The following is a 72,089-nucleotide window of genomic DNA, read 5'->3' on the forward strand; positions in this document are numbered from 1 at the left end:
TCTGAATCTCGGTCGGGGAGAGCCTTCATGGCCTGGAGGTGATCCTCGAAGAGTTGGACGTAGTGGGTTCGGCGGAAAGGACCTATTCAAGAGGAATGAACTAAGTATCGAACACAAAATAATCCTAAAAAAGGTGAGGGAAAACGCGTTTAGGAGGATACTCACCAACTCGGGCGAAGTCGAGAATCTGGGTCGGGTTGCTGCAGGTCGGGAAGCCGTTCGTGAAGAAGAAGGCGTATATGTAGTCCCGAGAATGATTATCGTTATGGTGAGAAGCCTTGAAGTCAAGCGACGAGGCCACGTTTTTCACCAAGCCGTAGTACCCGTCCCGTTTGGAGTTCTTCTTCCGTGGAGTGGCGTGGAAGCTGTAGAAGTAGAAGATCTCCGTCGGTGAAGGTTCGGGCCTTTTCTGCTTCCATTACAGAATGTACATCCCCGCAAGCACTCTGTAGCCATTGGGGGAAAGCTGGGAGGGGGCTATCCCCATGAAATTCAGGAAGTTCACAAAAAATTGTTTTAAGGGTAGGGTAGCCCCTGCCATCAGGTGGGCCTAACTCTAGACGCCTAGGTCGTTGACTCTGTAGTGCACCCTTGCGGACTCCCGACAAAGGAGCATAAGGCACTTGTCCCTACTTGAATAGTGCCTCATGATAGCCTCGGGGTGTCAAAGCGAAGTGTGGTAGTCCTCTGCTTCGAACACTTCACCCTCGTACGTTAGTGTAGGGTGTGGAAGCGGGGCCCTGTTAATCTCCTTCACAGTTAAACCCTTGTCTTTCGGCGTTTTGGGACTCTCTGCCACATGGGTGTCAGGGTGAACGACTAACACTCCAGCTAGCTCTTGGGCTCTCATCCTTGTATTGCCTTCGGTGGCACCTTGTGCTCGGGCCATATCAAAAATCTCCTAGTCAAAGAGATAGAACCTGTGTTTGTACAGTTGTCCAAGTTTCTCGAACATCTGAGACAAAACCAAGCAGTTAGTATTCTGACTGAAGGAAAGATGGCCAAAATACAGATGAATCTAGGGATACTGCTCGGGGAGAAGAGAAAGGTTTTGAATATGCGAGGTATCCTCGGCGCCTAAGGACAAATCGAAGGGGACGAACCTACCGGAATCTTGGAATTCCCTAGATTCTAGTCACAGGCTCAGAAACGCAAAATTGACATAAAGAACTTTTGAGGGCCATTTCGAACGTCCCTAATATCAAAATGTGCCTAAAATGACTCGTGAAAACTAGAAACAGACTCTAAAATTCCATACCATTGGCATTCCTTAACATATATCGAAAAACCTCAAGCACACACAAAAACAGAAAGGTGGGTCGAAGGCTTTACCCGAGATGAAATGAAGGTAGGTGCTGAGGAGAGTCCTAACCTTGAAGTATCGTTTGTCGTCTTCCCATAAGTACGAAGATTCACGCTAGTCGTCCAGAGCTCCTGGAAAAAAGGATTGAAGATAAGGGACAAGCGAGAGAAAATAGAGTGTTTTGTGAGAGGGTTTTGATTTTCGTATGGTTACCATGTAAGGCTGAAGATGGTTTTCTTGGGATTTTATACCCAGTAAAACTTATGGGGGGAGAAACTTCCCCACGACCGTCGGATGGCTTGCCCTGGTGAGATCATGAGGGAGATCCAATGGTCAAGGTTCAAAAGGTATGGATCGCAATCATTGTTTCTTTGGGAAAAAATGCTTCGGGTGCAGAGTAGACGTTTGGGATCTCAGAGTTGACTCCTAATTAAATGCATTGACTGACAGGCCCAGCAATGGGGCGTTGACAAGTGGGTTTGCTTTTCAGAGTGATGTCAGACGAAATCCCAAACATTTTTTTTCCTCCATTTTTTCAAATCACCATTAAGTTAAGTCTCCATTGCTCGAGGACGAGTAGAGACTTGGGGGGCAAATGTTATTCGTATTTTAACATCCGACATGTGGCAACCTCCAGTGACTGGCTCATACACTCATAGACATCATCAGGGTATGTTACTCCCTGAGGCCTCTATTCGGGGCAAGGGTCCTCCTAGGTGAGACCTTGTCTTTGACAATAGGTCGTGGGTGCCTTATTAGATTACTCTCCGAGGTTTGCCCTCGGAATTTGAGTTCTCTAGCTCAGGCAATTAAGGCGAGGGCTCTCCTTCCCCAGTCATCTCCCAAGTCTGAGGTTCTGGTTCTCAGACCTATGATAAGGCACAATGTGTCAATAAATGCGGGTTTGCAGCTACAGAGAATCGTCTGACAACCTTTTTGGGCGATCTGTCAACAGTGTTGTCGAGTGTACGACTCGACAATTCGCACTCCCACTACGCCCTCTGACATGGAGGTACTTACAGCACGCCCTGGTAGTACGTGGAGCATGTTCCCCATAAAGTAGGTGCTTTTCTGCAGTGGGACCCTGCAGATCTCGCTTGGGCCGTGGTCTCTATTCATTGCAGCTCAATGCATTGAATTGGTATTAATCCCCCAATAATGGGATGAATGTGTATTAATTACTGATGATTAGCATTAATGACCCCAACCTCTATAAATAGGGCTGGGAGTCTCATTGTAAAGGGTTTGGCTTTTTGAAGAGAAAACACCTTGTACTCAGAGCAATCTAAACGCTGCCTGAGAATACATCATTGGAGCTTGCCATCACAAGCTTCCAATCCTCTTAAGACCAAAAACTCGTGGACTAGGGTTCTTTTATAACGTGAACCACATAAAAATCATTGTGTTCGTATTTCTTGTTTCATTAATCTCTCTTTTTAAGGTTGATAGCAAAAAAGACAGTCAACAAATACAAATTCAAATATTATAAAATATCATTATTATAACTAGATATACTATAAATTAGATATTTATTAATTATATTAAGATAAATTTAAATGTTATAAAGTATCATTATTATAATAATATATAATACAAGACTAAATAATTAATAATTATATTAATATAAATTCAAATATAATAAATATTATTATTATAGTAATATATAACATATAATATATAATCTTTATTTTTATAAAAAATTTCTAGAATAAATATTTCATAATTATATTAATACAAAGTTAAATATTATAAAATATAATTATATTTAAATTTACAACTAGATATTTAATAATTATATTAATATAAATTCATATGTTATAAAATATTATTATTACAATAATATTTAATATTTAATAAATGCATTATATATAAGTGTCATATGTGTACAAATAGTATGATTGTGTTACTAAATAAGAAATTATAATATCATTTATCTTCTATCAAGAATAAACAAGTTTCTTCTCCAATCATTGACAATATTTGAATTTATATTACTATAATTATTAAATATCTAATCTTGTATTATATATTATTATAATAATGATATTTTATAACCTTTGAATTTATATTAATATAATCAATAAATATCTAGTCTAGTATTAAATATTATTATAATAATGATATTTTATAACATTTGAATTTATATTAATATAATCAATAAATATCTAGTCTAGTATTAAATATTATTATAATAATGATATTTTATAACATTTAGATTTATGTTAATAAAATTAATAAATATCTAATCTTGTATTAAATATTATTATAATGATGATATTTTATAATATTTAAATTTATATTAACATAATTAATAATTATTTATTTTTAATTAGTTTTAAAAGGACACTCCGTTAAATATTTGGATTATTCCGTTAAAGTTAACAAAAGATTTCGTTAAAACTAAGAAAAACCATTAACTACACACTTTTTATAGAAGATATTACCACATTTGTTTTTTTTTTAAATTTATATACAATATGCTTATGGCAAAGAGTAATATACATAAATAAATGCACAAATAGCCCTTTAACCCCCCATTATTTGCTAAGAGTTGTCATTTATCCCTTATATTTTGTATTAGTGTCTACTTGCCCCATTATTTACAAAATGGGTTATCATTTGCTCTATTTTCATTTTGGCCCACCACCAAAAAAGATAATTTTGTCACTTTTGATTTTTTTTATTAATTAAAAAATAACCACATATATTACTCTTTAATTATATTACCCTTCAAAAAAATTACCAATCCAACTTTGTATTTTTCTCATTTTTCTTAGCTATATATATATATATATATATATGAGCATGTATTTTATAAATTAATATAGTATAATCATATATTATATTTTTCTTCTACATTAATATATAAGCATATATATATTAATGAGTTTATATATATTAGTTAAAAAAATTACTCACTAATATATGTATATATTATTTTAGATGAAAAATATAAACTGTGTTTATATATTTTTTCTAAACAAAAATAGGATAATGGAAAAATGGGCAAAACAAAAAGGAAAATTTGGCAACTAATATATATATATATATATATATATTGGTGTACTTTTAATCGTTACTATCTTTGGATGGTTACTTTAATATTAACAATTGGATTATGATCCATGGTCTATATTTATAGTTCTTAATTGATATTTTTTAAAATAAATTTTGATTTTTCAAATTTTTGGAAGGGTTACCTGATGAAAAACGTGTATTTATTATTAAAATATAATATTGTAAACTTTTCATTTTTCAAATGCATGTCAATTTCTAAATATAGCTAGTATCTCTCATTGGTTGGAAACAACATTAATTATGGCAAAAAAAAGTAATAAATTTGAACTTAATGTAGAAAAAAATATTTATATGTTGGTGACTTGCTATACCAAGTCATTATGTTGCCACATCATCATAATTGTTAGTACCCATCTATAGGTAGTAATTATTACATTAATTATGGCAAAAAAAAGTAATAAATTTGAACTTAATGTAGAAAAAAATATTTATATGTTGGTGACTTGCTATACCAAGTCATTATGTTGCCACATCATCATAATTGTTAGTACCCATCTATAGGTAGTAATTATTGAGAAGTCTTCCATATATATATGTGTGTGTATGTGAAGATTTATGTGGTAGGAGCATCAATTTTAGGCACATTGATGCACCCTATCGTGTTTTCGACCCATGAATAGTTTTCGATGATTTTTTTATTACCGTGTACATTGTAGTTATTTAGAGCATCCTGAAAATTTTCATAAAATTCAAAATAATTTACAATAACGAAAAAAAGATTCAAACAAGTTGTTGCACTCGTGACTAATTTTTGTATGCGCGTAGAAAATTACATATTTGAACTTTCTTTTCGGCATTGTAAATTATTCAAAAAAATTCAAAAATTTACAGGATGCCCTAGATAACTACAATGTACATGGTTATTGAAAAAATTGCGCAGAAAACTGTTCATAGACCAAAAATACCAAAGAGGTATATCGATGCACCTCCTTTTGATGCTCCTACCATGGAAACACTCTATATATATAAACTAACTAATATATCTAGGAAAATTATACAATAGGGACATGCCTTTTGTCCTTAATGGTAGGGGGGTTCCTATTTTTAGTGCGTGAATAAATTATAACCCAAATTTTGTTATATGACGCTGTACGCTGAAGTTATAATAGGCATCCCACAAATTTTCAAAAAATTTCGACTAATTTACGGTGGCGAAAAAAGACTTCAAAATAATGTTTCACGCGCATATAAAATAGGATTAAAAATAATATGTTTTTTGTGTTTTCGGTATATAGATATATTACAATTCAAATTTGTTTTATAAGACGGTGTAAAATGTAGTTATTTAGAATCCCCACAAATTTTTTAGAAATTCTAAATAATTTACAATGCTGAAAATAAAAAATAAATTGTTTTGAAACTTGTTTTATACGCAAGTGAAACAAGTTATTTTGAAACTTGTTTCTGGTATCGTAAAGTATTCAAAAAAATTTAAAAACTAGTGAAAGGTCTTTAAATAACTATAATATACACTGTCACATAAAAAAAATTTGTTTATAATTTTTCCACGTGCAAAAAACAGAGACGCCTCTACCAGTGGGGATAAAAGACATATCCTTATTGCAATCATCTCCTATATATATTAAATAATTTATAAAATATATGCTCTTTTATATATATATATATAGATATATATAGCTAAGAAAAAATATAAAAATGTATTGGTAGTTTTCTTTAACGGTGATGCAATTAAAAATTAACATATATATATATAATTATTTATTAAATAATTATCTTTTTTTGGGCGTGGTATAACATGAAAATGGGACAAATGATAATTCATTTTGTAAATAATGGACAAGTGAATACAAATATAAAACACACGGAAAAATGACAACCCATAAAAAATGATGCACTATAGGGATGTTTGTCCTAAATAAATATATATAAATAAATGGAGTTTGGATTGGATAGATGTAGACATGTGTAGTCCGATTACCAAGAAACCTTGGTAGGTTTGATTTTGCATGGGATTGGAATAATAATTATATATATATATATATGGAACGCCTACGGTCGTATTTTTTTTTTTGTAACAACGGTACATTCTTTTTTTATTTTGCCACCTAGATAGATATAATTCCAAATTTTTTTATATAACGGTGTACATTGTAGGTATTTAGAATATCTTGCAAAATTTCAATAAATTCTTAGTAGTTTACGAAGCCGAAAATAGAGTTCAAACTGTCAAATTTTACACGCGTACACAAAAAAATAGGCACGCGTGCAACAAACAGTTTAGACCATGTTTCGGTACCATAATTTATTCCAAATTTCTTAAAAATTTGTAGGATGTTCTAGATAGCTATAATGTACACCATTATATAAAAAAATTTGGGATTATAATTATTTAGGTACCGAAATAGAAAAATGATGTACCAGTATTGCAAAAAAAAAAAATGCATTGTAGTCCATCCCTGTATAAATATATATATATATATATAGATATATATGGGTTTGAAGAAATTGATAAACTTATTTGTTTTGTAGTGAAATGTACAAAGTTTGATCATCATTTCGTTTTGGCTTTCTATTAATTTCAGTCACTAATATATGCTTTCTTGCGCATAATTCTTGGACAATTTGCCTCCCTTTATTATATACTCTCACCAACTCACCCCCAAATAATTGATCATATATATTTATATATCTATATAAAAATAATAATAATAATTCTCAAATAACTATTAAATAATTCAAATGTAGAATAAATTATTAATTTTATGTTTTGATTATAAATAAATGGCATAATATATATTTATTTGATTGTATATATAATTATTACTATATAGAGTTATTTTTTTTTAATGTGAGACTTAAAAATTGTATAACTAATTACATTTTAAAGGTTATATTTATTTATAACTCATCCAAATTGAAATCAAATTCTTTATAATAAAATAAAAATTATTTTTATATAGAGTATTCTTATATAAAAGTTTTACTGTATATTCTTTTTGTTAATCCAACTTAATTATATATATTACTGTGTTAATTAGTTACTATCCCATTTTGAACGTTACTTAATTATAACAACTATTTAGGATAAAAAAGACAGTGCAATAAAATAATTAAGAAATAAATAAAATGATATAATTTTTATAAAAAAATGGTAATTTTTTCTAGTTAATTACAAAGGATAGTATGTTTGACTTACTAAATTATAATAGTTTTCGGTTTATAAAATATTGTTTATTAAATTATCAAACCTACTACATTATTATCATGGTTTGCCAAATTATTTAAGATTTAGTTTATCAATGTGCTTGGTTTTTCAAAATATTATAACATATATGTGTTCTGTAAAGGTGGTAAGTACAAAATTATACTCCTATTTAATTACATATATACCATTAAGCTTTGAAAATTTACAAATACACCCCCCTTTAACTACTAATACAAAAATATCATAACATATTTTCATATTATTTCCTATGTAGTATACGGGAGTCATATCTCCATCATAATTATAGATTTTATTATATAATGATAAAATTATTTAAGAATTCTCTTTCAGAAAAAATTATTTAAGAATTTGAACCAATTAATATGATACATTATCATTAGAATATATATATATATATATATTATATTATTTTAAATAATATAATGTTATATTAAATAATGTGACAAAATGTGATTTGTCACAAATGATAACATATTATTAAGAGTTACAAAATTGAACATATGTGTACTCAAATATAACATATTTTAAAATTATAAAATCAGTTTCAAATTTATAACTCCTAAATATTATCCAATAATGTGTAGATTGAGAGTTACACATTTGTATTTGAATTGTATAGAGTCAATATGTAATATGATTGTTGAATACATGTGTTTTAACTCCCATGAGATATATGAATGTTACAAAATCATGTGAGAAGAGAATAAGACGTTTTTTAGAAAACTGAAAAAATTGGAAATTGAAATTGCATTGTGCCTGTGGCCAATGATACACCCGGCTACAGCCTCGAGCGGTGACAACATATTCCAATTTTTCTTTTTCGCTAATTTGAACGGTTTTAACATCTCAAGTAACTCTCAAATCTTCATTTTAATTCCATAAACATTCAATTAAACATTAGTAACAACCATGGGGGTTGGAGGAATTTGAAATTCAAATGGTATCTCAAACACTATAAATAGGAGCATAATGCTCATTTGTAAGACACATCATTTTCTATCCACATAGCATTTGGCTAGAGAATACACCATAGAGGCTTAATAATTCCAAAGAGTTGTTTCCTTGAGAGATTTCTTAGTGCTTAGAGAATAAGGGAAATAAACTTTTGGACAAAGGTCTTGAACCTTGTTCAAGTTGGTGATCCTCACTATTCTATACTTTGGTTGTGTGAAAGTTCTTGTTCATTTGTTGTTCTTTATTTCTTTATTCTAATCTTCATCTTTATTTGTATTATTTATGATTTGAGTTATATTTTTCTTCTACATATTCTTTCATTTATTTAGTTGTATTTTGTGCAATTTAGTTGTAACATTACTTTTGTCTCTTGTATTTTTACATAGAATTTTATTTAGTTTTTGTCCATATTTTCATTTAATATAATATATTCTCTAACAATATATATGATACATTATAACACCAAAAAAAAAAAATAGTTATGTCACGAACTGAAGTAAAATAATGTGTTGTCGTTACATAGTATACATTTTTTAAAAAAATAGCACACTTAGTTACATTTCCATTAAAACTTTTTCATCACTTGTAAAATAATAATAATAATAATAATAATAATAATAATAATAATAATAATATGTTGCTTTGGGCTATCATACTATAGTATATATATATATAATAAAATCGCAATACTTTTATTTTCTCACATATCTAAATTTAAAAAATATTTTAAATAAATAGTTTAACAATTCTATAACTGCTATACCTGAAATTCGACACTTCCACATAGCGGTCCGCGAAATGATGACGTGTCAAAACAAAGTGTTGGGACACCACAGTCACCACCAGCCGCTGTAAGGAGTGGCCCTCACCACTCCCCCAATACTCAAGAAGAGGCAGGACTCGCCAGCACCGACCTACTTCTCCCATCTCGTGAAGCCAAATGATCCCCAGAAGGCCACGCCAACTTCAATCGTAAGAAGAAAAAGGCCATAGATGATCGCTCTAGACACACAAGTCAGACAAACATGCACTGCAAGGTCCTGTTAAAGTTGCCATCTGCTATAGTTGATCCTCGAGGACCTGGTCGGTCGCCGGTCCGCACCAAAGTGCGTCTTCAACCATTAAATGAATAGGACATGTTAGACTACTATTTTTGGTGACACACACACCTGTCTCCAGCCAAGTGTACCAAGATCTAGCCTGATTGGGAAACAAGGTGCCACTGTCAGCCCTACCCATCTCCGCGACTATAAATAGTGCAACCCACACTGGGAAAAGCGGGGTCGACCAATCGAGAGAAAAAGAAGTCAAAACCTGTTCATTTCTAGAGAAAGATTCTACTCTTTATTACTGTAACTACCCCAAGAGCAAGATCAAACTCAATGCTCTTGAGGGTTCAAAGTTCATAAATAATACTAACTAAAGAGGACGTATGTCATCTTTTTTGGGCCGAACCACTATAAATCTTTGTCTCATCCATTTATTGTTGCATTTATTCCTCTTTTCTTTAGCTCACTGTCCATCATTACTGTCCATCATTAAGATCTGCTCAAGAATATTGCACATAAAATAACTCTTCATTTATCACTCCGTGTGAGTTGACGAAAAAACGAGTCAACAATAACACTTAATAGTTTGTTGCCACTTTGGTTTTATACATGTGGATAAGTTGTAATCCCACTCTTTTTTTTATATGATGATGTTCATTGTAGTCATAACAAACATTCTGCGTGATTTCTAGAAAAATCTAAATAATTTATTGTACCAAAAGTAAGGTTCAAATAAAAAGTTTGAATATAATGATGTACCATTTAAACAAATTTAGAATCATATTTTCAGTATAATAAATTATTCATATTTTCCTGAAAACTTGCGAGAAATTCGCTATGATAATAATAAACACTGTCATATAAAAAATTGAGATTATAATTTATTCATGTTCTAAAAGTAAAATATAACTATACTAGTGAGATAAAAAAATAAAAATAAAAATCTACCTTACTACTTCAGAATATCAATCCCATAACTATAGGTTAAACATATAGTTAAAGTAAATATCGGTAGTTGTTATCCTCAAAATTTCAGTTCGATGATGTGGCAATCAGAAGTGACAGGTGGCAGTCCATGATCATCAAGCGGCACATTACTGGTCAATAAATGTGTTGACCAAGGAAGGTGCAAAGGTTAGAAAATGATCTGCGGAGTTGTGATATCACTGGTCGGAAGATGGTTTTATCTGGTCAGGGAGATGTTTACCCGACCAGGTAAGAATTTACATGGTTAGGAAATAATTCACCCGATCGAATAATAATTTAACTGGTGAGGAGGGAGCCTTACCCGACCAGACTCATCAGAAGGGGTGTTTGTCCGACCAGGAAAGGGTTTAACTGATCAGGAAACGATTTACCAGACCAGATAAGAATTTTGTCTGGTCAAGAGGGAGTCTTACCCAACTAGACACATTAGAAAGGTGTTTCATTCGACCAGACACATCAGAAACCTGTTTCACCCGACCAGTCACATCAGTAATGTGTTTTGGCCGACCAGTTACTTCAAGAGGTGTTTTGTCCGACCAGCTACATCGGAGAATGTTTTTGTCTAGTCAGGGAGAAGTCTCACCCGACCAGACGCACAGATTGGCTGATCGGTCATCTCGGAGAGGGTCTAACCCGACTGGACACGTAGTTTAGCCGACCAGTCATCTCATAGATTGATTTCAGTCGACCAGTCATCTCACAGATGGGTTTCATCCAACCAGTCATGTCAAATTGAGGGTGTAGTCGATCGGATGTGTCAGAATCTTGAGAGTTAACTGCCCAGTGACTTCTTTACAGAACCTCAGTAACAACCTCAACCTGAATCGCTCGCAACTACCACGCGAATCTCTCAAATATCTCGAAGTAATAGCTATATTGTTGTAATTTGAATTTTTTTATTACTTTATTAATTAAAGTTGGTTGAAACAACCAAGGACCCCGTCAAAACGAGAGATTTTTCATGTACGATCCATGAGCATATAAATAAAGAGCTTATAGCATCATTTTAAGGATCCGATCTTTTGGAGACTTTTAGACTCTCTAATTGTGAGACTTTGGGATTGTGACTTGGGGCATTCTTATGGCATTTTCTGAGAGAGCTTAGAGAGAGAAAGCTTGTATTCTCTAGAGAGAGAAACTTTGTAGTTTTCTACTTACACTTCAGAAACTCAGTTGGCTCAGGTCTATCTGATCTTAAGTGCAGGCTTCATATATCACAACTCCAAGTGGATTAGGCTATTACCAAAAAATTGGGGTTGAACCACTATAAAATTATTTGTGTCGTTATTTTCTATTCAAGGCTCACTGTCATTTTGACGTCTACTCGTCGTTGGCCAAAATCGTGGTCAACATTTTTGGTGCTTTCATTGAGAGTCTGAATAGAAGAAACACACTATTATCCTACCAATATGGCGCCCAGGAAGCCGAGTACATCAACTGCAAAAGAAACTATTAGACCATAAGGTCCTGCACATAAGCCCATGGTCTTTCTCGAGGAGACAACTCCAAAGGTCGAATAACTCCAAGAAGCCATGGAGGCTTTCCAGGAAGACATTATGCAATTAAACGCTCAGGAGGAGTCTTTCGCTAAGGAAATGGGCAAGCAGAAGGCTGCATTCGAGCAACAAAGATGGGAAATGGATGCCAGAAGCGAAGAGATCAGGCGACGACAGGAGGAGGCCGATCAGCGACATCGCTAGGCAGCACTTGCTCTAGAAGCTGCTACTCAAATGGCCCAAGCCAATGCCCAAGCTGCGACACGAGCAGCCGCCTAGGGAACAAGAAACAATAATGCTGGTCAGAGGTCTCCTGCTGGCAGGGCCGATTCTCGGGGGCCAAACAAAAGTAGAAGCAATCGCACTAGTCGGCCAAATGATGGGGTCCGCTCTGAGACTGCGCCGATGCAAAGGGAGAACTCTAGAACCCCTTCTAGAAGCCACTGGTCAGAAACTTCTCGATCAGGAAGTCACTTGTCGGGTAATAAGAAGACTCCGCCCTAGCATAACCAGACCAGAGTTCCTCGAGAAAAGAAAACTCCACAGTATAAAGATGAATATGGTTAGGATGAGGCTGATAGTCATCAAACTAATTGGTCAAAAGAAAAGGAGGGAAATGACCAACAAGAAGGAGGAAAGGACCGCCCCGGCCGTGTCGAGAAGCCGCCACTACATCCTGGCCAACACCGTAGTGGGAGAGATCAGGTCCCGCGTAGTAAGCCCTCCGAAAAATTGACAAGTACAGTGTTCGACCTACTAGGAGGACATGCTACCCGGAAGGATTTGAGAGACGTCATCAGCAACAAGAGGAAAACTGCCCAGGTCAAAGGGCAAGATCTTACTCGCTCTGGCGATCAAGTAGAAATAATTGGCGACAGTGCACCAAACAGAAATGCCCGACCAAGAGGTCAAAACGCTGAAACATCATCAGTTGCACCAGTCATTCAAGCCCAATTGTAAACTGGGTAGTTTTCAACTGGTCGATATATTATTGTAAAAATCAATTGGTCAGTCAAATCAAGTAGTGTTCAACTAGTCGGTAAACTGGGTAGTGTTCAACTGGCCAGTGAATTTGAAAAGTTGTCAACTGGTCAGTAAAAACCGGGCAGTGTTCAACTGGCCGGTATTCACCTGGTCAGACAAATTGACAGTAATTGGGCAGTGTTCAACTGCTCAGAAATTCTCCATATACTATATGTGCTCCATGAGTAATTAACCATCGGTCACTTGGGAGCACATACGTATACTGGTATATAATTTATCTTGCTACAATTCCAAGGTGAAAGATCAAAATCTCCTGGTTGGTGATTTGGTCCTGAGAAAGGTGCTCATCAAAGACCCAACAGCTGGAGTGCTAGGATCAAATTGGAAAAGACTTTATCAGATCAAGAAAGTTTTGTCTCCCAACACTTACAAACTTTATTGGCTGAATGGAGCCTGATCAGGAACCGCTGGAATGGCGAGCGTCTGAGGATATATTATCACTAAATACCGCTTTCAGAGTGGTAGCTTAATTTCAAGCTGTTTAACTTGTTATTTAAGTTTGGTTTATGAGCTGGTTATTTGCTGACCAATCATTTATTTTTGAATTTTTTGTGCTCTTTTAGACTCTTAATTAGACACGTTTGTCCTTTTTTAATTTATGAGTAATAAAAGAGACTACGCGCAGCGTGGTCGATTCTTGCTACAAATATGCATGTGTGTTAATTATTCAAAAAGTGTTCAAATGATCGATAAAATTGGATGGTGTTCAACAGCTCGGTACGTTCAAGCAGTGTTCAACTACTCGAATATTTTCCATATATTCTATGTGTTTCACGAGTAATTAACTGCTCGAACAGATTCAGTCAAGTAGCAAGTGACCAAGGATCTTTCAACCCTAGATCACTTGGGGGCACATAGGGTATACTGGTATATAATTCAACACAGGCAATGAGAGCACGAGTTAAAATATTTATTTTTAGGCTGACTTGTAAATTTTCGAAGTCAAAAAAGGTCAATAAGCTAACTTGTTTGACAAAGCTTAAGTAACTTGGAATTTTTCAAAATTTCAAGTTAGAAGCAGATATTCGTGTGAAAATAAACATTATGCTCATAAAATATTAGAGCAATAAGAGTGTGAGAAAGTATACTTAGTAGGGACTTATGAAATGTCTAGAATTTCTAAGTTAGAAAACTAAGTACCCATGCGAAAATATAAGACATATATCAGAGTGACTTTACTATTCACAAAAAACTTATAATGTTTTAAGTCTAAAAAGACTTAGAATATTTCAAGTTAGCAAAGAAAAGTAAAGTATAGATGCCAATAGCTCGGTCGTACGAGAAAAATATCAAGGCTACTAAGTAGGAATTGTCTTCACAAAAGTATAAGAAAAAAAGAGTAAACTACTGGTCGGGTACAACGTTTTGCTAGCCAGGTGCAAAGTTTCCCTGGTTGGAAGAATAGATATAACTTCCCTGGTCGTCTGAGCATGCATCAGTGGTCGAGTAGAAAACTTTGTGGTTGGATAGGATGTTCTCTGGTCGGCTAAGAGTGTCTACTTGTTGGGTACACTAGTCTTTGTCTGGTCAACACCATCGTCAACATCCAGGACCTCTTCTTGTCGAAATGATAGAGCAGGAGAGGCAAGCACAGTGCCAACTAGAAGAGCTGCCTCCTCAGTGACCTTGGCTTTGCATTTGGCGAGTTCTTCGGCCTTTGCTTCTTCATAGAGAAATTTGAGGTTGAGAAGCTTATTTAACTTCCAATTCTGATAGAAACAGTTGAAGCAGATTTCTTCATAACGAGCCAGATCAATTTCCTTTTCCTGTTTTAGCTCTTCATTCTCTTGAGCCTTCTTCTTTAGCTGGTCGATCAATGTCTTATTGGCCTAGACTTGCTTGCTGAATACATTAATCAACTCCTTCAACGATCTATCTCGATCAACAATTGTTTTCTCAGCCTACTCAGTCTTTTCTTAGAGATCTTTCTCAGACTTAGTCAGACTTTCAATATTTTCCTGACTTCCACCAATTGATCATTCAAGACCCGACCAACTCCTTATAATCGACTACTCAGCGTTGAGCATGACTAACAGTGATGAGTCCCTAGAGTAAATAACCGAAAAAGTATTCAGAATAAGAACAATCAATAAGAAAATGAGTGTTTCTGATAAGATGCTTACACTCATAATTTGAGCAAGGCCTTTGTGAAGGACAACTTCAATGCTTTTATGAGGTAGAGTCTCGAAGGTCTGAATTGTCATTGAATGGTGGAGAGTATGGTCTAGGTAATCTTTGTCGTACTCACTAGCAATGCGAAGGGGCTTGCCTAAGCAGACTAATCGAGTAGTTTGTAGGCTGGCAGAAGAAGGAATAGATGGAGGAGTCAATCGTGGGATAGTGACTAACTGATCGGATGATTTTCCCTCGTTAGGCGGTGTAGTTCTCACGACCTTGCTTGGAGGATTCAGGCTGCTCCCTTCATCAGTTTTCCTCTTTGGGCAAAGGTAGTGTTGAATTGCTTAAACATGTCTGGATCTGCAAAAAAGTAAAGCAAAAGTCTGGTCAGTGAAATGAGAAATAAATATAAGTGAATGAAAAGTATTATTGTGACCACATGACTCTACAGACTTTCATTACAATCATTCTCAAAATGTAATTATGGTTACTGTTAGTAAAACCTGAATTCAGAATTTCATCGAAAATCTCATCCTCGTCTTCCGACGATGAGTTGTCTTCTCTAAGGAGATCAATGCTTTTGCCTTTGCCAAGCCTTGTAGGGAAGTCGGGTCGGTGAGAATTTTCAAGAAAAGGTTCTCTAAGGATAAGACCACCTGGTCGGCATGGCTCAGGGGACGGTTCAGGGGAGAATAGGTCAGACACTACTTCGGTATTTGCGTTAGACTGATTAGTTGAATCTGCTTCATCAATAGTGCTGCCCACAACAATGCCTTGGTTGTTCTATAACAATCCCACCAATTGAAGATTCTCCAAGGTGACCAACTACTTAAGATCCTTCTCCTCAATGGGCATGTTAGCGAGATCCTCTGCCTGAGAACGCATTTCCCTAGTTGGGAGAGGTTGATCAAAAGGGCCTGCATGCATAAAACCAGGTTGTTGGCTTTGATGTCTGGAGTAAGAAAGTATTCCGTATAATACTTTCCAGGATTCGATTTATGGGCAATGCCATGAAGATACTTAACCCCTTTTTGCCTATGAAAGAGGTGGAGAAAACCTGTATTCTTGTTGCTGGGGTTAGTCCTAAGATCAAACAAATAATGTACCTCATGAGGGGTGGGTGGGTTCCTTTTGGGGTTTTATGCCCTAATTAAAACCCAAATTCTTTGTAATTCATTTTATTATCAATAAAAGAATAGAAATCATTTTTTGACTTGGTCAATCACTTTGCTCACATGTTTTATTTTCATGATTATTTGTTTAATATAAACTTCTATTAAATCCCGAGCATATAGCTAATCTTATTTATAGTGACGTAATCACAGTGGAATATAAATATGATTATATGTTCAAAATTAAGTTAGTCCTAAGATTAGTTAGTGCACCGGATTTACACTGACTTGCCAATCTACGATATGATCTACTTACACATTACAGTGTTATGTTCTTTCCAGAACATTAGCAAAGTAGATAAGATCGGATGTATTTGTTACATCGGACAGGACCGATATTGACAGTTGATAAGATAAGTAAACATACCGTTATTATCTATTCTAGTCATATCATATAGTTGACCATAGGTCAATTCATTCTCAATTCTGAGTGGTTAGTATTCTAACTGATTGTATTATTTGAGTTCTTTGACTTGTTCGTTACCAGCTTACCCTACGGACTAGCCCATACTTACATCTTGGGAACTCGGTAGTATAATTGAGTGGGAGTGTTAATCATAGATATGAACATCTATAGCTTCTGATGAAGAAGTGAAACGATGGTTTCCTTTTAGTTTGGTTCAAGGTGTTAAATGATAGAGATCTCATTTCAGGAATTAAATTAGTTTAATGAAATATCATTTACAAGGAACTAAGTGTTTTAAGGATAAAATACAATGAGGGGTAAAACGGTATTTTAGTCCAATCTCATTGTAGACCGTCTATAGAGGATTGAGTGACAATTATGGTTGTAACAATGGATAATTAATAGCGTATCTATATTTGTTATAGAGCGTTCTATGAATTCAAGAGTGCAATTCCGAGTCTATAGTGGAGTCACGAGGAATTAATAAGTTAGTAAATTTATTTGTTAGATTTATGATAACTTATTGGAGCTTGATTTCATATGCCCATGGTCCCCATTGTACCTTGGATAAAATCATCTAGATAGTCTCAATTAATTGATTTAATCATCAATTAGAATTATCAAAGTTGATCAGGTCAATTTTGGATAGTTTCATAGAGTTGTGTAATTTTGAGAAGAAAAGAGAAATTATGGCAGATTTATTAATTAAGATAAATTGATATCTAAATTAATAAATAAGTTTAAATCAAGGTTCAAATTATAAATAATTAATTTGATAAAGGATTTAAATAATTATTTAATTAATTAAATCAATAGAAAATAATACAGGCCTTGATTTTAAGTCCAATGGGCTTATAATCAAATGGGAAATTTCACGGGCCTATAGCCCATGATAATTTCGACCTAGGGCTTCAAAATGGCTGTTATTTTATTGATTTTTTAATTAAATTAAATGGCCTAATTGAGTCTATAAAAGGAGTGCTTAAAAAACGACAGATAAGTCACAAGTCAGATTTTCTGATAGTTTTATATTCTCTCTAAACACAAGTCATTTTCTAAGCCTCTTTGTTATTTTCTCTTCTTCTCTCTATATCTATCTCATGTGTTGAGAATTTCCCACACTATTCTAGGTGGTTCTAAGGATACATTGGAAGATCGTGAAGAAAATAGAAGATCGGTTCAGTTTCTTGATAATACTCTGCGACAGAGAGGATACAAGAGTTAGAGAAACTGAAGGAATGACTCTTTAATTCCGCTGCGTATACTGTAAGTATTCTATTCTTTGTTTCTCTTGAATTCAATTTTAGAAACATGTTTTAGGTTATCTCGTATTAATTTGTTTAATATTAGATATACATGAAAATAAATAAAGATCATGTATAAGCTTTTTCTAACAGTTCCAACCCTGGAAGTGGTAGAGAATGTATAAGGTAGACAGGGCTTGAATCCCGTTTGGAGCAATCTGGAAGGGAGAAACATTAAAGTAATCCGCTATTGACCTAAAGAAAGGATGCAAAGGGATAGTAGCTCCTGCATAAATGTGATACCTAGACCAGGCACAATAGGCACCGCCAGGATTATTGGCTCTCTGGTGTGGGTGCGGGCATACCACATTCACATCTTCAAGTCCCAAGGTCTGAATATGTTTATCAAACATTTTGGATTTTAGCTTAGAAGCCTTGGCTACAAACCATTAAGGCACGCGATCTTCTTCTTTCCTCGGTTTAAGTGTAGCAGTTTGTTGGATTTTGGTGGCAAAAGTCTGGGTAACCTTTCTCTTGGGTTTACTAGTTTTTCGAGCATGGCGAGGAGTCTTTGAAGAGGCTTCAATCTCAACTTCTTCTAATATATTTTATCCACAAAGGGAACTCGTTCCACCACCTTTTACATTGCTCAACGAGCTACTTGGGGATCTTGTTCCTGAGGGAGTCGACTGGACATTTTCACCCTCATCGGTTGATGCTGACGTTGCTGCTTAAGGAATTGATCTTCATGAAGGAAGTATAAATCTAACCACAGAAGGATTTTCTTGAGATGAAGATGGACTTTCGGAGTTTGTTTGCTTGGAGATTTAGAATAGGAATCGCTACTCGAAAGAGTATCACTTGAAGCGGGAGATGAGGAATCAGAGTTTATTTGGTTGTCACCTCCCCTGTAGTCGAAACGATCCATCTACAAAAAATACGGGGAGATGAGTAAGCCAAACAGAAAACGAATGCAACACAATTCAAGGCCAAGCCGATCAGGGTTATGTATTCTTGTGCTTGGGTGGTGCTTGGGTTCCCAAGAATGAGCACATACCGAGCGGCTAGGTTTGTGGCTTAGCAGATGTGAGGGTTTCGAGCAGTTGGCATGTGTTTCGAGCGGATAAAAGTATCCGAGCAGTTCGGAAGAATTTCAGGCCAAAACATTGTTGAGGAGCTAAAAAAGTTGCAAGGGGCAATGAATGCCCGAGCGGCTTAGAGAGGGTTCCGAGGAGAAAGGAGTCCCCGAAGCAACTGAAAGTTCCCGATGAATCATGGCACTCAGGTGGTGTGTGATCTGATCGGCTGGAGCGCATACGTCAAGTCACTCGAGTGGTGTGTGACCAAGTGCACAAGCATGTTCCGAGGAGTAGGAGTTCGAGGAATCAAGACACTCAAAGAAGACCCGATCGGCTAACAGGTTTCCGAGGGGCCAGGGGCGTCCGATCAACTAAGTGATGCCTAGGAGGAAGTGTCTGAGGAGTCACAGCACCCGAGTGATGCGTGGTCCGGTCAGCTATCAAGTGTCCAAGGAGTTAGGGCCTACCCGACCGGTTAGGCATGGGTTCCGACCAGCCAAGGTGAACTCGATCTGCCACAAGCATAATTCCGAGCAGCTCGCATGTGCTCCGAGCAGCCAAGGAATCCGATCAGAGCCAGCTAGTCCAAATAGTAATTTTGTTTAAAAAAAATATATCATCACTCGGCAAGCACAAATTCACTCAAAAACGTAGAGGAAACAACTAGGATATTCTCTTAATTTCTGATTGGCTATTCAATTTCTAGAGATTTAATTGGTCAGACTTTTATTATTTGTGAAAGTTACTAATCGAGTGAAGTTTTTGGATGACCTCAAAAATATTTTGCTAGAGAAAAAGTTTATCATACGAGTAAATCATATAATAAACTTGGGGGGCAAATTTAATCCCCAAAATTTCAATTCGATGACGTGGCAATCAGAAGTGACAGGTGGCAATCCATGATCATCAAGCGGCACATTACTGGTCAATAAATATGTTGACCAAGGGAGGTGCAAAGGTTAAAAAATGACCTATGGATTTGTGATATCACTGTTCAGAAGCCTGTTTTATCTAGTCAGGGAGATGTCTTCCCGACCAAGTAAGAATTTACCTAGTCAGGAAATAATTTACCCGACCGGATAATAATTTAACTAGTAAGGAGGGAGTCTTACCCTACCAAACACATCAGAAGGGGTGTTTGTCCGACCAGGAAAGGGTTTAACTGGTCAGGAAATGATTTACCCAACCAGATTAGAATTTTGTCTGGTCAGGAGAGAGTTTTACCCTACCAGACACATCAGAAAGGTGTTTCACCTGACCAGTCACATCAGCAATGTGTTTTGGCCGACCAGTTACTTCAGGAGGGGTTTTGTCCAACCAGCTACATCGGAGAATGTTTTTGTCTGGTTAGGGAGAAGTCTCACCCGGCCAGACGCACGAATTGGCCGACCGGTCATCTCGGAGAGGGACTCACCTGACCGAACACGTAGTTCAGCCGACTAGTCATCTCATAGATTGGCTTCAGCCAACCATTCTTCTCACAGATGGGTTTCATCCAACCAGTCATGTCAAATTGAGAGTGTAGCCGACCGGATGTGTTAGAATCTTGAGAGTTAACTGCCCAGTGACTTCTTTACAGAACCTCAGTAACAACCTCAACCCGAATCGCTCGCAACTATCGCACGAATCTCTCGAATATCCCAAAGTAATAGCTATATTGTTGTAATTTGAATTTGTTTATTACTTTATTAATTAAAGTTGTTTGAAACGACCAAGGACCCCGTCAAAATGGATATTTTTCATGTACAATATCCATGACCCTATAAATAAAGAGCGCATGGCATCATTTTCAAGATCTGATCTTTTGGAGACTTTGGGATTGTGACTTGGGGCATTCTTAGGGCATTTTCTGAGATAGCTTAGAGAGAGAAACTTTGTATTTTTCAACTTACATTTCATAAACTCAGTTGGCTTAGGTCTATCTGATCTTAAGTGTAGGCTTTATATATCACAACTCCAAGTGGATTAGGTTATTACCAACAAATATGGACTGAACCACTATAAAATTATTTATGTCGCTATTTTCTATTCAAGGCTTACTGTCATTTTGATGTCTACTCGTCCTTGGCCAAAATCGTGGTCAACAACAATGTACTCAGATGAGGATTTGCTGACTTGTACAAACGCATATATATTAATATAGGAAATTTTTTTGGTAGGGGCATAGAAAATGTCCCTACCGTAGGGGTAATTTCTATTTTTAGTATTTGGAAATATTATAACCTAATTTTTTTTATGAGCGTGTATATTATAATTATAGTAGATATCCCACCAAGTTTTGAGATATTCCAAATAATTTACAGTGCCCAAATTAGAGTTCAATCAGTCAATTGCATGTGTGACTGAGTTTTTTTATACACGTGGAAAACAAACTGTTTGAACTCTAATTTTAGCACCGTAAATTATTCATAATTTCCTGAAAATTGGTAGGATGTCTGCTATAATTATAATATGTACTATCATGAAAAAATAATTGAGTTATAATTTTTCAAAATACCAAAAATAGAAAATAACCACTAAGAACATTTAGAATTATCCAATAAATATATTAGGATCAAGTTTGTGATGATAAACAAAGAGTACTGGTTTAGGACACATGACATGTGCAGCGTTACATATGATTGGGAAACATAGTCCCATAAATAAAAAAGGCTGCTCTTTTAGCACAATAATAATAATAATAATAATAATAATAATAATAATAATAATAATATATGCATGCTTATCATATGAATACAACTATATCTCCATGAATTCTCAAATAATTATAGAACCATTTCCAAAATTAATACAATAATATATATTATATTAAGGTATTGAGTAGAGCTAAGGTTTTTTTTTGGGCTAGTTGAACATGTAAATATAGTAATATATAATATACCAAGGTAGATATATATAGGAGAATTCTCTTATAAGGAGCTTTACTTTAAGCTCTATCGGTGGGGCTCTCAGTGTTCTCGACCCGTGAATAGTTTTCGACGATATTTTTTTTTATGAACGTATATATTGTAGCTATTTAGAGCATCCTGCAAATTTTCAGAAAATTTTGAATAATTTACAGTACCGAAAACTAAGTTCAAATATGTTGCTGCATGTGTGACTAATTTTTTTTTATGCGCGTAGAAGGCAACATGTTTGAACCTAGTTTTCGGTACTGTAAACTATTCAGAATTTTCTGAAAATTTGCAGGATGCTCTAAATAGCTACAATATACACGACATAAAAAAATTGCGCCAAAAACTATTCACGAGTCGAAAAATACTGAAAGCCCTACCGATAGGACTTAAACTGAAGCCCCTATAAAAAAATTGTCCGATGTATAAATATATATATATATATATATTTCTAATATTCTTTAGTACTAGCTAGTACTACAAGAACATAATTAATTTTTTTTAGAGAAATGTATTAATATAAAAAATTTATACAAACAGTGATTAAATTATAATATATATTAAAAAATAAAAGGATAAATTAAGGGGCCTGGACTCCAACTGAATTCTTACTCTATGTATATATGTGTAATTATATTCACTAAGCATCGGATTTTATGATGGTTATCTATTAATTATGACCATATAATGTGTATAATACATAAATGATAGTTTAATTAATTTACATTATTGGACAATATATTAGTTAAGGACCATATATTAATTTATTTAATAAATTGTTTATCGAGTTTTTCGGAAACTATAAATATATTGAAAAATAAGAGCTAGAAAGAAAGGCTAAGAAATAAATAAGATCACAGTTTTTACGTGGTTGGGGCGTTAATGAGCCTTAGTCCATGAGTCACTAGTATTAGGCTTTAGAGAGTTTTGACAATGGAGGTTTTCTACAAGTTCAACAGCGTTTTTCTTACAAGAGAAAAATATGGGATCCTCACTACAATGCACGAATGACCCTATTTATAGACAGTCATGTGACTTGGGCCGGACTAATCCGGACCCAATAAGGATATAATTACCAATGCTCGCTAACAGAGCCATAATATAAGAATGTAACGTGATTAAAGGATGTTAATCTAGGCCCATTGGGCTAGCTTAGGCATGATAGAGCCTTACAACTACCATTTGTACGTTGGCACATATTGATCCACATGGGCTACCAAGGGGATCCTGGGGACAAGATCTGTCAGAGTAGTGGCAATACCGTTTCCTAGGAACAGTGTACATTCCACGCGTACCCCATTCTGCAGGTTAGCTAGGGAGACCAACTGTCAGATTTCTCGGGGACACGTTAGTTGTAGGAAAGGTTGGGCTTGTTCTACCCGGATAAGTGGTCCGAGTTCTTTTACCAATTTGCAAGCTCGTTTATCAAGCCCTGGGTTCATTTACCATGGCAAACATCTTGATGGTGAGTTTGAGCATTGGTAATGGATCCAGAGACCTTACCTATATCCCACTCGATTGGATCCGTCTCCTGGAGTGGATTGTCCGCTGCCATGATTTACATCCCGGAGGATATAGATTGGGTGCGACGTGGAAGGTGATTCGGGCCTGCATCTCAATTTTGGCCCCTTTATTATACTTGTGCTATTTGCTAGCTATTGGACACGGTATGGTATGGGCCAACATGGTATCCTCGTTCATTGTTCACTGAGCCCAGGTTGGGCCCGTGCCTCTCTTGAGAGCCCACGGAACCTGCTTGGCCATGCCATGTGTCAAATGTGGAAAATATGGATAACATTTACCCCCAATTCTTCATCTGTGTTCACGTGATTAAGACTTGCCTTTTTCCTCCCGGATCAATCATGTGTATCCTCGTTCATTTACCTAAATCCTAGTTCATTTACCAAGACCCGGGTTCATTCACCTACATCCAAGTTTGTTTACTTGGGGGCCAACTGGTCAATCCTCGTCCTTTCGAACTCCCACTATCCTAGATAAATGTCTCCAAGTTGATGGTACGTCTGTGCTACTCGCGCCCCAAAAAATTTGAGGGAAATCTATTGATGGCCTAGGTGACTAATGGGTGTCAGCGTGTTTCCTGAAGCATCCCGTCTATACAAAAAAGGTGCTTTGAGCACTCGAGTGGACTGTTTAATGCTTCTACATTATCCGGAGCCGTCAGATGGGGATTGTTTCGGGATTTTCAACGTGGACCATTGGATGAGGGAGGCGCGGATCGTGGATTGACGAATCTACGATTTAACACTTGATTGGGCTAGTTAATGCCTCTGCGTCATCCGAGACTGTCGGATGAGGATTGTCCTTGGATTCCCATTGTGGACCGTTGGATTGAATATGAACTTTTTTTCCTATAAATACCTCAGTAAGCTCCCTTCCACATTTTTACTGATCCCAAATTCTCAAACTAGAGAGTAGAGAGCTAAAACCTCGAATGTCCCAAGCTGCCGATAAAATTTTCCATTGACTAGTGCATCTTCATGCCCACCTGTTTCTAACAAAGCCCTCTATCACTCATCAAGAAGACAACTTTGTTGGTCGATCTGTCTAGGAGCATCGACAAACTGTTGTATCGCCTCCTCAGGTTCAAGGCTGAACTTCTGCCGGCGTTGTCTCCTGCATCTCAATGAATTCCAGATCCACTACCCCACAGCAAGTTTTTTGGTTGTCTCTTTATTTCTTTTTGTCATCTTTGTTGTCATGTTGTTTCCACGACCATATAGTTGTTAGGGCCACAACCACCGTGTGGGCTGGCTCTAGGTAGTGATAGTGATAGAGATGAAAAGTAGGGAACTTTCTAATTGATATTCTACCGTAGATAACTTGATTGACGCAGTGGGCTTGATTGCTCTGAATCATTGAACCCGGATGTCCCTAAACTGTTTGGGTGAATTAGTTTATTAGCAAATACCCTTGGCCTTTAGTTTTTGACTTATGTTCCAGGGATCTTAATTGGTCCCAGATCTAGGTCTAGAGGAGACCTCTCCAAGCATTTTTTAGGAGAATTCCCGTTCCTTAACCAGTTTTCTTCGATTTCGGTGCTAACTGCTTGATTTTCGCTTTTCTTGTCGTCTCTAGGTCTTCGAACATGGATCGTGGCGTCACCCTCTAAGTGAAAGATATAGTGAATGCGGGCCTCGTCGTTCTGGAGGGGTATAAAATTCCTACTAGCAACACATGGGAAATGGACGGGGAAACGAACAAGTTCTGGAACTACCGAATGTTTAACGCGCTGGAAAAAGCCCTCAGGGTATAGTCGATTCCAAGGATTTTCTACAACAAGCTGGCCCAGAAAGAAGAGAAGGCTCACACTAGAGTGGGCATATTCGAGGCCTAGAGCGTAGGCCATATTAGTGCAGGGGCCACTCTCCCGCTCCACGACTACTTCGCGCGAATCATCAAGTTTGTGGGGATCGCGCCTTTCCAGCTTTTACCCCAGGCATACAAGTTTCTTGTGGGATGGCGTATATTTTGCGCCTCGAAGGAGATTGTGGGACCCACCCCCGTGGAGGTGCTGTACTATTATCGATTGGAGCTGACGCTGAACTCCGAAGACAAGACACAAGACGAATTTTATAAGTTGAAGACCCGTGGTGTCAGTTCGGCTCCATATAGCTCCTGAAAACATCCCCCGGATGTCAGACACTACTGGTTCATGACATTCGGGCTAGTTCTAGAGAAGAACCCTACCCTAGTGTTAGACTTTCAACGTGTGGGTAAGTTATCCTTCTTCATTCCTTGTGTATCCTTTCGTTTTGTTTATTGGAAACTCAGGTTCCTGTGAACATGTCTGTATGCTCAAACCTGGCTCACCAAGTCAATCCTGGACCGTAAAAAGTTTTACGCCACCCTTAGTGTCGAGGAGTTGGACGTGGGAGTGTTCGTGACCACAGAGAACCTTCGATTGGTCAGGTTGATTTCCAGGCACCAATCAATAGATTCCCCTAGCTTCTGGAGATTGCAATGTGAGAGGGATCCTACTCCGAGATAGGAGTTGGCCCTCATTCATATCAAAGCGGTGGAGGCCGCGATCAAGTCGGATGTGGAGAAACTGAAAAAATGAGCAGGCGCGCTATGTGAAGCGGGCCAAATCTGAAGACTTGGATGCCCTTCTCAAGAGGAGGCATCCCAACACTGGAGCTCCTAGGGCCAGTGTAACGACCCAAAATCGCTAATAAGGCTTAAGGGCCTTGATTAGTGTGCCAGGAGGGCATAATGGGATTTATATGTGTGACTTTAATGAGTTAAATGCATGATTATAATTTAAAGCATGATATATGACTATTTGACTATTTGAGATGCATGACTATGAGTATTAGTATGCATGTAGGCCCTGATTGTTTTAAAAGGGCATAATTGTAATTTTGGCCATTTTGGGCACAACGGTATTGATATCTGTCATCTGTGACTCGAGACGATCCTAGAATGAGCAGATTAGTGGAAAAGTCAAAGCAGGAATTTATACCCTGCTTGGGTTAAGCCTTGGGAGTTTAAATGGGAATTTAGAGAATATATATTGAGGTTAATTTTGATGATGAGGAATATATATATATATTTGGTGATTAATCAAGTATTGGGTAGCAAGCGGGAAATTATTAGAGACACTCGAGGAATTAGTGGGAATTGGGTAAAATGACTAAAATGGCCCTACATGGATAAAAGGGTGTAGAATTATAGGGAGGGCATTTTGGTCATTAGGCTTATTAGAGATAAGTTTATTTAAGCTTTATACTTAGTGGGATTGGTAGAAAAGAGTTATAAGGCTGTGGAAAAGAAAGAAAAAGGAAGAAAAAGAAAAGAGAGAAAAACAGAGGGGTTTTGTTTCAAAGGAACGGTTTGTGGTTCTCCCACTATTTCCCTTCATTTTTCTTGGAGCTAAGCTCAGAGGAGAGCTAGGATAGGCTGAGCATCAAGGATCCTAAGCTAGACTTGAAGATTGGCAAGGGATTAGCAAGAACACATAAAAAATTGAGGTAAGTTTTTAGAAGTTTCAGTTTTAGGGTTTGACTGGTTTGAGCTTTGTATCTAAGCTGAATTGATGGGGATTTTAGGGGAATTCAGGCCAAGGTTGAGAAGGAGCAAGCTAAGGAGGTCTAGGATTTAACTCAAGGTCGAATTTCCATCCACGGTATGAATTCTAAGTCTTTAACTTTGGTGTTTGACTGAATTTCTGGGTTTAGGGTTAATAATGGTAGATTTTGAGATTTGGGTTGCATGAGCTTGGGTTTTGAGTTCTTGGGATGCTTGGGATGAGTGTGAGGTGTTGATAAGTTTGTTTTTGGGTTTGGTAAAGATTTGGACAAGTTTGGGGTTGAATTGGTTGAAAGAAATCACAGAAAACGAAATTGGGTGTTGCCTGTCTGCAACTAGCGCTACAACGCTAGTCTTTGGGCGTTGTAGCGCTAGGCGCTGTTTCTGGGGAAGTTCAGTTCTGCTTGTAGCGCTATAGCGCCCTCTTTTGAGCGCTGTAGCGCTACCCTGTTCCCAAAAAGGGGTTTTTGGGTTATTTTTGAGGGATTTTGACCTAGGGTTCGGGGTTCGATTCCACCACCTTGTTTTGTGGATCTAGGACTTCCCGGGGGGCTCGGGATTGGTCCCGAGGCTAGGTTTTGGACTTGAGGTTTGGTGATGACTTTGACCTATGAATTGTGTTTAGGTGAGTGCTAGGGCTTGAGTGGGATCGTGCTCGAGGAGTCAAGTGATCAAAGCTATCGAATTGAAAGGTAAGAAAACTGTAGCACCTGAGAATAGGGCATGGGCCCATAGTGTTATTGCAGGGCATGGCCCTAGATTGTATTACATGCTAGGGTATAACCTTAATTGAATTATATATGTTTGAAGGATTATTTCGAGTTGTACGATATGTGTAATTATAGTGAAATGAACGGCTAAGGCCGAGAGCGGCGAAGGCCGAGAACGGCAGTGGGGCCGGAAGTAACACTTAGCACATGGAGTGCTTATAGTCAGGGTAGGACCCAATGGATACATGGGGTATCCTTACGGTGAGGACCGAGACCCCTGGCTTTGGTAAGGCTTCTGGGGCAGCATGGCCGTGTTTGCTTGGTCTTATGGTTGACTTATTTATCTGTGGATTATATGTTAACTATATAATATGCATATACTATATACTGTTTGAGTTTTCTTGCTGGGCTTCGGCTCACGGGTGCTCCGTGTTGCAGGTAAATGCAAAGAAAAAGTCAACCAGCCATGAGTACGGAGAGCGTGGGGGCGGCGCGTACATGTTCGGCCTGCCCGACTGCTTTGGTTAGGGGCATTTTGAAAAAAAATGGTTGTATTAAACTGTTCTTTTGATAGTTAACCGATTGTAAATTTATTTTGAGTTGTAAATATTTTGTAAACCTTATTTTTGGGATCCCAGATGTTTAATACTTAAAGTTTTCAATGAAGCTAAGCACTTTCTAAGATTACAGCCTTAACTTTTGGTTTAGTCACACTTTTGGTTTTGAAAACCTCGTAGAGTAAGTTAGTTGCACAGTTTTTGTTTTAAACTCACTTAGTAACGGCTCTAAGGTAGTAGGGCGTTACAGCCAGCATCTCTGGGCAAGGTAAAACACCTCTGGTTTTAACTTACGCCCCTTATATTGTGGGCATAGTTAGGAATAGGCAACGGTACCGGGATTATTTGACCGGGATCGTTAGCAACGTGGGGCTTCCTTACCCCATTGTCGTAGACACGCTAGCCCTCATGTATTCTTCCTTGTTTCTTCTGTACGGTAGCTTTTTGGAACATGATGACATGGGGTATCAAATTCATGTTTTTGCACTAGGAGAGTTAAGTCAGCCCCAGTCCATGGATAAGGGTCTGTCTCGGAGGACTTAGACTTGCATGTTTCCTTTACATTTGTCTATCACCCCCATTTCTTTACGTTACTGATCCATTTTTTATTTCTATCTCAGGTGACCCGAACATGTCTAATCATGTGGCCAAAATGAAGGAAATGATCGAGGCTAGGGCTGCTGCAGCCAAGGCCTTGGCAAAGAAAGCCGCCAAGGGCCCGTCCAAGAAGAAAATCATTGAACTAATACTCGAGGACTTGGAACCGAACCTGGGGGATTCCAAGGGAGTTCAATGTAATGCCCCAAATTTCCTAATAAGGTTTAGGACCTTGATTGGGAGGCCAGGAGGGCCATAATTGATTTATTATGATATTTAATGATTATATGCATGTTTACGTGAATTATATTAGTATATGATGGTGAATGCATGCATATGGGTGTATTTATACTTATAAGGGCATTTTGGTAATTTGGCCTGTTGAGGGCATATTTGTAAATTGGGTGCATACTGTAATTTGTGAATGAGATTTCATTATTATGGAGATACATTCGAGCTATTCGGCATGAGACGGTCATATATAATGGATTAGCGGTTTTATCATAACGGGGTCAACTTTGGGGTAATAGAAATGTTTATTTGGTGATAGATTGGGAATATTTGAGATCAGGGTGAAATTCTGGAAGTTTTGACTATAGTGTCCCCGGGGGTGTTTTCGGGACCCCAAGCACTAGGTTTTATTTGAGGTTACTTAAGCTTGAAGTAGCTTGTCAGATAAGAACGTACGTTAGAAAACCTTTCGTTTCTCTCTGACGGTCTGTTTTACCGTTTGAGCATTTTTGAGGAAATCTTGAGTTCTAGGAGTCAAAATCAAGCGAGGGTCGAGGCATAGCGATCCTAGGAAAGATTAGGAGCTTCTTAACCGAAGGATTTGACAGAAAACAACCCAATCAAAGGTAATCTAAGTTTTAAGTTTTAAGTTTTTAAAGTTTCTAAGCTTAGAATTGGACTTTGTTAATCGTTGAGTTTTTGGTCGGTTTGAGCTTTGGGTTTTGAGGGTTTTGGAGTATTGGGAAGCTTGGGAACTTTGATTTGATGATTGGGGAATGTTTGGGTATGTTTTTGGAGGATTTGGAGTGCTTAAAACACGTTTGGGAATGGCCCAGGGTTGGGGGCCGCGGCCCTAGTTCGATGAAGTAGGTGTCAGGAAATTGGCCTTGCTGGGCGCCGCGACCCTTGCCTCAGAGAACCCTGGGGGCCGCGGCCCAAGGTGCTAGGGCCGCAGCCCTTGCCCTGTTTTCACCCCGTTTGCTCGTTTTGACCCCGGGAACTTAGCTATGGGCCTCGGGAGTGTCCCTACTACTTGGATTAGTTTGGATTGACCTCTTGGGGGCTAGATATTGGTGTGGAACCTTTGATTATCATGTTATTGATGGTGTTCCATATTTGGTTATGATTAGGTGACCGCTAAGGGCTTAAAGGTTGATCGTTCTCAATGGTCGTTCTTATATTGGTTCTAGCTCGAATCAGAGGTAAGAAAACTGCACCCTGTGTATATGTGGTATGCATGGCTATTATGATGCATGTTGGTTAATTATTATGTATGACATGCATGGCTATCCTTGATGCATGTTGGTTGACTATTAAACGTGACATGCATGGCTGTTATTGGTGCATGTTGGATTGCTAGATATTTTGCATATGATTATTATTGAGGCATGCTGGATGATTAAGTGTGATGCATGTGATGCACGAGAAACTTGTGATTAGGGCATGCCATGAATGATGAATATGAGATTGGCCAGAGCTTGAGTCTCTGAGTTTGTGCATGATCGTGATTATGCTAGCAAATGTTTAGTAAGCATGTTGAATGCCCTGTTCTTGGATAACTGGCATATGATACATATTGAAAGCATTGCTTACTTGTGCATGGTACTGACTAATTAGTCAGATTTGGCAAAGGGGCTAGTATCAACTGTGAAGCTGTGACATATGAGTCAGGTTCGGCAGTGGTACTGGGCACTGGTCACATTGCACTGACTCATCAGTCAGAATTGGCAAAGGTGTTGGTATCAGCTGTGAAGCTGTGACTTATGAGTCAGGTTCGGCAGTGGTACTAGGCACTGGTCACATTGCACTGACTCATCAGTCAGAATTGGCAAAGGTGTTGGTATCAGCTGTGAAGCTGTGACTTATGAGTCAGGTTCGGCAGTGATACTGGACACTGGTCACATAGCGCTGACTTATTAGCCAGAACGGTCTTAGCGTGGTTCACGCAAGCCATCGGAGATTAGATCTAATCGACCATCGGCATTGAATGACTCAAAGAGCATTAATGCCAGACCGACCCCGAGGGTCGATGATTGAAATAAGCACTTGGAGGCTAGTGGCTTACCTAGCAGCCACTCTCCCTCTTGAATCATGTGATGCTCACTCATTGGTTGAAAGTATTATGCTCAGTATGATTATAATGATAATCATTTGATGATGTTTATGTATAGTGTTATGTTTTCTTGCTGGGCTTCGGCTCACGGGTGCTATGTGGTGCAGGTAAAGGCAAGAGGAAGCTAGACCATCCTTGAGTTGGAGGGCTTAGGTGATGACGTGTACATATGCAGCTGCTCGTCCGTCACGGCCGAGGTTTAAAGTGGAACTAGGGTTGAACCCTGTTTTGTCGCTTAGAACGGCCTGTTGTAAATATTTTCTATAATAAACTCTGAAATTTATGCTTTTGGGATCCCAATGTATATATTAAACGTTCTAGTGAAACGTTACATCCTAGCCAAAGTTTTTTATCCCTAAACCGCTAATCATACTTAGTTCACGATTTTGGCCAAATGACTCGATTAGCGAGTTTAGCACTGTTTACAAGGCACACCGTAACGGTCCCAGGAGTTGGGGCATTACATTCAAGCTTCAACCTCAGTCCTGGTGGCGCTGATTGGGCAACATCTATTTCAATTTGCTCCTCTCTAGGTTATTAACTTGGAGCATGAGCCTTTGGAAGGAGGTGGGACGATTAAAAGGAAGACGGACTTTGTCGTCGCAGAGTCTGCAAAGCGAGACAAGAAGGCCAAGACAAAGGGTTTCATCCTGGCTTAGGAACATTCCTCTGGTGAAAGCCTTATTGTTATGCCAAATCTCCCAGAGGCTCCCGAGCTTCCCATCAACTCGACCCTTCCTAGGGAAGATGACTCAATTATCTTGGAGGAGAGGATGAAGATGGTGCCTTGGGCCTGGGACGAGGGTCGCAATAAACTGGACAAGGTAGCCCGATCCTTGATCATGCGCCGGAATGTGGAGTTTTCTAAACGTCCAGAGGCCTTCAATGCCCCCAATAGATCGTGGATCAACTGGCACCCGAGATTGGGTTTCAGCCTAAGTTGGGGCAGGACATGGCCCCGCTTACTGCGGACTTGCTAGCACAAATGGGGACTAGCATGTCTACCCTTAAGCTCAAATGCTACACCACCTTGGCTAGCAAAGACGCACTCTTTGTCTCCCAGACTGGAACGCCCTGGTTACTCCAAGACCATTACTGTGAGCTTTGAATCATGCTTAACTCGCTAATCGAGTCATTTGGTTATAAATGTGCATCTAGGTGTTATTAACAAGCTAAGGTGAAAAACTCGATCAAAAGGAAAGGATATATTTTATTTAAAACATAAAATTGTTCATGGGCCCATAAAAGCGTTTACAAGTTATTTACAACTCAAAATGGTCATTACAGTGTAAAAATTACAACATGCCGACCTAAGCGGCAAAAATAGGGTTAACCCCTAGTTCCTCCGAGAAACTCCTTGGCCGTGGTGGTCAAGTGGCCGCATATGTAAACATCGCCACCTAAGCTCTCCACTCAAGGCTGGGTGAGCTTTTATGTCCCTTTACCTGCACCACATAGCATCCGTGAGCCAAGGCTCAGCAAGAAAACTCATTTCTGCATGTATATAATATCAAATGATGATCATGATAATCATACAGGACTTATAGCCCTAAACCGATGAGTGAATATCTCTTCAAGGTTTTGGTAACCTTGCTGGGTCTTGTAGCCCTAATCAGATGAGTGACTGATGAGTAAGTCACTTGCTTAAATAGATGAGTGACTGATGAGTAAGTCACTAGCTTGAAATCAGATGAGTGATCATCGACTCACAACTTGAATCAGATGAGTGACCAATGAGTGAGTCACTAACTTGGGCTCCGCACCCTAACCATGTGACAATGCAGTCACCTGGGCCTTCTGGCCCAGGCACTAAGTGACTAGTCATGAGACTAGACAAGTGCTTTTAGTTTTCATTGAACTTGAGGTTGGTCCAGCATTAATGCTCATGATGAGTCTTTCAATGCTGATGTCGATTAGATCTAATCTTTTCGGCTTGCGTTAAACACGCTAAAACTGTTCTTGACTCTTAAGCCAATACCATACAACCAGTGCTCAGTACTACTACCGAACTTGATTAGTAAGTCACAGCTTCATAGTTAGTACCGACACCATTGTCGACTCCTGACTCAGTGCAATTCACAAATAAGCAAGATTGTTAAGCATTTGATATGCAATCAAAGTCCACATTTAAACACTCAACATGCCTCATTAATAACCATGCATGTCACATATGGGGTGCAGTTTTCTTACCTCTGGTTTGAGCGAGAAATAATAAAAGAACGACCCTTGAGAACGATCGACCATTTGATTCCGTAGCGGCCACCTAGTCATAACCAATTATAATCTACATTAATGAAAATCAACCATAAAAGGGTCTTGACCTAAACCTCACTCTTGGGACCCCGAATTGTACCCAAACGGTGAGTAGATTCGATCCCGAGCCTTAGGAATTGAAACCCTGAGCCAAAAACCCTGAAAAATGCCCAAAACAAAAATCTAGAACAGCGCTACTCCCCTAGCGCCCCAACGCTATTGGTAGAATGAAACACCCTGTGGCTAGCGTTGTAGTGTCCATGGATGGGCGCTGTAGCGCTACAACCAGGGTTTTCAACCCTGGTTTTTCCCTCCTTCGACACCACCATTTCCATCCTGAAAAAAAAAGCTTCCAAACCTCATTTAAACTCCCAAATGAACCCAAAAACCATATACACAAGTCCTAGGCATCATAACCCAAGCAACCCTTGCCAAAAACTCCCATCAATTCCCATTATCCAACTAAAAAATCCAGCTGAAAACCAAATGAAAAACAGGGCAAGAACCAGAGTTTTAATGGCTAAAACCTTACTTCAAGCTCAGTTTAGAACCCTCTTCAATGGTGGAACTCAACTCTAAGCCCTCAAGGTCCACTTCCTTAGCTTGGATCCTCAAATTAAGCTCAAAAATCAAAAGAGAAAAAGAGAAGAAATGGTGTACGGGAGAGAAAGAAGCTTACTCTGTTTTGGAAGGTTTCTACAGCCTTCAATGGTTTAAATATATCCTTAGGGTGAAAAGACTATATTGCCCCTAAGCTTAATTATAACCCTAAACAGCCTCCAAGGGCAAAACCGTCATTTCCCTCCTATCTCGTTAATCTTAATTAATGCTCTCCAATTTCTGTTATTTCCATTATTCTCAAATACCAATAAATCATATCCCATTACCCTTTAATTCCCAGTAATGATCTAATCACTAAATTACCCCGAGCCCCAAACTTAATCCCGTTATAACCAAACCGCTAACTTGCACTCAAAGATCGTCTCATGTCGAATGGCTCGAACAAATCCAAATTATAATGTGGCCTCAACAATAGTTCACCAACATGCATGAAAATATACAATTACGCCCTCAACGGGCCAAATGACCAAAATGCCCCTATGATGAAATGTGGACCCACATGCATGCATTCAACATCATATTATAATATAATTCACATAAACATGCACATAATTATTTAATGGCATAATAAATCAATTATGGCCCTCCCGGCCTACCAATCCAACCATTAAACCTTATTAGGGATTTTGGGGCATTACACAGGCCATCCGTCATCAGGCCACTACGGTAAGCCACATGCCTGTCTTGTTTCTTTATTATCATTATTTTTTGTGTTGTTTCTAATTGTGCTTTGTTCCAGGATGCCTCGCTGGCTAGCTGGAACACGGAGCTGGTGTCCAAGATGGCGATGAAGTTGGAGACGACCCAGATGGAGCTGGAGGGGGCTGTCAACCAGAGAGAAGCTGCCAAGGAGGCCCTCGCCAAGGAGGCTGCCCGATTTCAGGTTCAGCATGAGGAAGCTCTGTCCAGGAGAGATGTCAAACACAAGAAGTTGGTGGATAATCTGGAGGCGGAGCTATCCTGTGCCCGCGGCTCAGAGGCTTCGACCAAGACACTCTTGGAGGTGGTCGATGCCCAACTTCGGCAGGAGCGGGAAAAGGTGGTATATCTCTGGGCACAAAACCAGGCTTTGGAGGCCATGGTCCAGCTGGAGATGAAGTGGAGCGAGAAGGCTCACAAGGAGAAGGAGCAGGCTAACGAATTATTGGCGGCCACTTTTCACGAGGTCGTTTACATGGCTTGGCTCCAAGGTAAGGATATGAATCTCTTCCTCTATCCGGATCTGGCTACGAAGAGGGACGAGTTTGAGGCTAAGGAAAAAGAGGTCGCGACATTTCTTGCTAAGAATCAGCAAGATGAAAACACTCCAAACGTCCCTGGTCAGAATGAAGCCCAGGCCTGAGCCTTTGTACTTTTACTTGGGGCTTCCTCTCTTTTTCTTTGTTTTTGTAAACATATATTTTTTATGGGCGCGGACGCACTCAAGACAATTCGTTATTTTATTGTACTGTTATTATATTGGTTTTTGTTTTTGCACAATGATTCTTGCTTTATATTAATTTATTTTCCCTCAAAAATTCACTAAGTGTTTTACCACTATGCATGAATAAAAACTAAATTTGTAATCCTGGTTCCAATGACCAGGACCATTAGAGGAAAATTGTAGAAGGTAATTACCTTGTCCTGAAACTGAAGTTTGGGTATCGACGGCCTGGACCGTTTTGGACTTACCAAATATAACTTAACTGGTTTATCCTGACTCTATGGTTCAGGTTCCAACGACCTAGACCGTTATGGATTTTTCAGACATGACTGTCTTAACGGCCTGGACCACTAAAGATATGACTTAGGTAGAAATTAGTTGATTAACTTATCTCAAACCTGAGGTTCAGGTTCCAACGGTTTTGTAACACCCTACTGCCTTAGAGTCGTTACTAGGTGAGTTTAAAAACATGCTTTAACTTGCTAAACGAGGTTTTAGGTCAAACAGTGTAATTAAGCCATAAACAAAGGAAAAACATCAGAGATAGAAATCTTTCATAGAAAATCATAAAAGTTTGACACCTAGGATCCCAAAATACAGTTTAGAAATATCTACAACATAAAAACTGTACTAAGTCAGCTAAACGACAAAATTCAAGTTCATTTACAAGCATCTCCCAAAATCCTCTGGCTGTGGCAGCCAGGCTGGCCAAACATGTACACGCCGCCTCACGCCAGCTGTACTCATGGTTGGTTGATCTTTTCCTTATCCTTACCTGCACCACAGAGCATCTGTGAGGCGAAGCCCAGCAAGAAAACCCACAAACAGATAACATATGCAATACATAGGTCAAGCATATAAACAGACCACCAATGGCTAAACACATACGGCCTAGCCATCCCAAGCGTTTACCAAGCCCTGGGTTCGCGGACCACGCCGTGAGGATATCCCAGGTATCCTTTTAGGGACCCGCCCTGGCAGCTCACGCTCTACGTGCTCAATGCTGCTCCCGGCCCTTAGTCGTTCTCGGCCTTGCACTCAACGTGCTCAACGCCGTTCCCGGCCCCTCGCCGTTCTCGGTCTACACCGTTCCTGGCTCTTGCCGTTCACTCTTAGAATAACACACATAATATAACAAGCAAGTACAAAAGTTCAGCATAAATAGATACAGGGCTACGCCCTGCAGTTCTAACATATTGGGCCCGGCCCTGCATATCAATTCCATTCAAACACATTAATCTCCGCTCTGCACACAAGCTCTATGGGAACAAGGGTTTTCTTACCTGAGTTCCGAGCTTTCTGAGCACCGATGCCCCGAGCACAGTCCTCTAACGTGAGCCTTGCCGAAATCCTAGCAACAACACATTAACAATGTCCATCCATCATATTCTAATCCAATAAATAACTTCAAGCCATATCCCCAACCTCCGGGACCTTGAATTCTATCAATCCGGGTGATAAAATCCATCCCGAGCCTTACCCCTTAAGTTCCCAAGCCAAAATACCCTTAAAAACTCAGATTGGCACTAAGGGTTGCGGCCCCACTCACAAGAGTCGCGGCTAGCCTCGAAACAGAGGCTATCACCTCACTGACCCCCACACGGGCCGCGGCTCGCATGAACCTCTCGGCCTCCCATGGCCGCGCGCGCACGCGGGCCGCAGCGTACCCTTCCTAGGGCCGCAGCGCTCTACACCGAACCCAGATTTTTACACCATTTTTCTAACCCTTTCCCCAAGACAATTCATCCTAAAACTTGACTAACATTCCCAGATATCCAGCACAGCTATTCCAGCTCAGAAACAACATCAAGACCCCTTTAAAATATGCTCCAAAACTCAACTAGAACACCCAAGGATAAAACAAGCTTAGCTAACATGCAATCCCTTATAACCAGCAGAAATTTAAGACTAAACGTTAGTAATTAAAACTTACCTCTTACTGAATTAAACTTCTGAACCAGTTCCCCCTATGCCTCAATCTTCAAGCTTCAAGTTCCTAGAGTATCTCAGCTGAAATCCCTTTAATTCCTAGCCAATTCCTTTGAGTTCCCTTTGAGTTTTGCCTTAGAGAGTGAAAGAGAGAGAGAGAGAGACAAGAGCTATCTTTAGTTCAAAGGAAAATATGTGTCGGTTCCCTCAAGTTTCTAAACAATTCTCCCTTTTTGTTTTATTTGACTTAAGTCTAAAGGGTTACCTCAAGGCTCGGGGTACCAAAACGTCCCCGAGGGCAAAATGGTAAATTTCCCAGATATTCCCGCCTAGACATTCTATCCTCAAATATATCTCCAAATATTTATTTTCATGTCCCGATAACCCCATAACTCATCTAATACCCAAATTACCCCTCGACTCGCCCCGAGTCCAAATCTCAACCCCGTTGTGACTCTCTGGCTAACCGCTCCCCAAAACTGTCTCGGATCGTGCTGTACAGACATATCACATATATACAACATTTATCTCATCTACCACACTTATGCCCCTAATATCCAGACGGGGCCCACATGCACATTTAACTCAATTAAACATGCATCATAATCATATATACACATAAATCCACATATAAACATATTAAACCACTTATTGCCCTCCAGGCACACTAATCAAGGCCCTAAGCCTGATTAGCAAATTCGGGTCGTTACAGGTTTGGACTGTTTACAAGACTAAATTTAATCAACTTAAACCTAAAATTCTAGTTCCAACGGTCCTGGACCGTTATAGGGAAACCATGAATAAGGATTTGGCTATCCTGGACCATGTTAGGTCTGGACTAATCTGTTAGGTTTTGAACCCTCCAGACCATACGAACCTGGATTAGGACTGGGCTTTGAGCCTTACATCCTTTTTTGGGAGTTGGGTTTTGGACCCCCAGTCTATACGAATCTGGATCAGGACTAAGCTCTAAGCTTTGCATCCTTTTTTGTTATTAATCCTGGACTTGTATAGATTGTAACGCCCTGGATAACAAATACCGTCACACTGTGTATTTTAAATAGTGCTTAACTCACTAAACAAGTCATTAGGTCATAAACGTGCATCTAAGTGTTATTAATGGCCAGGGTTAAAATTTCAGTCAAAAGGAATGGATATTTGATTAAAAATGTTAAGTTGTACATGGGATCCCATAAAATGTGTTTACAAAGTTGTTTACAATCCAAAATGGTCATTACAATTCAAAAATTACAATCCTACTGACCTAAGCGACAAAAATAGGGTTAAACCCTAGTTCCCCTGAGAAACATCTTGGTCGTGGTGGTCAAGCGACTGCATATGTAAACGTCGCCACCTAAGCTCTCCACTCAAGGCTGGGTAAGCTTTTCTTTCCCTTTACATGCACCACATAGCACCTGTGAGCCAAGTTTTAGCAAGAAAACGTATTACTGCATGTTTACAAGTATTAATAAATAATCTAGGGTCTTGTGCCCTGAATCGATGACTGTTAAGTCATCCTGGGGTCCTGTGCCTTGAATAGAATACTGTTAAGTCATTCTAGGGTCTTGAACCCTGAATAGATGACTGTTAAGTCATTATGGGGTCCTGAGCCCTAAGCCATGTGACCATCAAATCACCTAGGCCTTTTAGCCCTGGCTCTGAGTAACAAGCCATAGACTAGCCAAGCGCTTTTGTTTTCTTCGAACATTGGGTCGGATGAGCGTATGATGCTATGTTGATTAGATCTAATCATATCGACTAGTGTTCATTGTGCTATTGCCGCTCTTGACTCATAAGTCAATGTCATACGACCAGTGCTCAACACTATTGTCATTCCTAACTTATAAGTCAGAGCTTCACGACCAGCATTCATCACTATTGTCGTTTCTAACTAATAAGTCAGTGCCACTCACAAGTAAGCAATGCAACCAGGCATTCACAATGCAACAAATTTCCATGTATAGAGCACTCAACATGCCTCATCAATAATCATGTATGTCACATAATGGGTGCAGTTTTCTTACCTCAAGCTCGAGCGTAAAATAGTTAAAGAACGACCCTTGAGAACGACCCTGACCTTAGGCCCTCAGCGGTAACCAAATAATAACCAAATATAAAATCCCATCAATAAAATGTGAAATAAAATATTCCCGGACCAAGTTCTAGCCCCCAGGACCTCGAATTCTACCAAAATGAGTAGTAGATTCGATCTTGAGCCTTAAATTTTGAAAACCCGCCCTTAAAACCAGGGCTATGACCTGCCCCCAAGGGTCGTGGCATGCCTCCCAGATAGATAGCCCCCCTGTCTGGGTGCCAGTGGTGGGCCGCGACTTGCCCTTAAGGGTTGCGGCGTGCCTAGCAGACAGAGCCCAATCAAGGCTCTGGGGTTCGCTCAGGTCACGGCCGTGACTTGACCCCACGAACCCATCTCCCCTGCATTTTCTTCAATCCAAACTCAACCAAACAACCCCAATATCAATACTAAACCCAAACACAACATTACCACCAATCCAACAATAAAACCCAAGTTTAGAAACTCTAAAAACACTATCAAAAACCAAATCTCATGATCAAACTTTCAATCTTACAAACAACATAAAAACCAGAGGAAAAACTCAAATTTCAAGCTCAAAATCATTACCTCAATCACTGAATTATCCTTAAGCTTCACCCAATCAAGAACCTAGCTCAAATTAGCTTCAATTCTCCTAAACTCCAAGCTTCAAAATCAAACTGAGAGAGAGAGAGAGTAAGATCGAGAGAGAAGAGAGAGACAGTGCCCTATTTTCTGTGGTTCTTTCTACAACCAACCTTTGGTTAAGTCCATCTCATAGCCTAAAATGACTAAAATGCCCCTAGGGCTAATCTAATCCTTCAAAGTCACCCAAGGGCCATTTTGTCATTAACACATATCCCATTAATCATAATTAACGTCTCACAATTCTCGTTACTCCTAATATCCTCAAATAATTACAAAATCATTTCCCATTACCCGCTCATTCCCAGTATTGTACTAAGTACCAAACTACCCCTAGGCTTACCCCGAGCCTTGTAATTAACCCCGTTATGACTAAACTGCTAACTTGCTTCCTAGGATCGCCTCATGTCGAATAACTCAAATATATCCACATAATAATGTGGTCTCATCCATAAATCACATACATACACATAAATATACAAATATAGCCATATAATAATACAACCCACATAATCATTCATATAATCACATAATAACACATTAAATCAATTATTGCCCTTCTGGCCTCCTAATCCAGGCACTGAGCCATATTAAGCAATTTGGGACGTTACATAGATGGTCCTCCTACCCCCCAAGTGACAAAAGAGAGTAGTCATGGGTCACTTTTTCGTGTAAAAATTAGAGACGGACATGAACTTTTTCTTTTCATAAAACATTCCTTATGGTGTTTTGTTCAAACTATTTTATTAAATAAGAAATGGCCCTGGGGAATACATTGCTTGAAAATAAAAATGTTAAAGATCAAATTTAAATCCTCCCAACTACTGATAGTACCGGCGAATGTGTTCTGCGTTCCAGACCCATAGGACCACTATTTCGTCTAGCCGCTTTAGGCGATATGTTCCCGGAATTACTTCATTTTGGATCTCATAGGGTCCTTCCCAGTTTGGTCCTAGAACCCCCACTCTAAGATCTTGAGATGCAGGGAAGACTTTTCTCAGGACTACCTAGTCGGTTCCGAACCTTCGGCTCTTAACTTTCGAGTTAAGGTGTCTTGCGATCTTTCCCTGATACATCTTTAGCTACAGTTGTGATTCTTCCCAGATCTCTGCGATGAGGTCCAGGGATTTCTGGAGCAGGGCCTGATTTTGGACAAGATCTTATGTGTCTTGTCTGTGGGATGGGACCGTAGTTTCTACTGGGATGACTACTTCACATCCATAAACCATTGAGTAGGAAGTATGTCCGGTTGAGGTTCTTTTCGTGGTCCGGTAGGCCCATAGAATGCGAGGAAACTCTTCCGGCCACTTGCTCTTTCAAGCTTGTAGCTTTTTCCTTTAGTGTCCCCTTAAAAATATTTTTCACGACCTCTATTTGCCCATTTTCTTGAGGCCTTATGACTATGGAGAAGCTTTTGATGATTCCATGTCTTTCACAGAAGTTAGTGAAGTGGATGCTATCAAATTGCTTCCCTTTGTCGAACACAATTTTGTGAGGGAGGCAGTACCGGCACACAATATTGTTGATGAAGAAGTCCAGGGCCTTTTTGGAGGTGATGGTGCTCATTGGTTCCTCTTCGACCCACTTGGTGTAATAGTTGATGGCTACAATGGCATATTTTACTTTGCCCTTCCCGGTCGGGAGGAATTCTACAAAATCAATTCCCCAAACTGAAAAAGGCCAGGTACTGATCATCAAGGTTATCTCTGTGGGAGGGGCTCGTAGGATCTTCGCGTACCTTTGGCATTGTTCGCACTTGCGGACGTAATCTACACAGTCCTTCTTCATTGTTGGCCAGAAATATCCTTGCCTGAGCATCTTCTTGGACAAGCTGAGTCCGGCTATGTGATCTCTGCAAAAGCCTTCGTGCACTTCGTGCATGATTGTGCTCATTTCGGTCCCAAATATGCATCAAAGAAAGGGCATGGATAACTCCCTGGGATAGAGTCGTTCGTCCATCATGACGTATCTGGGAGCCTGATACTGAAGCTTCCTCGCAGCAACCCTATTTGAGGGCAATTCCCTAGTGGTTAGATACTGGATGAGAGGGCCCATCCATGACGTGGTGTAATCGATGACGTTGATGATTGCGGGAGCTTGAATACTGGGCGTGGGTAGATGGTTGATTGGTACTACCCCAGAGAGTTTTGCTTTAACATTTGTGGCCAATTTTGCCAGCGTGTTTGCAAACACATTCTGTTCCCTGAGGATCTGGCGATTGAAGTATCTTTTGAAAGATTGGAGCAACTCCCGCATTCGCGCCATGTAGGCGGCCATCTTCTCCCTCCTCGTTTTGTATTCTCCCAAAATCTGCCTGACCACCAACTGGGAGTCACTGTGGACTTTGATGTTTTCTGCCCCCACTTCTTGGGCCAAGCGTAATCCGGCCAGCATGGCCTCATGCTCTGCCTCATTATTCAACGCTTCGAATAGGAAGCGTGGTGCAATTTGCAACTGGTTACCTTGAGGGGATATTAGGATGATCCTGGCCCCGCCCCATTCTCATTGGAGGCTCTGTCAACAAAGATCTTCCAAAAGGGCACTATGGGATCAACAGGTTCTTCGTCATCGGTTATCCTAGTGCATTCTAGAATGAAGTCGGCCAGGGCCTATCCCTTGATGGAGATTTTGGGGACATAAGCGATATCGAACTGGCTCAGATCCATGGCCCACTTCAAAAGTCTTCTCGATGATTCGGGCTTTTGCAATACTTGTCGTAGGGGATGGTTCATTAGTACCTTGATGGCATGGGCCTGAAAGTAAGGTCTTAACTTCCTGGAAGCGATCAGTAAGAAAAATGTCAATTTCTCGATCAAAAGGTATCTGGACTCCGCGCCCAGCAACCATTTGCTTATGTAATAGACTAGAAGTTGGACCTTTCCCTCTTCTCGCACTAATGCGGCGTTGATGGCATGTTCTGACACTGCCAAATATAGGTATAGTGGTTCCCTATCCACCAGTTTTTACAAGATTGGCACTTGGGCCAAATGCTCCATCAATTTTTGGAAGGCCTCTTCGCATTCGTCCATCCACTCAAACCTCTGGTTTCCGCAAAGTATGTTGAAGAATGGGATGCACTTGTCCGTGGACTATGACACAAAGTGGCTCAAAGCTGCTATTCTTCCCGTCAGGCTTTGAACATCTTTTTGTTTTCATGGCGATGGTATGTCAATCAATGCTCTAATCTTGTCCGGGTTGGCTTCTATCCCTCTTGAACTTACTATGAAGGCTAGAAACTTCTCGGATGCCATGCCAAAAGATCACTTCTTGGGATTCAGCTTCATCCCGTACTTCCAAATAATGGCAAATGCTTCTGCCAAGTCATCCGCGTGTTGGGCCCATGTCTTGGACTTGACCAACATATTGTCTTTGTAGACCTCCATGTTCTTCCTAAGTAGGTTCCGGAACATTCTGTTGACCAGTCTTTGATAGGTGGTCCCAGCATTCTTGAGCCCGAAGGGCATGACAATGTAGCAGTATAGACCCTTATCTGTTTGGAAGTTGGTGTGTTCCTGGTCTGCCCTTATCTGTTTGGAAGTTGGTGTGTTCCTGGTCTGCTACATGAATCAAGATCTGGTTGTAGCTAGAGTAAGCATCTGTAGGAAAAACTCATTGTAGGATCTTTATTTATTTTCATGCAATTTACATATTATCAAACAAACATGCAAATTCCTAGAACATGCTCCTATGAAATTGATACAAATACAGAGTAAAGTAAAAACTTACATTACGCAACGGAACTGGAACAACTCCATCCTTCAATCTCTCTAACCCTTGATTCCTTTCTGTAGCAGAGTATTATCAAGAGATTGAACAAGATCAGCAACACAGTCTTCCTCACCAAGCCTTTGATCAACCTAGAACTAGTGTGGGCTGGTTCTCAACACATGAGATATAGATCTTGAAGAGAAGAAGAAGAGAGAGTGGCCAAGAAATGTTAGACTGTCTAGGTTTTCACTTACCAATCAACTGAAACTCACTTTTTTTATGAAAACCCTAGATATCATATTCTTTATATAGGCAACTTAATGGGATTTATTTAAATTTAAATTAATTAAAAATAATAAACAAAAATAAAATTCTTGGGCTGCCATAAATGGACTTGGGCCCAATCTTTTTGTTTTGAATTTAAATCCCAACTGGGCCTAAATTCAAAACCTTTTATTTATTTGTTTTTAATTAATTAATTAAATCCTTATTCAAATTAACTAATTATAATTTGAAACTTGATTTAATATTATTTATTTATATTGATACCAATTTATCAATATTAATAAATTTACCCAAATATTCTCTTTCATTCTCTAAATCTCACATCTCTGTAAATTTTCCAAAATTGACCTAGTCAACTTTAAAAAATCCTAATTGATAATTAAATCAATTAATTGAGACATTCTAGATGATTTACTCCAAGGTGATGCGGGGACCATGGATCCATGAAATCAAGCTCCAACAAGTTACCATGAATTTATTTACGAATACTTTCACTTCCTTATTAATTCCTCATGACTCCACTATAGACTCGGAATTGGACTCTTGAATTCATAGAACGCATTTTCAAAACCATAAATACGTTATCCATTGTTATAACCATTACAATCAGTCAATCCTCTATCGATGACTTACTAACGAGCTGGGTGCAAATTACCGTTTTACCCCTCATCAGTATTTTATCCTTAACTCCCACTAAGTTCCTTATAAATGATATTTCTGTGAACTTAATCATAGAAATGAGATCTCAATCATTTAACATTTTGAACAAAGCAATTAAGGAAATCATCTTTTCACTTCTCATACAGAAGTTATAGATTTCGTATCTATGAATAATACTCCCACTCAATTACACTAATAAATCTCCAAGATGTAAGTATGGGCTAGACCGTAGGGTAAGCTGGTAACGAACAAGTCAAAAGATTTAAATAATATAATTAGCAGAATATTATCACTCAGAATTAAGATCGACTTAATATATGGTCAACTTTGTGACATTGATTAGATTTGATAACAACGATACTTATTTATCAATCAATAATCAATATCGGTCCTAGTCCGATGTAACTAAATACATCCGATCTTATCTACTTGGTCGATGCCTTGGACAAGACATCACACCCTGAATGTGTAAGTAGATCATATCGTAGATTTGCCTAATCAGTGAAAATCCAATGCATTGATCTAATCTTAGGACTCGTTCTTTTGAACATATAATTACAACTATAATCCACTGTGACCTAGTCACTATAATTGTAACTATCCATATGTTCAGGATTTTATAAATGTTTGTATTATTTCAATAATCATGTAATAAAACAAGAAAGCAACACGGTTGTCAAACTAAATGATTTCTACTACTTTTATTGATAATATGAAATCGTGCTACATGTCCGACATGGTTTTATAAGGGCATAAAACCCAACAGCATCCATGAAGCTTAGCAACTCGTAGCCAGATGTAGCATCCACCATTTGGTCAATTCAGGGTAGAGGGAAGCAATCATTTGGGCATGCCTTCTTGAAGTCGATGCATGTCCTCCACGTTTTGTTTGGCTTTGGCACCAACATCAGATTTGCCAGCCAAACGGGATACAAGGCCTCCTAGATGAAGTTGATCGAGGAAAACTACTCGATTTCCAGCCTTAGGGCCTCCGCCCTTTCAGTGCCCAGGGGCCTTCACTTCTGCTGGATGGAAGTTGCGTTCTCGTCGATGTTCAGGTCATGACATGTGACATTGCAGTCAATCCCGGTCATATCTCAGTGGGACCAGGCCAGGAAGTCCTAGTTTTCTTTTAATCGAGGAATTATGGCAGCCCTCGCCTCCGGGTTCAAATTTCTCCCTACCCGGATTACTTTGGTCGGGTCGGTGTCACTGATGCACACCTCCTTAACCTCCTCCATGGGTTCTAATGCCCTATCTGCCTTTATTCGTGGATCCAATTCATCGTCATTCCGGACCACCCTTCGTACTGGCTATGGTGGTGGGATTGGATTAGCGTTCTCCTCTTTGAGAGGTTCTTCGCAGACCATGAATATTGGCCGGGCGGAGATGTGATAACACTTTTGGGTGCTTTTCTGATCTCCCCGTATTGTCCCCACTCCGTCGTTTTCACACAGGAACTTCATGCATAGATGGCGGATGGAGGTGATGGCGCCGAAGTCGACTAGAGCAGGGCACCCAAAAATTACATTGTACACAGTGGAGCAATCCACCACTACGAAGGTGCAGTATTTGAACGAATTTTGAACCTCGTTCCCCAGTGTCACGAGGAGTTGAATCTTGCCCATTGGGAGCAATGAATCTCCATTGAAACTATAGATCTGCGTTGGACATGAGGCTAGGTCTGCCTCTGTTAGGTAAATCGCCATGAAGGCTGGCTTAAATAGGACATTGATGGAACTCCCGTCATCCACCAACACTCGGGATACTTTTTTGTTGGCGATTTGGGTGTCAATGACCAAGGGGTCATGATGCAGGAAATGAACATTTCAGACATCTTCCTCCATGAGCTATGGGTAGATTCATCAACTTTGGACATTGGGCCAGAGTCTGGACCAACGCATATACCTCATGGTTGTGATCAAGTTCACTGAGGTACCTCTTCTTATCATTCCGGGATGGTTCTCTAAGTGTGGGTCTCCTGATATGGTGGCTACATGGCCATCTACTCGAGGAGGAGCGATTCCGGGGGGATATGGCATCGTAGGCCCCCTGAGGGGCCAGTGCTACCGATTCTGGAGTGTACCCTCCCTGAGGAGTTTGGTATGGTACTTGCGCACCCTGGGCCAAAGATTGTCTGGGAGTCGTGGGCAGTCCCGAAACTCCAATTGGTATTCTGACCCATTGGTGGAGGTGCCCCAGCTTGATCAAATTCTCGATCTCGTTTTTCAACTGGCGACGTTCTCCAGTTGTGTGGCCTACGTTCTTGTGATAAGCACACCTTTTGCTCGCGTCCCTCGAGTTATTTCCCCCTTTAAACATGGAGCTTGGTTTCCAGTAATGGACTACATTGCCCATTGCAAGGTAGATGTTCTCCCGGGTGTCAACCAAATTTGTATACTCTATGCATTGGGGCTCGTATCCCCTTTTTTCCCTTCTTCGTGGGATCGGACTGGTTCTGACTTTTTCCAGATCTCTTTCCTCAGGAAAGGTTTATGCTCGCCTCAGGTGTGGGATGGTTGGGCACCTCCGTTGGATAAACAACCAGAGTACGCATGAGAATTGGCGTGGTGGGCCCATTGTATGGAACAATAAAAAAATTTACATCTCTCATATAAATAGTTTATATGATCAAGAAAACATCCAGACAGAAACATTAACGTATAATATTATTAATCATGCAACATATATATAAATATACAATATATTTATATATATCATATAAACATATAGATAAATATTCAAGAACATAAGTATTTACCTCTTGAAGCCTATCAAGTGTCCTTGAGTCTTTTCACATATATTTCGATCTTCCTATCCAACACTTTAAGTACTCAAACCACAATCTTCCGGAGTGTTCTCTACACCTCAAGATGTGTGTGGGCACATAGAGAACATGAGTTTATAATTTAGGAATCACAAGTATCTCTCAACTCATGAGAACTTGGATTATGGTCTGAGAACGGTTAGAATAAAGAAGAAGAAGAAGAAGACAATCTTTTTGTCTCACAAAAATTCTAAAACCTATTCTGAATTGTATCTCTAACTTTTGTATTCTTCTTATTATTCTATAACATATATATAGAAATTATTTTATTACCTTATTATTCCTAATAATAATAATAATATAATAATATCATAATGATGATAGGAATTGATTTAGGTAAATATCTAACTTACCAAATTTGAAAAAATCTATTTTCAAATTATTAATTAATTAAATAAAATAAAATAAAAATAATACTGATACAATATCAATGTACTGATACACGCATGGCACAGTCATTGGACTATGTCATGCGTGAACTGCTATATCCCTTTTTAGGGATATTACATATTTCTTTTATATATTTATTTAACTAAAATCAATCTTCCACAAAATAGGGTATCTATCTTTTTAAGGAAAAGATGACAACTGTAACGCCCTGGTTACTCCAAGACCGTTACTGTGAAATTTGTACCGTGCTTAACTTGCTAATCGAGTCATTTGGTTATAAACGTGCATCTAGATGTTATTAATAGGCTAAGGTGAAAAACTCGATCAAAAGGAAATGATGTATTTTATTTAAAACATAAAACTGTGCATGGGCCTATAAAAGCGTTTACAAGTTATTTACAACTCAAAATGGTCATTACAATGTAAAAATTACAACCCACCGACCTATGCGGAAAAAATAGGGTTAACCCCTAGTTCCTCTGATAAACACCTTGGTCGTGGTGGTCAAGCAGCCGCATATGTACACATCACCGCCTAAGCTCTCCACTCAAGGCTGGGTGAGCTTTTCTTTCCCTTTACTTGCACCACATAGCACCTGTGAGCCAAGGCTCGGCAAGAAAACTCATTACTACATGTACATAATATCAAATGATGATCATGATAATCATATAAAGCTTATAGCCCTAAACAGATGAGTGAATATCACTTCAAGGTTCTGGTAACCATGCTGGGGCTTGTAGCCCTAATCAAATAATATCGAGATTATGATAATCATGTTGGGGCGTGTAGCCCTAATCAGATGAGTGACTGATGAGTAAGTCACTAACTTGAACCAGATGAGTGACTGATGAGTGAGTCACTAACTTGAATCAGATAAGTGACTCATATGTGAGTCACGAACCTGGGCTTAGCACCCATAGCCGTGTGACAATGCAGTCACCTGGGCCTTCTAGCCCCGGCTCTAAGTAACTAGCCATTAGACTAGACAAGGGCTTTTGTTTTTCATCAAACTTAGGGTCGGTCAAGTATTTCATGCTCAGGAAGATAATGCTTATGTTGATTAGATCTAATCTTTTCGGCTTGCGTTAAACACGCTAATACCGTTCTTGACTCATAAGTCAATACCATACGACCATTGCTCAGTACTACTGCCGAACTTGACTAATGAATCACAACTTCACAGTCAATACTGACACCATTGTCGATTCCTGACTCATAGGTCAGTGCCATACACAAGTAAGCATGATTTACTAAGCATTTGATATGTAATCAATGTCCCATATACATCACTCAACATGCCTCATGAATAACCATGCATGTCACATATGGGGTGCAGTTTTCTTACCTCTGGTTCGAGCGAGAAATTATACAAGAACGACCCTTGAAAACGATCAATTTCTTTGATTCCTTAGCGGTCACCTAGTCATAATCAAGTATAATCTCCATCAATGAAAATGATCAATGAAAGGTTCATGACCTAAACCTCACTCCCGGGACCTCGAATCGTACCCAAACGGTGAGTAGATTCGATCCCGAGCCTTAGGAATTGAAACCCCAAGCCAAAAACCCTCAAAAGTGCTCAAAATAGGAATCAGGAAAGACAGGGCAGCGCTACAAGCAGGGTTGAATGGCCCTAGCTAGCATTGTGGCGCCCTCCCTTGGGCGTGTAGCGCTAGGACCAGGCTGATCAGCCCTGGTTTTTCCCTCCTTCGATTCTTCCATTTCCAACCTTAAAAACATGCTCCCAAACCTCATTCAAACTCCAAGTTGAACACAAATATCCACTCTACAAGTACTAGGCATCATAACCTAAGCAACCGTTGCCAAAACTTCCATCAATTCTCACTATCCAATTTAGAAATCAAGCTGAAAACCAAATGAAAACATAGCAGAAAACCAGAGTTCTAATGGCTAGAAACTTACCTCAAGCTCAGTATAGAACCCTCGTCAACGGAGGAACACAACCCTAAGCCCTCAAGACTCACTTCCCTAGCTTGATTCCTCAAAGGGAGCTCAAAAATCCAAAGAGAAAAGGAGGAAAAATAGTGCTCGAGAGAAGAAGAAAACGTACTCTGTTTTTGCAAGTTTCTACAACCTTCAATGCTTATATCTATCCTTAGGTAAAAAGACAATATTGCCCCTAGGTCATTTAAAGTCCTTTAAAGGCTTCCAAGGGTAAAACCGTCATTTTCCCCTATCTCGTTAATCTTAATTAACGCTCTCTAATTCCCGTTATTTCCAATATTCTCATATGCTAATAAATTATATCCCATTACCCTTTAATTCTCGGTAATGTTCTAATCACCAAATTACCCCGAGACTCACCCCGAGCCCCGAAATCAACCCCGTTATGACCAAATCGCTAACCTACATTAAAAGATCGTCTCATGCCGAATGGCTCAAACAAATCCACATTATAATGTGGCATCATCAATAATTCACCAACATGCATGAAAATACACAATTATGCCATCAACGGGCCAAATTAACGAAAGGCCCCTATCATGAAATATGGACCCACATGCATGCATTTAACATCATATAATAATATAATTCACATAAACATGTACATAATCATTTAATGGCATAATAAATCAATTATGGCCCTCTCGGCCTACTAATCCGACCATTAAACCTCATTAGGGATTTTGGGGCATTACAACAACCATATTTCAAAATTTAAATTTTAAATTCAAAATTCAAATTGATGATAATTATTATCATCATCTTTTAAAATTCAATAAATCAAAAACTATTTTTGACTTACCAATTTTATTTTCTCTCACTCAAATAAAATAATTAATTTCAAAATTTTATTTATTTATTTATTTATTTATATATATGAATTTCAAAAATTACATATTTAAATTAATAAATATATTTTTGAAAATTTAATAATTAATTCCAAATTAATTATTTAACCTCAATTATCATATAATTGCATACTTGACCCGAAGAATAAAAAATTTCTCAATTTTTCAAATTACAGTTTTACCCTTATATCAATTCTTACCTTGATATGATGTTGATAGAGCCACTCTGAGGACCTATGGGCCTATAATATCAAGCTCCAATAAATATTAGATTATTAATCAAAGCTCTTTGATTAAATAATCATATTTATAAATCTCATGATTACTCCACTATAAATATGAGATTGAACTCTTCATAATTATAGACATATATTTACTAAGTACTTTATTAAAGAATAAAATGTCTATTGATATAATCATTACATACAACGTTAATCCTCTATTAATGGTTCATAATTAAAAGGGAATAAAATTACCATTTTACCCTTTTAGCTATATCTTGGTCCTAAAGTACCATTGACTTTACTAGTGAAGGTTATGTCACAACAAGTTTGCGACATGAGCGTTCATAACCTTTTCAGTTCCAAAAGTCAACCCAATAGGGAACCATTATTCAATCTTAAGAAAGTATAGATTCCATATCTGTTAAACTACGTCCCCAACCACATATATCATTGATTCCCCAAAACAATTGTTCTTAGCCTAATCATTCTGACAAACCTTAACGCATGAATCAAAGGATCAGATGATATATATAAGAGTTCATAGCAACCTCAAGATTAAGATCATCGTGTATATGATCATCGTTTGATGTATTTTATTAATACTACGAAACGATGTTTAAACAAGTATTAACAAATCACATCTGGCCCAGTTCTATATATCACTATATATAAAGTATCTTCACTAAAGTGTCATACTACACTAGCGACTCGGATCTAGGTCACTTGTAATCATAATACTAGCAAACCGTACTAGTAGTAATTAGTCTAAAGATTCCATAACTTTATTTTACTGTGAACTGTTTTAAGTTTATTATCTTAATCTTGATCCTCTCATACCAATATGAGATTAAGACCACATAGATAAACTTTGGAATTTTCTTATATTTACTTAATATTATCAATATAATATCAGACATAGTCTATATATATAATAATTCAATTAAATTATTTATTTCATTCAAAACATTTGTCAACTACAATTGCTTTAAGGGCACTATTCCCAACAACCTCTGGGAGTGGCACTGTATCCGGTTGGTGCCACTCCGTACCTGGAGAAAGGGGATGAAAGAGCTGGAGCATACCCCGATGAAGTGGGCCCATAGACAGTCAGGGTCATGAACAGCATCTCGAGGGTTCCGGCGGGTCTAGACACCGCTAGGGGCGCCAGATAGAGATTTTCTGGGTACTGTGCTCCGTACCTGGGAAGGGTTTGTGCTGTCGATTGGGGTGCCAGCTGCCATCGAAAGGCTTGGATTCAAGTCTCTCCCCAGTTGATGAAGCCCTGTGCCCTCCTTATAAATTCTTTAAGAGCGGTCGCCTTGCTGCGTTGCATGTCATCCCAGAGAGAGGATCCAGCTATGATTCAGAATTAAAGGGCTACTAGGTGTTGGGAATTGTGTCCTAAAAGCAATTGTTGTAGACAATGGTTTTAATGAAATAAATAAATAAATTGAATTGAATTATTGTGTATATGTAGCTTATGTACTATATTATTGCTAATAATATTAAGTAAATATCATAAAATTCTCAAGTTCATCTATGTGGTCTCAATCTCATATTGGTATGAGAGGATCGAGATTGAGATAATGAACTTAAATAGTTCGCAGTAAAAAAAAGTTATGGAATCTTTAGATTAATTATTGCTAGTATGGTCCACTAGTATTATTAATACATGTGACATAGATACGTGTTACTAGTGTAGTAGGACACTTTAGTGGATGTACTTTGCATGCTGAGAGTATGTAGAACTGGACCAAATATGTTTTAATAATACTTGTCTAAATATCGTTTCGTAGTATTATAAAACACATCAACTGATGATCATATACAAACTGATCTTAATCCTGAAGTTACTATGAACTCCTATATATGTTACTTGATCCTTTGATTCATGTGTTACAGTTTGTCAGAATAATCAGGCTAAGAACAATTATTTTGGGGACTCAATGATGTATATGGATGGGGACATAGATTAACAGATATGAAATCTATACCTTCTTATAGATTGAATGATGGCTCCCTATTGGGTTGGCTTTTGAAACTAAAAAGGTTATTGACGTCAAATTCATAATTAGATTATGAATTAACCTTCATTAGTAAAATCAATGGTACATTAGGAATCAAGATATAATTTGTTGACGCGATTTTTGGCCAACAGTGTATTAAGAAATTAAACGGGTAGATTAGTGATAGATTATAAATCGTAATGAACTAATAAACATTCACTCAAAAGCATAGAACTTTTACATGGTTTAGTGGTTTAAATCCACCTAGTCCACGAGTCAATATTATTACTTTTATCTCTCTATTTCTGCAAAGTTTCGGTAATAAAAAAGTCCCCCTCTTCCGGTCCAATATTCCAAGTATTTATAGGGGAATTCCATGGGCAGGTTTGGGTAACTGTGTAAATAAACCGTGTAATTAAATAAGGTATATAATTAATACAGATTGTTCCCATTTTCATGGGATATGATTTGATAACATAATAAATATACTCCTACTATCTCGGATAATAAATGACAGATATATGATACAGCTTGGTCATTAATGAGCGTATAAAGAATCCTCGAATCTCCTGAGATCCTTTAGTATGTGTTATGTCTAGGTTCTCACGAGCTGAATATCTCACCCAAGCTCAGGTTTAACAATTACTTGACTCCGAGCTCGTAGTAACTTCAAAGCGCCCAAAGTTGGATCTTACCATTATGAGTCCCGAACTTGATTGTTGTAACGTCCCAAAATTACCTAATAAGGCTTAGGGCCTTGATTAGGGGGTTAGGATGGAAATATATGGAATTATGTGTTTAATTGTTATATTAAATGTAATTATGTTATAATATGACTAGTTGTGCATATTTAGGGGTATTAAATATGCATGTGGGCCCGTTTCTTATTAGAAGGGAAAATTCGGTAATTTGGCATGTTGCGAGCATAATTGTATATTTATGTGCATATATGTGATATATGTGAGAGACCACATTATTATGTGGGTTTATTTGAGTTACTCGGCACGAGACGTTCCTAGGGGGCAAGCTAGCGGGAAAGTCACAACAGGACCCAATACTCGACTCGGGGCGAGTCAAGGGGTATTTTGGGTATTAGACATTTAATTGGGTTATCAGGTTGCGGAAATAAATAATTGGAGATATATTTGAAGTTAGTGAGTTTAGGAGGGAATGTTGGGGAATTTGACCATTTTGCCCTTGGGGACATTTTTAGTACCCCGAGCCACGGGATTAGCTTAAGTTAGATAAGCTTAATAAAACAAAAGACAAAAACAAACCCTCATGCACCTAGAAGTTTTCTGCCAAGACCGACTCTCTCTCTCACACACATACTCTCTTTTCTCTCAAGCTTTCCAAGCGAAGCCATTGAAACTAAGGGAGATTTTGGGCCAGGATCACAAGAATTGGAGCTAAAATCTGGGGGATTAATTCAGTAACAACTTGTGGATTCAATCTTTAGATGAGGTAAGCATTTAAATTATGTTTTCTGGTCATTAAATTCTGGTTTTATTGAGCTAATATTGGGTGTTCTTGAACCTTTAAGCTCAATGATTGAAATGGAGATTTAATGAGTTTTAGGACTAAATTTTTGTTGGGTTTTGTTGCTAGGAAGGTGTTAGAGCTATAGTGATGATTGAATTTTAGGTTTGGGTTAAATTTGATAGGATTTGGCTGCTGGAGATGGAGGAATTTCTAGGTTCGAGGGGCCAAGTTGCGACTTTGTTCTTGATAAGTCGTGACTCAGCCTGAGCCCAGGCACCTTGGGAGGCCTCTGCCTGGGGGGCGCACTACAACTCGTTAGGGCAAGTCGCGGCCCGTTCCTCTTAACAGAGGCAATGAGGCTCTATGGTTGGAGGGGCGCACCGCGACCTGTTAGGGCAGGTCGTGGCACGCCTAGGCATTTTTGCCTTAGGGAGTTTGATTTAAATGGAAATCTTTTCCTTAGGGCTCGAGACCGATTCCACTGCCCAGTTTAGTGGAATTTGAGGCCTCGAAGGCTACGACTTGGTCCAGAAGCCTTTATTCGCTCATTGTTAATGGAATCCTATTTTATGGTTATGACTAGGGTATCGCTAGAGGCTCGAAATTGGGATCATGCTCGAGGGTCGTTCTTATTTATACTTACTTAGACCTGAGGTAAGAAAATTGCACCCAATACATTTTATATGTGATTAGGTCTTGGCCCGACTGTTATCATTTGTTGTGATTAGGGCATGGCCCGACTGTTATGGTTTGTCATGATTAGGGCTTGGCCCGAAAGTTTTCATTTGTTATGACTAGGGCTTGGGCCCCGAGGGTATTTGTGTTTAAGCTATTGCTTCATATATTGGTTGATACATGCTTAAGTGCCTTATAATTGTTGAATGAACTTTATTGTAGGGCATGAGGCCCCGATCAATTGGTATGTTAGCACTATGAAAATGAGTATTCAACGGTGTTATGTGATTATCATGTATTTGTGCGTATGTTGTTGGGATATGCTTATCCAAATCTATTTCAGTGTTGAAGGGCTGAAATCCTGGATCAGGCTTGACTTATTAGTCAAGGACGGCAATAGAGGGTTGCATGGTGGTCGAAAGGCTTAGGCCTAACCCAGTAACGTACTACTACGTTGGTCAACATTAAGGTCGATGGTGAACCAAGGGGTTGGGCTAGCTCTATGGCTAGTGAGACAGAGCTAAGGGCGAGGGCCCTAGGTGACTCTATTGTCACGTAGCTAGGGCGTAGGCCCCGTGAATTGGCTCTAAGGCCAACTGATTAGGGCAGCGGCCCCAGGTTGATCCAATGATCATTTTCTTGAATCTAAATAATAATGTCTATGAGTTGATATTACTTATTATGCTTATTGGGTATTTCGAGGTTTATATTCTGTATTCATCCATATGTTGAGTTTTCTTGCTGAGCCTCGGCTCACGGGTGCTTTGTGGTGCAGGTAAGGGAAAGGGAAAGCTTGACCAGCCATGAGTTGGAGAGCTACAGTGGCGACATGTACATATGCGGCTGCTCGACCATCACGGCCGGGGTTATCTCAGAGGAACTAGGGTTGAAGCCCTCTTTTGTCGCTTAGGCTGGCTATATGTAATTTTGATGTATACGTACCATTTTGAAAGTTTAGTTGTAATATTTTGGGATCCCATGTTTATGTGAAACCTTTTAAATAAAAGTCAACAGTTCTTTGACCAAAATTTTTAACCCTAACCCTTGCCACTAACCTTAGTTACACATTTTAAACCAAATGACCTGATTAGCAGGTCTGACACAATTTTAGGTACACATTGTAACGGTCTTGGATTAGGAGAACGTTACAATTGTTACCGTAAGTGTTGGTAAGATAATAACCTGTATACCGTGTACGAACCGGATTGGATCTCAAGTTACTCATATCATTAATAACCAGATATTCCACTTGGCTATTTTTCCACATATATATATATGCCAGTTGTACCTAAGTTGAGTAATTAAACTCGTGCTAATTTTAGGGTACAACATAACTAAAAGGGTAAAACAGTAATTTTATACCCATTTAATTATGAATCATCAATAGAGGATTAATTTGTATGTAATGATTATATCAATGGACACTTTGTGGTTACAATAAAGTACTTAGTAAATATATGCCTTTAATTCTCATGAGTTCATTCTCATATTTATAGTGGAATAATCATGAGAATAATAAATATGACTATTGAATCAAAGAGTTTTGGTTAATATTCTTTTATTTATTGGAGCTTGGAATTATTAGTCCATAGGTCCCCAGAGCGGCTCTATCAACACTAATCAAGGTAAGAGTTGATACAAGGGTTAAATTGTGAATGGGCTATTTTAGAGAATATTTATTCTTCGGGATAAATATGCAATTATGTGATAATTGAAGTTGCACAATTTATTATTGCATTTGTGCAATTTCGAAATTGTGTAGAAATAAAATAAAATTATTTTAATCAATTATTTTATTTAAGTGCGAATAAATAAATACAGATAGTCAAAATTAGTTTTGATTATTAAATTCATTTAATTAATAATAAGATGATGATGAAAATTCAATTTTTGAATTTTGAATTTTGAAATTTCAGTTGTTATCTTTTTCCTTAAAAAGATGATACCTTATTTGAATATCTAATTATTAATTAATTAAAAGTAAAAACACATGAAAAATCAAAATCTCATTTTTCAGGGATAGGCCAAACACATAGGGCTTGGACTGCTCTATGCGTGTGGCACATCTGATTCTATCAGATATTGGTTTTTCATTTTTATTTTTTAATTAATTAGTTAAACATTTTAAAAGGGGTTTTAAAATCAAATGTTAGATTTTTGTCTATTATCATTATTATTATAAAAGGTGATTGATTTTTCTATATTATGATGATTATGGTAATAATGTCTATATATTCTATTTGATTGAAAATAGAAATAATTTTTTACAAGTTTGATATAGAGAAGAAAAACTATCATCTTTTTTTACAAAAAGAAAAACCTATTCTCTCTCGCCTATAATCAAAAGCATCATGTGTTGAGAATACCTTTGATTCACAAAATTGATCCTTGTTCTCTATGTGCCCACCCACATCTTGAGGTGTAGAGAACGTCTTGGAAGATCTAGGTGTGAGTACTCTAGCAAGGATAGGAAGATCGAAATATATACGAAAAGATTCAAGGATTCTTGATAGGCTACAAGAGGTAAATCGTTTCATATTATTTTTCCATATTCATATCATATATTAATTAACATATTGCATATTAAAGGATCCTCATATAACGATTTTTTATATGAAAATTTTTGTTGTATACCATTACCGCAATTTTCGCTGCGCACAAGGAATGGTCTTGGAGTAGGAGGACGTTACAACTTGGTATCAGAGCTGCCAAGGTTTAAGGGTTCTTGAAGAATGGCCAGGCATGTACACTCGCCACTAAAGACAAGCTCGACTCAGGGTTTGGTAACTGTTATGTGTTTATATGTTTAAATGCTTAAACATGATATGAATCCCTTATCTGCATGCCTGTTTAGGAAGCATGAGATTATCTGATAGGGCCTGGCCCTTGATTGCTACATGAATAATAAAGAACATGCTTATTAGCATTGTCATTGCTGGCAAGGATTGAAAGAACATGCTTATCAGCTATGTTGGTTTTGGTGAAAGATACTTGGATATGTCTGTGTGTATTGTTACTTGCTGATGGATATCAGAAGAAGCTTATTAGCATTATGAATGAATATATATTGTGATGGCATGCTTATTAGCATTGCATATGTTTGTTATCTAATGATCTTGGACCGTCAGGCGGCAAGAGGTATAGTTATTACTTACCTAATGGCTGATTTGATCTTTGTAGGGTGAATTGAGTGTCAGTATGAATCCTCAAAGGTCAGAGAGACTGGCTGGCCAAGAGTTACAGGCCAGGGAAGGGAATGACCAGGACCAAGCCCCACCGCCAGCTCCAGAGAACTGGCAACTAGTGCTTGCTGACATGCAAGCCAGGTTAGCGAGGCAAGAAGAAGAGATACGCCTCTTGAGATAGCAACAGGTTCCAGCAGGGAACCTACAGGCCATGGTACCTGCAGTGTCACAACCAGAGGTACCGGCAGTTGTACAGCCCCAGGCATCGGGAGATTGGTGGGAACCCCTGTATGAGAGGTTCAGGAAGCAACACCCTCTAGTTTTGTAGGGCGGTTCTGATCCACTGAAGGCTGAGAAGTGGGTGACCATGATAACCACTATCCTAGACTTTATGAGGGTAGGTGGTAATGAGAGAGTGGCCTATGCAACTTATATGTTTCAGGAGGATGCCCGACTATGGTGGGAGGTGGTTTCCCAGACTAGAGCAGTTACCACCATGGAGTGGGAAGAGTTTAGAACCTTATTCAATGAGAAATACTACAATGATGCAGTTAAACCTACAAAGGCTGAGGAGTTCAGCAGGTTACTTCAGGGTAACATGAAAGTGACCGAGTATGCCCTGAAGTATGACAGATTGGCAAAGTTTTATGGGGATCTGGTGCCCACTAATGGGACCAGAAGAGAGAGGTTTCTTCAGGGGCTACAGCCTATGATAGCCCAGGATGTTCGCATTACAACTATTTCATGAGTGACTACCTATGCACAAGCTGTGGAGAAGGCGCTTACAATTGAGAGCGCTGAGAACAAGATTTGGCGTGATAATGCAGCCAGAAGGGATTCTAGGAGGCCGGGACCTCCATTTCCAGGTTTTGGTAGGGCGGAGGCCCAATTGATCAGAAGAGGAAGACCCCAGACACAGTTTCAGCTTCAGGGCTAGACAAGTGGTCACGGGGTATACAGATGAGCCGCCAAAGTGGCGGTGTGACATGAAGGGCATTCCCAGAGTGTCCTAGGTGTAGGAAGCACCATATTGGAGAATGTAAGGTGAAGGTCTATTTTGTTTATGGTAGTACGGGGAACTTGAAGAAATATTTCTCGAGAGCCAAAAAGGAGGAGCCGAAGAAAGTGGACAGCCTGACGCCAGCACGGGTGTTCACTTTGACCCAGACATAGGTCGAGGCTAGTCCCTCGGTGGTTACAGATCAGCTTTCTAGTGTTGGAATCTTTTATACTGTTCTTATTAATTCGGGTGCTACGCATTCCTTTGTGGCTAGTAGTATTATAGATGGGTTGCGTAGACCTTGTGATTTCTATGCTGTGGGGTTTGGTACGATATGACCTACTGGGGAGTTAGTGGTATCCAGGAGATGGATTAGGTCACTACCAGTTACAGTGGATGGCATGGAGTTATCAGTTGACTTGGTGGAGTTGGAGATGACCGATTTTGACACAATTCTTGGTATGGATTGGCTAGAAAAGTATGGGACATCGATAGACTGTAAGAAGAATATGGTAACTTTTGAGCCAGAGGGTGAGGACCCCTTTGTTTTTTGTTGGCACTGTGCATGGGCCCCGTATACCTATGATATCAGTACTTAGAGCTAGAGACCTATTGCAGGGAGGATGCATAGGGTTCTTAGCTAATGTGGTGGATACCACTCAGGTCGTGCCAGTGGGACCAGAACAGACCCAGTTAGTCTGCAAGTTTCTGGATGTGTTTCCAGAGGATCTACCAGGGTTACCTCCACATAGGGAGATTGAGTTTGTAATTGAATTGGCGCTAGGGACAGAGCCAGTGTCTAGGGCGATGGCTCCGGCAGAGATGAAGGAACTAAAGGTTCAACTATAGGAATTACTGGACATGGGTTTCATCAGGCCCAGTTTCTCGCCATGGGGTGCACTGGTTCTCTTTGTGAATAAGAAGGACGGTTCTCTGAGGATGTTCATCGATTACAGGGAACTGAATAAGTTGACTATCAAGAACAGATATCCTCTGCCAAGGATTGATGATCTGTTTGACCAGTTGCAGGGTAGAATGGTATTCTCTAAGATAGATCTTCGACCTGGTTATCACCAGCTGAGGATCAAGGAGGAAGATATACCGAAGACAGCTTTTCGTACCAAGTATGGGCATTATAAGTTTTTGGTGATGTCGTTTGGATTAACTAATGCCCCGGCAGCATTTATGGATTTGATGAATAGAGTGTTCAAGGACTACATGGACCAATTTGTGATCGTCTTTATTGACGATATATTAATATACTCTCGGGCGGAGACATAGCACGAAAATCACCTCAAATTGGTATTACAGAGGTTGAGAGAACACATGTTGTATGCAAAGTTCAAGAAATGAGAGTTTTGGTTGCCACAGGTGACTTTCTTGGGTCACATAGTCAGTAAGGATGGAATCAAGGTAGATCCGGCAAAGATTGAAGCGGTCAGAGATTGGCCAAGACCGAAGAATGCTTTAGAAATCAGGAGTTTCTTAGGTTTAGTGGGATATTACAGACGCTTTGTGGAAGGATTCTCCAAGGTTGCATCATCATTGACTGAGTTGACATGCAAGAATCAGAGGTTTGTTTGGTCAAACAAGTGTGAAGACAGTTTTTAGAAGCTTAAGAAGAGTTTGATCACTACAACAATTTTGAGTCTTCCTACAGATCAAGATAAGTTTATGGTTTACTGTGACGCTTCGAGGCAGGGTCTGGGTTGTGTACTTATGCAGACAGGAAAGGTGATTGCCTATGCATCACGTCAGTTGAAGGATTATGAGCAGAGATACCCCACACATGACTTAGAGCTTGCAGCAGTAGTTTTTAAACTGAAGGTGTGGCAGCACTACCTATATGGTGAGAAGTGTGAGATATACACTGATCACAAGAGTTTAAAGTACTTCTTCACTCAGAAGGATCTGAACATAAGGCAGAGACGTTGGTTAGAGCTGGTAAAGGATTATGATTGTGAGATTCTTTATCGCCCTGGGAAAGCCAACGTGGTAGCAGATGCCTTAAGCCGGAAGGGTTCGGGATAGTTATATAGTGCCAGACAAATATCGAGGAACTTGGCTGATGACATGACTAGAGCAAGGATTGAGTTAGTGGTGGGTCGGTTAGCCAACATCACTTTACAGTCTACTCTCTTGGAGAGAATCAAGCAGAGGCAGTTAGATGACCCACAGTTGGGGCGGGTAAGAGAGGACATCCTAGCTGGAGTAGCTAAGGACTATACGGTGTCGAGTGTAGGCTTACTGAGGTATAAGGATCGGATTTACGTTCTGATGGGCACCGAGATCAGATGAGAGATTCTGGATGAATCTCACTCTACCCCTTATTCTCTTCATCCAGGCACCACGAAGATGTACCAAGATTTGAAAGCTTTATATTGGTGGCCTAGGATGAAGAGGGATGCGATCAAGAATGTGGCAAGGTGTCCGACCTGTCAGTAGGTCAAGGCTGAGCATCAGAGGGCAGCAGTGCTGTTGCAGCCTCTGAATATCCCAGAGTGAAAGTGGGAGGATATCACGATGAATTTCGTGATAGGCTTGCCCAGGAAAGTGGGCCAGCACTATTCTATTTGGGTCATTGTGGATCGATACACGAAATCAGCTCATTTCCTACCAGTGAGAACGAATTACACAGTTGATCAGTATGCAGCTCTCTATGTGAGAGAGATAGTTTGCCTTCATTGAGCTTCGAGGTCTATCGTGTCAAATAAAGACCCTAACTTTACTTCCAAGTTTTGGGGAAGTCTGTAGAGGGCGATGGGTACATAGCTGAAGTTCAACACAGCTTCTCATCCTCAGACTGATGGTCAGTCTGAGATGACTATCCAGATATTGGAGGACATGCTGAGAGCGTGTGTGTTGAACTTTGAAGGGTCCTAGAGTAAATATTTTCCTCTGATAGAATTTTCTTATAACAACAGTTACCAGTCTACCATCGGGGTGGCACCTTATGAGATGTTGTATGGTAGGAAGTACAGATCGCCCATTCACTAGGATGAAATGGGTGAGAGGAAATATTTAGGTCCGGATGCAGTTCAAAGGATCACTGAGGCTATCGAGAAGATTAGAGCTCGGATGCTCGCTTCTCAGAGTAGGCAGAAGAGATATTCCGACCCAAGGCGAAGGAATGTAGAGTTCCAGGTGGGAGACTATGTCTTCCTTAGGGTTTCACCTCTGAGAAGTGCGAAGAGGTTCAGGAAGAAGGGCAAGCTGAGCCCCAGGTTTATGGGACCGTTTGAGATCCTAGAAAGGATCGAGCAGGTGGCCTACAGGTTGGCCTTACCCCCGCACTATCTAGTGTGCATAATGTATTCCATATTTCCATGTTGAGGAAGTATGTGTTAAATGGAACTCATGTATTTAGTTATGAGGATCTGGAACTGGAGACAGACTTGTCCTATGAAGAACAACCAGTTCATATTCTTGATAGGAAGGACAAGATCCTAAGGAACAATACTATACCTTTAGTTAAGGTATTATGGCAGAACAACAAGGTCGAGGAAGTGACCTGGGAGCTGGAGGCGGATATGCAGACTCAGTATCGTGAGCTGTTCAGTTAAAATTTCGAGGACGAAATTTCTGTAAGGAGTGAATAGTTGTAACGTCCCAAAATTACCTAATAAGGCTTAGGGCCTTGATTAGGGGGCCAGGATGAAAATATATGGAATTATGTGTTTAATTGTTATATTAACTGTAATTATGTGAATTATGTGATAACATGACTAGTTGTGCATATTTAGGGGTATTAAATATGCATGTGGGCCTGTTTCTTATTAGAAGGGCAAATTCGGTAATTTGGCCTGTTGTAGGCATAATTGTATATTTATGTGCATATATGTGATATATGTGAGAGACCACATTATTATGTGGGTTTATTTGAGTTACTCGGCACGAGACGATCCTAGGGGGCAAGCTAGCGGGAAAGTCACAACGGGACCAAATACCTGACTCGAGGTGAGTCAAGGGGTATTTTGGGTATTAGACATTTAATTGGGTTATCGGGTTATGGAAATAAATAATTGGAGATATATTTGAAGTTAGTGAGTTTAGGAAGAAATATTGGGGAATTTGATCGTTTTGCCCTCGGGGACGTTTTTCGTACCCCGAACCTCGAGATTAGCTTAAGTTAGATAAGCTTAATAAAACAAAAGAAAAAAACGACCTTCATGAACCTAGAAGTTTTTTTCCTGGACCGACTCTCTCTCTCTCTCTCTCTCTCTCTTTCTCTCTCTCTGTCACATACTCTCTTTTCTCTCAAGCTTTTCCAAGCTAAGCCAGTGAAACTAAGGGAGATTTCGGGCTAAGATCACAAGAATTGGAGCTAAAATCTGGGGGATTAATTCAGTAACAACTTGTGGATTCAATCTCTAGCAGAGGTAAGCATTTAAATTATGTTTTCTGGTCATTAAATTCTGGTTTTATTGAGCTAATATTGGGTGTTCTTGAACCTATAAGCTCAAGGATTGAAATGGAGATTTAATGAGTTTTAGGAATGAATTTCTGTTGGGTTTTGTTGCTAGGAAGGTGTTAGATCTATAGTGATGATTGAATTTTAGGTTTAGGTTAAATTTGATAGGATTCGGCTGCTAGAAATGGAGGAATTTCTGGGTTCGAGGGGCCAAGTCGCAACTCAGCCTGAGCCCAGGTACCTTGAGAGGCCTCTGCCTGGGGGGCGCGTCGCGGCCCGTACCTCTTAATAGAGGCAAGGAGGTTCTCTGGTTGGAGGGGCGTGTCGCGACCTGTTAGGGCATGTCACGGCTCGCCTAGGCATTTTTTCCTTGGGGAGTTTGATTTAAATGGAAATCTTTTTCTTAGGGCTCGGGATCGATTCCACTGCTCGGTTTAGTGGAATTCGAGGCCCCGAAGGCTAAGACTTGGTTCGGAAGCCTTTATTTGCTCGTTGTTAATGGAATCCTATTTTATGGTTATGACTAGGGTATCACTAGGGGCTAGTAATCGGGATCGTGCTCGAGGGTCGTCCTTATTTACACTTACTCGGACTTGAGGTAAGAAAATTGCACCCAATACGTGTTATATATGATTAGGGCTTGGCCCGACTGTTATCATTTGTTGTGATTGGGCTTGGCCCGACTGTTATGATTTATCATGATTAGGGCTTGGCCCGACAGTTATCGTTTGTTGTGACTAGGGCTTGGGCTCCGAGGGTATTTGTGTTTAAGCTATTGCTTCATATATTGGTTGATACTTGCTTAAGTGCCTTATAATTGTTGAATGAACTTTATTGTAGGGCATGAGGGCCCGATCAATAGGTATGTTAGCACTATGAAAATGAGTATTCAACATTGTTATGTGATTAGCATGTATATGTGCGTATGTTTTTGGGATATGCTTATCCAAATCTATTTCAGTGTTGAAGGGCTGAAATCCTGGATCTGGGCTTGACTTATTAGTCAAGGATAGCAATAGCGCGCTGCGTGCTAGTCGAAAGGCTGAGGCCTAACCTAGTAACATACTATTAGGTTGGTCGACTTTAAGGTCGATGGTGAACCAAGGGGTTGGGCTAGCTCTATGGCTAGTGAGACAAAGTTAAGGGCGAGGGCCCCAGATGACTCTACGATCACGTAGCTAGGGTGCAAGCCCCGGGAATTGGCTCTAAGGCCAACTGATTAGGGCAGCGGCTCCAAGTTGATCCAACAATCATTTTCTTGAATCTAAATGATAGTGTCTATGAGTTGATATTACTGATTATGTTGGATGGGTATTTCAAGGTTTATATTCAGTATTCATGCATATGCTGAGTTTTCTTGCTGAGCCTCAGCTCACAGGTGCTTTGTGGTGTAGGTAAGGGAAAGGAAAAGCTTGACCAGCCATGAGTTGGAGAGCTTCGGTGGTGACGTGTACATATGCGGCTGCTCGACCATCCCGGGTGGGGTTATCTCAGAGGAACTAGGGTTGAAGCCCTCTTTTGCCGCTTAGGCCGGCTAGATGTAATTTTGATGTATACGTACCTTTTTGAAAGTTTAGTTGTAATATTTTGGGATCCCATGTTTATGTGAAACTTTTTAAATAAAATTCAACAATTCTTTGACCAAATTTTTTAACCCTAACCCTTGTCACTAACCTTAGTTACACATTTTAAACCAAATGACCTGATTAGCAAATCTGACACAATTTTAGGTACATAGTGTAACGGTCATGGATTAGGAGGACGTTACAATTGTTACCTTAAGTGTAGGTCATATGATAACTTGTATACCGTGTACGAACTGGATTGGATCTCTAGTTGCTCACATCATTAATAACTAGATATTCCACTTGGCTATTTTTCCACATATTTATCTGCCATCTGTACCCGAGCTGAGTAATTGAACTCGTGCTAATTTGAGAGAACAACATAATTAAAAGGGTAAAACAAAAATTTTATTCCCATTTAATTATGAATCATCAATAGAGGATTAATTTGTATATGATGATTATAATAATGGACACTTTGTGGTTACAATAAAGTACTCAATAAATATATGTCTTTAATTCTCAAGAGTTCATTCTCATATTTATAGTGGAATAATCATGAGAATAATAAATATGATTATTGAATCAAAGAGTTTTGGTTAATAATATTTTATTTATTGGAGCTTGGAATTATTGGTCCATAGGTCCCCAGGGCGGCTCTATCAACACTAATCAAGGTAAGAGTTGATACAAGGGTTAAATTGTGAATGGGTTATTTGAGAGAATATTTATTCTTCGAGATAAATATGTAATTATGTGATCATTGCAGTTGCACAATTTATTGCATTTGTGCAATTTCAAAATTGTGTAGAAATAAAAGAAATTGATTTTAATCAATTATTTTATTTAAGTGTGAATAAATAAATATGAATAGTCAAAATTGGTTTTAATTATTAAATTCATTTAATTAATAATAAGATGATGATCAAAATTTAATTTTTGAATTTTGAAATTTAAGTTGTTATCTTTTTCCTTAAAAATATGATACCTTATTTGAATATCTAATTAATAATTAATTAAAAGTAAAAACACATGAAAAATCAAAATCCCATTTTTCAGGGATAGGCCACATGCATAGAGCTTGGACTGCTCTATGCGTATGGCCCATCTGATTCTATCAGATATTGGTTTTTCATTTTTATTTTTTAATTAATTAGTTAAACATTTTAAAAGGGGTTTTAAAATGGAATGTTAGATTTTTGTCTATTATCATTATTATTATTATAAAAGGTGATTGATTTTTCTTCTTTTTGATGATTATGGTAATAATGTCTATATATTCTATTTGATAGAAAATAGAAACAACAAATTTGATATAGAGAAGAAAAACTATCATTTTTTTTTCACAAAAAGAAAAACTTATTCTCTCTCGCCTATAATCAAAAGTCTCATGTGATGAGAATACCTTTGATTCACAAAATTGATCATTGTTCTCTATGTGCCCACCCACATCTTGAGGTGTAGAGAACTTCTTGGAAGATCTAGGTGTGAGTACTCTAGCAAGGATAGGAAGATCAAAACATATACGAAAAGATTCAATGATTCTTGATAGGCTACAAGAGGCAAATCATTTCGTATTATTTTTTTCATTTTCATATCATATATTGATTAACATATTTCATATTAAAGGATCCTCATATAAAGATTGTTTATATGAAAATTTTTGTTGTATACCATTACCGCAATTTTCGCCATGCACAAGGAACTGTTCCTTACACTAGGTGTTGTCCATTATCCATCTTAATCTTTGAAGCTTCTTCCGTGAAACGTTGGATGTAAGCCCTAAGGGTTTCAATGGGATGTTGTTTAATGTTGGCCAACGCACTGAATTCCATGTTTAGTTTGTGGGCGGCCACATATTGTTTACGAAAAGCTGATTGCAATTCGGACCAAGACTAGATCGATCACGTCTTGAGCCTTATCCACCACCCTTTGGCGGGTCCAACCAAAGTTATCGAGAAGCACATGAACTTGTCGTTGTCACAGACATGAGCAACAGTCATCAAGCGGTTGTAGCGGGATAAGTGATCTCTAGGGTCAGTGTTTCCGGTATAGGCGGGTATGTCCAACATCTTGAACCCTTTGGGTAAAACGACGTCCAGTATGTGCTTGGCTCACGGTTCCTTTTCTTCGTCTTCAAAATCGGAACCTCGACCTTCTTTTTTCCGGACCAAGCAGTCTGTGACCTTTTTGAGAGTGGCCAGCTGTTCCATGAACTGCTTGGCCATTCCATTGTCCAGGGGAACTCTTTCGTTCCTCCTGTCATTGAGGTTATTCCTCAAGTCGCCTTCTCGAGGGTGAATCTTTTCTTTTCGGGCCGACTCCTTCCGAGCATTGTGGCTGTCTAGCAAATCCATGTGGGATGTGTCATCTCCCGAACTGACCATTTCCAACTCCTCTCCACGTTTACATCCTCCTTGATCTTTGTTCACAGAGGCGTTGGGATAAATGATCTCTAGGGTCAGTGTTTTCGGTATAGGCGGGTATGTTCGACATCTTGAACCCTTTGGGTAACACGACGTCCAAGATGTGTTTGGCGCACGGTTCCTTGTCTTCATAAATGGAACCTCCGCCTTCTTGTTTCCGGACCAAGCAGTCTGTGACATTTTTGAGAGCGGCCAGCTGTTCCATGAACTGCCTGGCCATTCCATTGTCCAGGGGAACTCTTTCGTTCTTCTTGTCATTGAGGTTATTCCTCAAGTCGCCTCCTCGAGGGCGAATCTTTTCTTTTCAGGCCTGCTCCTTCCAAGCATTGAGGTCGTCTAGCAAATCCATGTGGGATGTGTCATCTCCCGAACTGACCGTTTCCAACTCTTCTCCGCGTTTACACCCTCCATGATCTTTGTTCACAAAGGCGTTGGGATAAAAATGTTTTCCCTGATCGTTCTGCCTGGGTACGTTCCGGGGCTAAGTACCCTGCGGGCGTTTCCCATGTCGATTGCTCGGATGATTCCATCTTGCGACAGGGTTCATATGTTTTTTCTTAGGGAAATTCCCTGGGTCTGCCTTGGTTTTTGGAGCGGGAGAAGATTTCTTGTGGGGGTTTGCTTTTTTGATGGGGTCGGTCGCTTTGGCTTTCCATTTTTCTTGATCAGGGTTTGACAAAATGCCTCCAGGAAGCTGGGATCGTCCTAGAGGAGGAATAGGGGTTGTAGCGGTTTTGGGCACGCCAGTCCCTGTAGGTGGGACAGGCAGCTGTGTTCCTGGGGAGGAATGGCTGAGGGATTGGCTGCAAATCCCTGAGCAACAATAAAAGCTCGAAGATCCAGGAGGGACTCTTGCATATGGCGGGTGGTCTCCTGTTGTTCTCTCCATCCTTGCTTCTTGGTCTAGGACCTGTTGCCTCAGACAGACCACTTTTGGATCCTCTTGCTCAGGTTCCACATCATTCTCGTCAGGATCAACGGGATTCTCAGCCTCGTGGTCTTCATACCCCTCTCCATCTTCTTCGTAATAGTCTTCATCGTATTCACCCCCGTCTCCGAAGTTCTAGGAGTCATCAAGTAGAGGCCCGTGATAAGGCACATCCTTTGGTTGGTCTTGAGGAAATGGTTGGTTTTGCAATGGTTCTCTATTGTCTTGTTGCTGCTGGTGAGCGGGATCAAACACAGTATGTCTGGTGTTCACCAACTTCGTAGATGACAAAGATTGATTCAAACTTTCCTCAGGCTCTTAATGAAAGCACTAAAATATTTACCGAGTTTTTCAGAAACTATAAATATATTAAAAAATAAGAGTTAGAAAGAAAGGCTAAGAAATAAATAAGATCACAGTTTTTACGTGGTTGGAGTGTTAATGAGTCTTAGTCCACCAGTCACTAGTATTAGGCTTTAGAGAGTTTTGACAATAGAAGTTTTCTATAAGTTTAGCAACGGTTTGCTTACAAGAGAAAAATTCAGGATCCTCACTATAGTGCATGAATGACTCTATTTATAGGTAGTCATGTGACTTGAGTCGGACTAGTCTGGGCCCAATAAGGATATAATTACAAATGCTTGCTAACGTAGCCATAATACAAGAATGTAAATCGATTAAATGGTGTTAATCTAGGCCCATTGAGCCAGCTTAGGTTTCCTCATTCATTGCTCACTGGCCCCAGATTGGGCCTCTCTTGAGAGCCCACATAACCCGCTTGGCCATATCTGGTGTGAAATGTGGAAAATATGAATAACATAAATGAATAATTAAGGTTCTAAATATTGATTAATTAAAGTATAAAAATGTGATTAAGTAGCATCTGAGTCATATATATAAGAATGTCTCGAAATTCGAAACTGAGAAGTGAAAGAGTACGGATAAACTTATTATATGACCCATTTAATCATGGTTTGTCAGAACCCAGTTGTCCGTATCACATTTTCACTAACAGAAACAAAACCCTATTTATTATTATTATTATTATTTCTAAAAACAAAATAGAAAAGTGTGATATTTTCCTCAACCTCATCTCATCTGTGACATTATTTTGATAAGGGAATAGTAGCGAAAGTACTATGTTTAACAAAATTTGCTATTTACTATTTAGTACTATCTGTTTTTTTTTTTACTAAAAAAATACCCAATATCAAATTATGTGGGCTTCCATTACGACATTAAATATTTTTTCCGTGAAAAAAATACTAAATAATTTTTTTTGTTAAATATTAAATATTTTTGTAGCCTTTGATAATAACTTTCTTTTCATAATTATTTTACAAAATATCATTTTAGACACTCCCAAAATTCTTTACAGAGTTCTAGACACTTTTAGCGAAAATGTTCAATATTTTATAGAAAACTTCAGATACCCTGCTAAAAATTCTCAATTCTTTGTTTAGATTCCAAATAATAACTATTTAAAAAATTATCAAAAAAATTATTTTACAAAATAAATTTATAAAAGGATACATTTTTACTGATTTAATTCTCATTTTTCAAAGAAAAAGTATCCCCACATGTTCAAATTTTACTACCAAAACATATGTTGTGATAGCATATATCTATATAGTACAAGGACCCCGGTTTAGTCCCGCTCAGTACGGTAGCGGGACACATTTCGCAATTAAATTACAACTGTTTATTACAATTTCCTTAATTATGAAATTTTATGTAATTACATGTGTTGTATTCATGGCCATTGATTGAATCAACGGCTAAAGAGTTGTCTGGCAAAGAAAAGTATCCAGTGTCAATGATTTGACAGTCACAGGCTACTTAGTAGGGGTATGACAAAAGTTTTGAGTTTTCTTGAATAATGGAGAGAATCGGTTACCATTCTCTATGCCTAAACTCCATAAAGTCTCCTTTTTTTTATATAAGAATACACATACGCACATCTCAAAGCAAAACTGTTTTTTTTTTTTAAGAAAAAACTTTGTCGTTTTAATATAAAGGAGAGAATCAATTGATTGGTGTATAGGAAATGTTTTGCTTCATTATTTATAATGTAACAATTTCCAAGAAAGTAAAAAAAAAAAGTTCTGATATCATTAATATTATTATTTTAAATTAACTTGGACAATAGTTGTTAAAAACTTATAATCAAAATAAATATAAATATGTGCTAAAAAAAAATTAACATCAATATTAATCCCAATATGAGTGACTTGTACGTATATATTTATCAACCAGTAATAATGTATGTATTTATTTCCATTATTATTTTATTTCCTTATTATTGTTTTCATTTTTGAAAAATATAAAATAAAATTTTTTATTCTTTTAATTATATTACACATGTACATAAAATTTGTGCTTTGATAAAAATAAAAAAAAAACAAAACAAGCACGCTATGTGAGTCTAAAAAAATTATAAGACTACTATGTATATGTAATGTGAAAAGGGTTATTTTAAAATGAACTCAAGCCTAACGATCGACATTTGACTAAGTGAACCTAACGATCGAACTAATGTTCTACGTTCCTCAAAATACCTTGACCATGATGGTCAAGCAGGCCGAATATGTACGTGCCACTCCAAAGCTCTCCAACTCATGGCTGGTTACCCTTAGCTTGCCCTTACCTGCACCATAGAGCACCTGTGTGCTGAGGCCCAACATCTGAACCCCCAGAAGACATAATAATAATCCAATTATTCATAAGCAATAAACATATGCTTCACTGACGATAAGTGCAAGCATTCCAATTGTATACATCATAAACACGTTTCACAATTACAAGTATATTTATTTCAATCATTCACACGAGAGCACTAATAAATATACTTGTAATTGTGAAATGTGTTTATGATGTATACAATTGGAATGCTTGCATGATGTGAGTACAACGTGAAAGCTGCAAATTGTGAGTACAAATGACGTGGTTTCCATGTTATTAGTGCTCTCAAGTAATTAAATGGGATATTAGGGGATATTAGTACTTTTAGTGATACCAGACATAGTCAAATTATTTCAAATGTCACACCTAGTAACCTTATTAGTGAATGGTTACTAAATTAGTTCTCAAATTATGGTAAATTAGCTCAAAGATTGCAAATTCTAGTACAAATTATGTGCTTCCCTTCATTAGTAGGGTTGTTGGGCGAGTAAATGGGATATTAAGGATGTTAGTACCATAAGTAACACTAAACACGATCAAAATATTCCATATATCACACCTAGTAGCATAATTACTAAATGGTTACCAAATTAGTTCTCAATTTATGAGAGATTAGCTTCGAATTTGCGA

Source organism: Humulus lupulus, chromosome 9 (assembly GCF_963169125.1).
Source record: "Humulus lupulus chromosome 9, drHumLupu1.1, whole genome shotgun sequence".
Taxonomy (NCBI): domain Eukaryota; kingdom Viridiplantae; phylum Streptophyta; class Magnoliopsida; order Rosales; family Cannabaceae; genus Humulus; species Humulus lupulus.